Source organism: Quercus lobata, chromosome 10, assembly GCF_001633185.2.
Source record: "Quercus lobata isolate SW786 chromosome 10, ValleyOak3.0 Primary Assembly, whole genome shotgun sequence".
NCBI classification, from domain to species: Eukaryota; Viridiplantae; Streptophyta; class Magnoliopsida; order Fagales; family Fagaceae; genus Quercus; species Quercus lobata.
This window is the reverse complement of record NC_044913.1, coordinates 64,928,551-65,000,367: the sequence shown is the minus strand read 5'-3', so window position 1 is coordinate 65,000,367 and position 71,817 is coordinate 64,928,551. Positions and strand designations below refer to the sequence as shown.

At 35.9% G+C, this 71,817-nt stretch overlaps 5 protein-coding genes across 5 annotated transcripts; 1 reads left to right on the top strand and 4 right to left on the bottom strand.

Moving 5' to 3' along the window:
• Nucleotides 1-9,738: 9,738 nt before the first annotated feature.
• On the top strand, nucleotides 9,739-17,863 carry LOC115965414 (MLO-like protein 1). The gene is made up of 14 exons (XM_031084630.1): nucleotides 9,739-10,317; nucleotides 10,452-10,509; nucleotides 10,624-10,859; nucleotides 13,031-13,147; nucleotides 13,268-13,328; nucleotides 13,592-13,686; nucleotides 14,453-14,527; nucleotides 14,649-14,737; nucleotides 15,015-15,064; nucleotides 15,443-15,483; nucleotides 16,748-16,957; nucleotides 17,062-17,129; nucleotides 17,221-17,281; nucleotides 17,381-17,863. Exons 1-14 carry the CDS (start codon nucleotides 10,198-10,200, stop codon nucleotides 17,651-17,653), a joined length of 1,554 nt encoding a protein of 517 aa, XP_030940490.1. The 5' UTR covers nucleotides 9,739-10,197; the 3' UTR covers nucleotides 17,654-17,863.
• Nucleotides 17,864-26,473: 8,610 nt separating this feature from the next.
• LOC115965243 lies at nucleotides 26,474-26,821 on the bottom strand. Its single transcript, XM_031084416.1, has one exon. The coding sequence runs from the start codon at nucleotides 26,819-26,821 to the stop codon at nucleotides 26,474-26,476; it is 348 nt and encodes a 115-aa protein (XP_030940276.1).
• Nucleotides 26,822-27,764: 943 nt separating this feature from the next.
• On the bottom strand, nucleotides 27,765-29,708 carry LOC115965242. The gene is made up of 3 exons (XM_031084415.1): nucleotides 29,348-29,708; nucleotides 28,148-29,264; nucleotides 27,765-28,044 (listed from the first exon to the last, which is right to left on the bottom strand). The coding sequence occupies exons 1-3, from the start codon at nucleotides 29,706-29,708 to the stop codon at nucleotides 27,765-27,767; spliced, it is 1,758 nt and encodes a 585-aa protein (XP_030940275.1).
• Nucleotides 29,709-32,846: 3,138 nt separating this feature from the next.
• LOC115964110 (guanosine nucleotide diphosphate dissociation inhibitor 2-like) lies at nucleotides 32,847-43,606 on the bottom strand. Its single transcript, XM_031083435.1, has 13 exons — nucleotides 43,087-43,606; nucleotides 40,619-40,681; nucleotides 40,406-40,489; nucleotides 40,185-40,292; nucleotides 39,911-40,083; nucleotides 38,856-38,967; nucleotides 38,630-38,710; nucleotides 38,429-38,491; nucleotides 38,217-38,318; nucleotides 37,935-38,059; nucleotides 33,935-34,145; nucleotides 33,780-33,854; nucleotides 32,847-33,220 (listed from the first exon to the last, which is right to left on the bottom strand). The coding sequence occupies exons 1-13, from the start codon at nucleotides 43,171-43,173 to the stop codon at nucleotides 33,170-33,172; spliced, it is 1,335 nt and encodes a 444-aa protein (XP_030939295.1). The 5' UTR covers nucleotides 43,174-43,606; the 3' UTR covers nucleotides 32,847-33,169.
• Nucleotides 43,607-58,139: 14,533 nt separating this feature from the next.
• Nucleotides 58,140-66,436, bottom strand: LOC115964109 (guanosine nucleotide diphosphate dissociation inhibitor 2). Its single transcript, XM_031083434.1, has 13 exons — nucleotides 66,111-66,436; nucleotides 63,515-63,577; nucleotides 63,314-63,397; nucleotides 63,096-63,203; nucleotides 62,823-62,995; nucleotides 61,931-62,042; nucleotides 61,706-61,786; nucleotides 61,553-61,615; nucleotides 61,341-61,442; nucleotides 61,045-61,169; nucleotides 59,168-59,378; nucleotides 59,013-59,087; nucleotides 58,140-58,485 (listed from the first exon to the last, which is right to left on the bottom strand). Exons 1-13 carry the CDS (start codon nucleotides 66,195-66,197, stop codon nucleotides 58,435-58,437), a joined length of 1,335 nt encoding a protein of 444 aa, XP_030939294.1. The 5' UTR covers nucleotides 66,198-66,436; the 3' UTR covers nucleotides 58,140-58,434.
• Between the last annotated feature and the right edge of the window lie 5,381 nt (nucleotides 66,437-71,817).

Genomic DNA, 71,817 nt, shown 5'->3' with positions numbered 1-71,817 from the left:
GGGACGTCCGAGGAAAAGAAAATAGAAGCCTCAGATGATGTTGCTAGTGCTTATGAGGAGGCCAAAACACTGAAACCAATTGAAGCTGCAGTAGGTACAGAGAGCCAAAAGGATGTTACATCTGAAGAAAATAAAACAGAAGCAAAGGAGAGTACTGAAGTTAAAGCCAATGTGTGATGAGGGTCATCTAAGACTTATATTAGGCAGGAAGTGATGCATTGCTTGTTTATTCTACAGGGTAAGGATGCCCATGATATGGTTGCCTCAAACCAAGTAAAGATTGTTCACTGCTTCTTGGCAACTTATTTAGAGGCATTGTTTAGAGGAGTTGTTTCTTTCGATTTGTTACATGTCATCCTTCTTTTCTTTTGAGTTTGTTTCATATATAATTTTTTTACTTGCATTTGAACATATGGGAATATGGGATTGTTAGGTTATATGAACGAGTATAGATTGTTTTAATGTTTTATATGCTGTATTTTTCACATCTCTGCTGCTCCTTTTTCCATTAATGCCCCTACATCTCTGAACTTGAAAGAGCACGGGACTCACTAAATTGTAATACTTGAACTGAGAATAAGACGTCTAGGTCAGCTAGTAGTTAGACATAAGGTTCAGAACCAACTGGGTTGGGTTTAAGTTTGACAAAGCAGTAGAAATCAGAACATGCCAATTATAATTATGGCTAATATAGTTATATTCTTGGCACCAAGCAATAATAATTATTGCTTGAAAGTTGAATTACAGGTTAGCCAAGTATGACCTGACCATTGTAGAAAAGTAGGTGTTTGTATTACTTTCAAAGAAAAATGGAAAACAAAGTAGCCAGTGAAAAATTCTAGAAGGCATTGTCCAGACGTCTCACTGTACTCTGGTTTGGTCCATATGTGAAAAGCATGTCATTCAAAACTCTTGGCAGTTAGCCAGTCTTTTTTGCTAGTAGCAGTTCAGGTGAAGTTAGAAATAGTTGTGTTTTGATATATGCTATATTTTTATTAAAATTGTTCAAATGCATACTATATAGTTGGTTTATTGATTTTATTTCTTGTATAGTAATGATGATGATGATGTGTAAAATGACTATATAATTTTGATGTAAGTAGTTTTTTTTTTGAGATTCTGATGTAAGTAGTTGAGTACTACGTTCAATAGAATCGTTTGCTAGCAACCAGAACTAAACACCTTGATAATATATCAAGTGGAATTATTTTAAAAAGAAAGGTCATTAGTAGTTATTTAATGTGAAAATTTTCGCTCTCCATTATATTCAAAGAGTCTATTCATTCAAGTGCTTACATCTAGATAAAGTTTACAATACGACAACACAACGTCCCCATTAACTACTGGCTATAATCTCTACATCACCGTTCTTTCACACAGGAATAGGATGTTTCAACTTTCAAGATCTAGACCGATATATAGGCAAATTCAAGTGCTTCGTTTTCAAGAAATCCAATTAATCAGAAACAAAATCAAAAGTCATTTCAACCCAACAACATAGAAATAAGTAAAATAAATGGTCTACAACTATAAGTGTAGAACTGGAGAAGATATTTAATATCAAATAATACCATATCAGTGATATCAAAATTCAATAAATATAAGACATGGGCTACATCTTTTGTTAATACAATTTTATATTTTTATAGTTAGACTTCTTGTTTTGGGAGAAAGACTTCTTTTCAGTCCCATGTTGGAAAATGAAAATGGATGCTATATTTTTTTTCCTTTATAAATAGCACTCTCCATTAAGAAATTTTAAGCATGAATATATGGGCTATTTTATTGTGTAGGCCTAATGTTCATTAGTTTATTCATAGAAGTAACTCTTTTTTTCTTTTCTCTTTTTGAGAAATTTTTAGAAGTCACTTAATTGTCTCTATAGAACTTGAACAAGAGAATTTATTTTTTGGTAAATTCTGGCATCATGCCAAACAAATTATGTGCAAATATGCGAATTTGGGCCTAAAAAGGAATCACTGGGACCAATTTAGGATTGGACTTTGGAGTGCTTAGGAGCTGGGATATAATTTACTCTAACAACCCGGCATTTTGCTAAAAAAATTGCGGGCAAATCTACAAGCTTAGGCCTAAAAAGGGATAAAATGGCCTAATTCAAGTCTAAACTTCCCTTCTTTCTTTTCTTTTCTTTTTTTTTTCTTTTTTTTTTTCAGAATATTGAGTATTTTAACACACACGGAAAGAGGGAAATCTGAACTTCCCTGATTGTAAGGGCTTTTGTTTTCTTTTTTTGGGGAGGGTTATTTTGATTATCTCGTTTTTTCTTTTCTTCTATTAATACTAAAGAAAGAAAGAAAGAGAAACAAGACAACAAGGGAAGCTCATCAATTCCCTAAACCTTTGCTGCAAGAACAGGAAAAATGAAAAAGTGTCAAAAGCCCTTACTCTCATCTCATGTACAAGTTCTAAGAATGCCAAAGCAATTGAAGCACAGTGTCCCATTTTTCTTGGTAAGATAAACAATTTATGCTTTCACCACACACTAATCACATGGTCTAATCCAATTTTTTTTTTTTTTTTTATGAATGAAAAAGAGGGGGCAAGGGCAATCATATGTGACTTACCCCCCAGGGCGTGACCTAATAGGGGCACCCCCCATTAGGAAATGTTGGATTGAGCTATAGCTACTGTGAACAAGGTGCCACAGACCTCACCCTAGCCCCCAAGAGAGCAAGCGGATGAGGCGCAACGCAGATCTAATCCAATTTATTAACATCATGCGTTGAAAAATTATATATTCTTCTTCTATACCACACAAAAAAGTTAATTACCATTAAATAAAGTTGACTTGACTCTTTAGTCTTTAGTCTTTAGTCTTTAGCCTTTACAAAAGAAGGAGAAAATGGGCAAATGTCCCTTTCAAAAAAAAAATCCAGCATTTTGCCCCCTTTCCCAAACTAATTAGGGAAATGCCCTTCTTTTGAAACTCGATTTTCTCAAAATCGAGTTATAAAAAAAATAATTTCTAGAGCCCTATAGTAACGTTTTAAGGAGCTTATAGTGACGTTTTAAGGACCTATAGTGGCGTTTTGTAACTCGATCTCCTTGAAGCCAAGTTACATGCAATTTTTTTTCTTTTTTTTACCTATAACTTGACTTCATGGAAATCGAGTTATAAAACGCCACTATAAATCCTTAAAATGTCACTATAGGTTCCTTAAAACGCCACTATAGGGTTCCAGAAATTTTTTTTTTAATAACTCGATTTTGAGAAAATCGAGTTTCAAAAGAGATGCATTTTCCTAATTAGTTTGGAAAAGAGGGAAAAATGCTGAATTGTTTTTTTTTTAAAGGGCAAAAGCCAATTTTTTCCACAAAAGAATAATAAATAAAAAAGTTAAGTTGACTAATTCTAAAGATAAGGTCATTGAAACAGAGGTGAGGTCCATGGCATAGGTATACCCAACCAACATTTCTTGAGACTAATCATCATGGATGATCATGAGTGATGATACTGGGCCCTTTTGAGTAAAGAGCTGATAATGAATTGAAAAACCATGCCTAACCGACTACCACCACAACCACCTTCTACTCTTCTTTTATCATATAAATATAAATATATATATATATATATGATGATACTGGGCCCATTGGCAGAATAGTTGATCTTCACACAATTTATCACTTCATGACTTGGTCTTTTTCTATCCGTTTAAGCTGACGACCAACTACAACAAAATATTTTTTGGGGAGGTATATATGCACTATCAACTACACAAGAATTTTCTCAAACAGTTTGAAAACTAAACAAAGGCTAACAAATTCAAGGATATAGTTGAACGTAATTGTTATGCATATATGATAAATAATATTATTAATGGCAGGCCCGCTCAATTAATGTATTTTGGGCCTAAGGTAGCGATATTTACTTAAATATTAATTAAATAATATTTATATGATTTTTAATATTTTTGTTTCATTTAAAATACAGTTTTATTGCCTTTTTTTTATACAAAATTACTAAGTTTTTGTATTCTAGTTCCACTAATAATTCCTTTTTTCAATTGATAATATAGCAATTCCACCTAATCTTTCTTGTGACATAGTTGATATTAACTAGGATTTCATTGATTTTAATTTCAAAAAATTTCTTTATGCAAACACATTTTTAACAAGTATTGTGAGTAATTTTTTATAAACAATAATTCATCGATCTGATCAATCCTTTATATAATTTTGTATGTTAATTGGAGTTTTTTCATCTTTTTGAGGAACTCTTTTTTTTTTTTTTTTGGTAACTTTTAGTTTTGCAAATAAATCTAAATCATCAATATCAAAATAAATATCATATTTGAAAAAGATTAAGACTATATTTTTTCAAACTATCATTGTCTAGATTTTAATTTTTCAATAATAATTAAAGTTGAAAGGAAAGAGCAGTCAAACACCATAAATTGATTGATAAACAACTACAAAGAAAAAAAAAAAAAGAGAGAGAGAAAAAAATCAAGATGGAGAGTAGCAAGGAGAACAGTGAACTAGGGAGAAAAAAAAAGGTTTTGATGTCTTCATAAATGAGGAGACGCGGAACTGTGGTTTTTTTCTTTTTTTTTCTTTTGGTTGTCGTTGTTTTAAGAGATAGTCATGGTCACTCTCTTAGCAATGTTAGATTTCATGTAGTAAACATTGGATTTCAGTAATGAATTTGATTGGAAAACTATTAATTCTTATTTTTATTTTAATAGAGAGAAAAAAAAAAAAGGAAATTAAAGTTTGTTTACCCTCCATTAATATTTTTTTTGAGAGATGGAAAATTTTTACACTTTTATATTGCCACAAATAATGTAAAACACGTTAATAGAGTGCACAACATTGAAAGAGAAGATAATTTTAATTGACTAAAATTTTTGGATCTTAATTAAAATTATTGCACTGTGAAACAAATAAACAGTGCATTGTATTGGCCAATAAAAAGGCCTTAATTCTTTTCTTTTCTTTTTTTTGCTAGGTGAGAGGCAGTATTATTGTTTTATATTTTTATATTAAGCTGTAAGTAAGATGGATATAGTATACTTTATTGGTTAATAATAGAGGGCCCTTTTTTCATATGGGGCCTTATTCCATTGCCTAATTTCCTAATGGTTGAGCCACCACAATTAAATGGTTTGATATTTTATCTTTGGACCAAAAATATTTGATTTTAGTGAAAAATATAAGTAACAAATTTTATGGGGACAAAATTAAATATTAAAATCAATGGCTTCAGCCCTAGATAGAGGTGAGCTTTATAGCCCAATTGGATGGTGCTTTAGTAAGTTGACCTTTTTTTTTTTCTTTTTTAATGCTAAAGTGCAAGTTCATTTATGAAAAAAAAATTAGAAAGATACTAAAAATAATTGTATTTGATACTCTTATTAGTGGATTCCAGTTAGTTGAATTGGTAAAGTCTCTTATCATTGAATTAGAAATCTAAAGTTCAAAACATACTGACACCAAAAATCAATTTTAAATTTGGTAACATTAGCCACAAATCAATATCAATATACATATAAAAGCAGAAACCTCATGCGGGAGTGCATGAGATCTTACCAAGTGACTCTCTAATTTTATATTTAGCCTTTTTTTTTTTACTTCTTTCATTAAATTTTTCTATATCAATATGAGTTGTGATGGTCCCAAGCATTTTCACTTTTCAGTTTTCTATTAAAAAGTGAGAATACACAATTTGATTGATTCGCCAATATTTCATACTTTTTTTTTCTTTTTTGATGATGTTTCATACTTTTCTCACAGCCCATAATTTTGAGTAAAGTTTGTGTTCTAGAAATTTTCTTAACACAATCCTTTAGACAGTCCCATTATTTTTTCAAAGAAGACCTTTCTTTCAAAGAAATTCTATTAATGCAATCCTTCTATGTACAACTCTCTCTTCTTCCCTTTCCCTTCCTTTACTTTTTCCCCACTTCCTTCCTTTTCAGTCATCTCCCTTACAACCAAATAGGATATTAGTTTCCAAATTCAACTAATAAAAAAAAAGTGTTTAGAGGATATTAATAAAAGGAGTCTAAATTTGGTAAGAATGGAGTGTAAAATCCATATTTTACACCATTCAATAAGAGACTGTCACATCAATTTTTTACTTAAAACTCAGAACATCATACCACAATTAATAACATCTTAATAAACTCTCATTTTAGTTGAATTTTCAGATGAGTATTATAATTGATTAAGTGTTGTTGTGCTTATTCTTTAATATATGATAAGATGATGTGGCATGTTGGAATTTGAGGGTATAAAACTTGGGTTTTAAACTACATCCCTATAGAATTTAATCTTTAATAAAAATATGTAAAAAAACATGTTTAATTACCATTTTAGTCTTTAACACTTGTACTATGTGTCAAAATGGTTTTTGGCATCTTAAACGTGTCAATTTTATTTCTAAACTTTTAATATTGTGTCAAAATAATCCTAATTATTAAGTGGTACATGAAAAAAAATTGATGTATCTAACATTAATATCAAAATAATATTTTTATGCCATCTAAGCTATACTTTGAATTATCACGTGTCCTTAATTATAAAATAAAATAAAATATTTGAAAATATATTATTTGCATCTCCATAAGTAAATGAGATGTCATTTTATTAGCAAAAATTGAAATTTTCTTTTCCTTTCTTTTCCTCTGCTTTCTCGACAACCAAGCGGGGTTTAATTCTTGACTTTTTAGTTAAATTGCTCATGAACATCATCTGAAAAACATACTATTTACCTAATTTTAAAATGAAAATTAAAAATAAAAATCCAAATGTCAATTTTTTACATTATCATTTTTTTAAGAAGTTAAAGTTATTACCAATTATTTTATAAAAATCTTGTAAACTAACATGGTAATGAATATAATTAGTGTCATGTGAACAAGGTAATAAATCAATTTCCTAATTATTTTCTATTTTGTGTTTAAAAATTAATACATCCATTTAATAAAATTAGTGTGTAACCCCGTACATATGCACAAGTACATCTAAAAACAATCACAATTATATATGTGTGTGTGTGTGTGTGTGTGTGCGTGTGTGTGTGTGTATCTAACTGGATCTAGACTCTTTGGTTTTTGCACCCAATAATTCACTCACTACAAAAATTAAAAATTTAGATGGGACACATGGCATAAAATTGAACTCTAATTAAAATTCAATTTAGAATCTAATTGAATTTAGACTATTTGATTTTTGCACCTAATAATTCACTTGACACACAAATTTAAAAATTAGATGAGACAGTGGCGCAAAATTAGACTCCAATTTAGAATTTATTTGAATTTTCTCTCAATTTTGGCTATATATATAGCAACCTACCATCACTCTATTTAAAATTACATGTTGTGCATGAAATCACAGTCCCATATATGGCCCTTTTTTAGGAGCTACTATCTCATCAAAACAAAACAAAAAAAAAAAAAAAAAAAAGTTAGAATATTGCATGTATCTGGAATGCATGTTTTTGTTAATTAAAAAAAAAAAAAAAAAAAAAAAAAAAAAAAAACTTAAATTGGACACGTGACACAAAATTAGACAACAATTGGAATCCAATTTAAAATCTAATTGAATTTTCTCTCCATTTTGGCTTTAATTATATATATAGACCGGTTATTGGCCCATGCATTGCATGATTTTTTTTGGTATGATCTTTTTTGGTAAATATTGTGACTAGAGAACATTTTTTTTGGGGGAAAAAAAAACTTCTTTCATTTTTATGTAGTGATTTTAAAAAATACAATGAAGGGTTTTATGATAAATTTTGTTAATTTTATGAAATACATTTATATAAAATAAAACTCATAAAATGCATAAGACATACGTAAAGGTATAATTCATAACTACGCATGAAAGTTATTGAATTTTTTTAATTTCTATTAGATCACATTTCTTAAATAAATTGAACAACCATTTCATCACCCCGTTATGCATGTAATGATTGGAATGTTGTTAGTTAGTACATGATTGCTTGAGAAACAATATTGAGTAAATTATTTTAATTCTATTTAAGAAATTTTTTGTGAAATTTCCATTTTCATGTCCATTTCTTTTAATCTAATAGACTTAATTTTTCATGTTAGTTTAATTGAATAGTATTGTGTTTATACTTCTTTTTTTCACTACAATTGATAATTATCAAAATGAGTAAACAACTTATTGAGAATTGCAAAAGATACAAATATGAACATTAAAATGAGCATGAACATGAAGGGAGATTTCTATTCATTTTCTTGAAGAAAAAAATGTACTTACAGAAAATTCCAAACTTTATTAGGTAAAGAAGAATCAAGTTATAGATAGCCAAATCAATAAACCAAAAATTTTAGGAGCCTAAGAGGAGCCATTACTTTATTGAAACAACCCAAAATACTCAAGGACTAAAAAAAAAACCATCCACTCCACACTTATCACAACTGCTTTAGCTTAAGGAAAACAATTTTTTTTTTTTTTTTTATAGAAATAATTACAATATATTGTTAACCTGCAACTTGAACATTTTCTCTCTTAGACCCCAGACACTTTGTGTATGAAGGGATGCCAATTCAGCTACATGGCTCTCGACATATATATATATATATATATATATATATCTCATTTAATAAATATAGAACTTCCTTAAAAAAAATTAATTAATTTGTTTATCATAATTAAGGGAAATCCTAATGGGTACTTCACTTGAGCATATGTGAAAAAGGCATATACATACTACAAATAGTAAAGGAGAAAGAAAAAGTTGCTAAACCCTTTTAATATGGTTAATTGCTTTGCCTCAATCAGTCGCCCAAACAACATACTGCTTATTCATACCACAACCACAAATGACAATGCAGCATTGCCCATATGTAATTTCTAATCTGAAAGTACATATTTCTTTAATAGCTCTACCTTCGTGTTTTTTTTTTTTTTTTGGCTAATATGTCTTTACTAAAATCATATAAAAATCTCCAAATTAGAGTTTAAAATTATAATTAAATTTTTAAAACAAATCTAGGCACAATTGCACAAAAATTCCATGTACTATGTCACACTCAGGAATATTAGACCTTTTTTCCTTTGTATAAATAGGAGGGTCCCAATGGGATGAGGGGGCTAACAATTTTCTCTCCAAAACGTTTATGGTAGGAACATAAAAGTTTTCCATTATAGACTTGTCACACTTAAAGAACATGACTTGTAAACTAATAAAACTAGAGTTTTTAGTACCTATAGCAATTTCACAACATCAAGAACAAACCCTAGTGTATACAGTGTCAAATTTCATAGTCTCCTGTTACATCAAATGAGTCTTTAATTTTTCTTACAAAGCATTGAATAGTAAAGCTTTTGGGCCATAGTCTCAACTATAACTCTCAATCATGTTGGACTTGCATGACACCTTCCCACAACATATTATTATGAGATGCAAAAAAATTTTTGGAGTGTACACAATGTTTAGTGTGGATGGGAAGAAATTTCAGCATATTCCAATTGGTTAGGTCAGTAAGAGGCCTATTCCAATTTAATGATCCTTGAATTTTGTATACAAGTATTAATCAATGAAATTTTCACCTAAAATAAGTCAAACTTTTGGCAGGAGAGAAAATTGATGTCTACACAAATCAAGCTAAGGCTGATCAAAATGGACCATATTCTTAATTTCTTATCTTGATTTGTTTCATATACAAAACTTACAGTCAATGCTTGGCGTATAAAAGTTGAACAGCTTTTCTAAAGTCCATCCTCTAAAAGCTTGAGAAAAAAATCATTTAAACCAATACAATATAGAAATTATAAAGGAATCAAAGAAAAATTGTCAAAAATAATGAAAACTTAATCCGTGCTTAAATTCACGTATGATAAAGTCCTATCACTTTGTTTGGAGTTGATGTTTGCACTGATTAGCAGTCGGTCTCGGTCAGCATATTTTAATCTTTAGCCTTTAAAGGGCCAAACCCCATAAATTTTCACATTTAATTTTCTTTTTGGCCCATAAGGTTTTTCTAAAATGGCAGTAGCAGCCTGATAATCCCACCAGCATGCTTTACAGCTCCTCCATCCCACTCTTCTTATGATTCTATTCTCTTAATTCCATTTTTTTGTTTCAAAGACAAGAATTATTTGTAGGAGAGAAAAGAGTAAGAGTACTGCAATGTATATATCATCAATATCATCATTTTTGGTTAATTAGATTTTAGGTGGAGATAGAGACATAGAAAGATGGCAGCTAAAGAAGGTCCAACTTTGGAGTACACCCCAACGTGGGTTGTTGCTGTTGTGTGCAGTGTTATCGTCGCCATCTCTCTCGCCGTTGAACGTCTCCTTCACTACACTGGCAAGGCATGTCTAGTATTTGTGCATTTCAATCTCTTTTCTGCATCCATCATTTCAATTTCCTTATTAGTCTTAGACTACTTTGGTAAACTGATCATCATCAATTATTCATATAATGAATGACTCTCTCTCTTTTTCAGTATCTCAAGAAAAAGAACCAGAAGCCTCTCTTTCAAGCCTTACAGAAGATCAAAGAAGGTCACCAGTACTCTCAACTCTCTCTCTCTATTACATTTATATAAACATACATATAGAGTTGGATATATTCTGGGTGTGCCTGACCATATCGTTTTATATTGTAAATGAATGCAGAGTTGATGTTGTTGGGCTTCATATCACTGCTACTCACAGTGTTCCAATCACGGATTGAAAAACTTTGCATATCCGAGAACTTAGCCAAAGAGTGGTTGCCTTGTAAATTAACAGATGCATCTTCTTCTTCTTCTTCTACTACTACCCATTTCCAAACCTTGTTCACTTCTTTTATTCCCCGTCGCCTCCTCGCCGAGGCAACAACTACTCCCGAAGAATATTGTGCTAAGATGGGGGTACTTAAAAACTTTTTCTCTTTCTAAATTTTGGAACTTAACCGCAATCAGTGCTTGTATCCATATTACTATTTTGGCTATTGGTGATTGATTAATGGGGTTTTCTAGTTTTGTTGTTTATTTTAATCAAAGTAGATACGAATATATCACAAAGGAATCTATTTTTAGTGGAGTCAGTTGATTTTATCAACGCACCAAAACAATTTTTGTATTTTGGTTTGTAGTTTGTAGTGTATTGAGTACTGTTTATTGGGGGTTGGGGGGGAAGGGCCGTATGAATTTTTTTTTTTTTTTTTAAAGCAAACTACAGATCAATTGTTTAATCATGACTTGACTTGGAATAATATTTAATTTTTGAAGTCTTATAAAAACAAATATATTATTGATTGGTGGAATCTTCCAGTCAGTCTTCTCAAAGCACATGCATTGGTTGCAAATGCATATGCTCTTCTTATCTACATACTTGTTAAATCAACGTGCAGGGTGGATTGTTTGAAATGTAACATATTTGGAATCCTACATTTCACTTTTCACATTCTACTTTCTTGATTCCTCATAATTTGTTTTTTCTATCATCTTAGTTCAATCCGATTTTGAAACACAAAGGATCATTTTGATTGGGTTGACACTTTACTCCCTCTCTCATTTCTGCAAGACAAAATTTACATAATCTAATTAGTCTGGATGGTATTTTACAGAAAAAAAGTTATAATCACATTTGCCATCAATGATCTTCATATTAGGCGCAGAATTAGAACATGTCATAATCCCCAGTATTGTTAATCAAGTTAACCTGGTATAAATAAGAAGATTTGAGAACCAAGGTTCTTAATGCTCATGTTTTAAATACTGCCAAGCATATATGTTTGCTGTTTCAGGGCTTTCCCTGTCTTCCGGGTCACTTAAGATTTCATAGTAAAAAGACTTAGAACTTGGAGATTCAGCTAGTATGAAATCAGCCTCCTGGGGCAGGATGGTTAATGTGTTCATGTGAGTTCTAGCTTTAAAACATTCAAGTTAAGTCTGTAAAAATCAAACTCCAGAAGATACAACAATGCAATTGTTTATAGGTAAAGCACACATATAATCAACATGATCATTAAAACAGAGTAAATTGCGCTAGTTAGCTTGTCCTGAATTACCTTCTTTTTCCTGTATAATAGAAAGATACAACAGCACATAAGTAAATTGAACTTAGCTTCTATACATAAGAGTCTTTCTTACCTGATGAAGCACCAACTTTCTTCTGATATGCATTGCCAATGTAACAGCAAGGGTAACTCCCTAAATAAATCATTAAACTTTCACAAAATATTGAGGTTCTAGTCATGAATAAGGTTCTAGTCATGAATAAGGTTTCAAGCAGATATGTTTGACTGATTATTTTGGATATGACTTCACAAACTCTTACTAGCCAGGGTGCATTTTCAGAGTAAATTCTAAATAACCTTAGATGAAGCATCCCATATATTCTTATTGAAGAGTTCTTTAGTGTTCCAAAGAGCCAAAAAGATTTTTCTAAAAAATTGGTCTTTTAATCTTTGGAGTGCTTATTTTTTCAACTAATTCCTTCAATTGCTAGTTATATCTTCAGTACCCTTATATGATACACCAGATAGCCTTAGAGCAATATGACCTGAGGTGATTGTTAATAGCAGAGTTCTCTCCAAAGCAGTGAAAAAGAATTGCAGAGTATACATGCCCCTTTGAGGCTGTAGGACATTAGTTACTGTTCCTTATTGTTGGCAGTTTCTTTTCTTTTCTGTTCTTTTCTTCTCCTCCTTTTTCCTTATTGTTGAGGCTATAGACTCTTGTTCAATCTTCTGCAATAGCTAAATCTTACTGGTAGGAGGCCTGTATTACAAAATTGTCAGCTAATGTTAAATTGTTAATACAAACAAAATATTTTTACTCTCCACTGTTTGAAATTGAATAGATCAACATCTTCTAGTGTGGACAGAATTATGTAATTTTTTTTCCCAGTTGAGACCTTTGTGCGTTATAACTTATAAGCATGCATAACTGAACTCAGCATCATATAAAGTTATTAAGGTCTTCAAAGAATGCTCTAGGAATGCAATCAAAATCTAATTTGTTAACTAAGGTTGCACAGGCGTTTATGAATTGAAATATCTTATTAGTTTTTTGCTTTCTTTACATCATTTTTGCAGGGAAAGGTCCCACTGTTATCTTCTGCTGCACTGCATCATCTTCACATATTTATCTTTGTGTTAGCAGTTGTGCATGTGACTTTCTGTGCTCTAACCATTCTTTTCGGAGGAGCAAAGGTTAGTTGTCCCTATTCTTACAATTATCTTTCTATTTTTTTTCTTTTTTTAATTATAACCAAGAATTTTTATTCTTTAACCTTAGAGTCAATTTTTCTATAATATGTTTTAATGGTGTAGATACGTCAATGGAAACATTGGGAGGATTCTATCTTTAAAAAGGAAAAAGATCCAGAAGAAGGTAATGCTCAATTTCTCATTAAAAGTTTTAAGTCTACATATTTTCCTGTGTTATGTTTCCTTCTGCTGAATCCCGGATCATAAAATAAATTTTTTCCTTACCTCAATTCTTTTGGACTGAATGTTATAGAATTGAGTCACTCAGAATTTTCCACTATGGCCTGAAATTACATCATTCACCCTGAAGTGTGTGCATTTGTTTTAGTATCCAACAACTACTTGCCGTTGTTTACATCTTTTCTCATGAAAATACTGTATTTGCAGTTCTGAAAACAAACTTTACACAAGTCCAAGATCACGATTTTATCAGGAATTGCTTTCTGGGTATTGGCAAAGATCCAGCTTTGTTAGGATGGGTGGTAAGTTATAGAACCCTCTATAATCAAGTCAATCTACCTGTTTGACAACTAATACCAACTATGATTACAACCGCTAATATATTGATTCATCAACGTTATTAAAAGGATAATGTAATGATCATATTTATCAATAGTTTTTCATGATGGAGAGCATTCATTTCACCATGGTTTCTTGGTCTCACTTCTTCAGAATATAAATTTCATTGATGAAATTTGTGAAAAATTACAAAGTGACCATACTGACCATTTCCATTTTAAATTCGTTTGATTAAAAGTTGGCTTACTAAGATTCATAACTTAATAGTTTCCAACTGTATCCCAGGTTGTTTTATAAATATCAGGAAAAAGAAAAACCACTATCTTTTACCTCTTCTTATATGCCAGACTACACGTAATTTTTTTTTTTAAACCCATGTACTACTCAAATGTTAACAAGCCTGAAATGCATAGGGAAAGGTCAGTTTCAAAAAAAAAAAAAAAAAAAAAAAAAAAAAAAAGGAGAGAGAGAGAGAGAGAGAGAGAGAGAGAGAGAGAGAGATGAACAAAAACATGACTTCACTCTGAAAATTTAAATGTTGTAGATCACCTTTCCTGTGCATTTTATGTATAATAATCAAGACAGAAATATTTCAGTTATGACATTAGAATATGACTTCTACAGCCATAATATATATAAAAGACAGAAATCATTCAAAATACACGAATTTGTTCTTCTCTACTACTACAAACAAATGATTTTTTTTTTTAATGACATCATCATTTTCAGCAATCATTTTTCAAGCAATTTTTTGGGTCTGTGACCAAAACAGATTATCTGACAATGCGACTGGGCTTCATTATGGTAAGTTATATAAAGTTCTACATGTATTCAATTTATTATTCTTTATTTTTTTTTCAAAACCCCATTGCTTTTTACTTCACAAGATAATCTTTCTGATTTTTAATATCTTTCTTTTCTATAGACTCATTGCAGAGGAAACCCACAGTTTAATTTCCACAATTACATGATTCGTGCCCTTGAAGCTGATTTCAGGAAAGTCGTTGGAATAAGGTTAGTCACAATTATTAAAGACATTCCAAGTGCACTCATTATCTTATTTTCTATATTTTGAGCTTTACTATTTCTAATGTGGAGTACATCTTATAAGGTTAAACCAATAAAAGAAAGTACAGACTTAGAAGGTTTCCTCTTTTGTTTGAAAAATGTTAGTACTTCTATTTTCCATGTATCATACTACAATATACTAGCTCTCCGTGCACTAAGTACTTTCTAATCTGATTCCTCTAAGTTGATAGATCCTACTAAATTCTAAGTTCATCAATTGCAGTTGGTATCTTTGGTTATTTGTGGTCATTTTCTTGTTGCTGAATGTGGCTGGTAAGCTCTCTCACTCTCACAATGTGAGACTCACATTAACAAAGTGTAACAGGTTTTTCGCACATAATTGAATGTGTGGCCCTAAGGCCATCCTTAGCAACCCAGTTTTTCTATTCTGACTCGCATTCATAATATGGTCCTAACCCAGGTTCTGAAAACAGTGTAGAAATTTTCGTTGTAGAGGTTTCAAGTTCTTATCCATTTGACTCACATTTCTAAATCTAATTACTGGTGAGTTGAACATCATGTTCCATGAATTATTCATCAAAATTTCTGAGTTCCGACGACCATAATGCCATAGTCCTTGTCTCTGTTCTAGGCTCAGCTACATGAAGATCATTATCTCCAATCCATCATGTATTCTGACTTTTCTTGCAGGTTTGCATATGTACTTCTGGATTGCATTCATACCCTTCGTTGTAAGTTCTATGTCATAGTTTTCCTGTTACATTGCTTATATATTTATGCAATTTTATTAGTCACAGTTTTGTGAAGATTATACCTTGTAAGAACATTTTGATTGCCAACCTTTGTTTTTTGTTTGCGCAGGAAGAGCAAAGTTTGTTTGTGCACTAGTTCACCCTAGAATTTAAATCTTGATGCCCACTAGCTCACATGAAAGATTGTGCTAATGTGTTTTTTTTATAATGTTGGATTAAAAGGAACTAGCCAGTCTTACATTAACTGCATTTTCTGAGTTAAATTCCTTTTGATATACAAGGTGGCTTTTGTATGTAAATATATATATTTGGTTTTTAACCTAATAAAGCAGTGCCATTGACAGTTGGTATCTATTTCTTCCTTTGAACACTTCTAACCTATCACAAGGAGCTTGTAACATTTTAAAGCTGAATGTTACAATTTTACACCTAGTGTAGATCAAGGAAAAATTGTGGTTGTCAAATATAAAATGGAAGCCTAGATCATCAATTCATAGAAACCATCATATGTCCCCTCAAAAGTTGGCATGCTTATATAGGACCAAATCATAGACATCTCTTGTAGCAGCAATTAAGCATTGCTACAATTCACCCAAGCTTAGGACAAATGGAACATGTGCCAAAAGATGTCAAGAAGGATGTTATTCCTGGTTTCATTAAATAGTACTTGTATACTAGTATTTACAAATATAAATCTGTTAGAGATATTGGTTAGGGATTTTGTTATGTCTATATGAATTAAATTTCACAATTATGTTCTCAAGATTAAATTCTGTACCCTTCAATTTTAATCCATTTCATCAAGTCCTAACACATGTTTGTGTTTGTGCGTGTCAAAAATATAAGGAAGATTGCATGCACTATTTAAATGGCTGACATTGTTCAATTTTGAGTGTGTGCAATTTCTACACTAGAAGGAAGACTGGATATAGACTTTGTATACCACTTTATGATATGTCCCTCATCAGTCAACCATGCCACCTAGCAGCTACATGTTATCTATACTGTTATAGTTGAATAGCTTTTCAGCTTCTAAAGATAAATGTGTTAGCTCATTTCTAGTGTCTTTTCCATACTTTAGTTTAACTTACCATGTTCTTTTGTTGAAAATAACAATCAAATAAATGATTCATAATAATTGTGTGTCTGCTCAAATCATCAAACTACATGTTCATCTTGTAATGTCCTAGATAACATGTAGGGTAAGGGCCATAACATTGATATTGTTTTTTATATTTTACAGCTTCTACTTGCTGTGGGCACTAAGTTAGAGCATGTAATTATCCAGTTGGCCCATGAGATTGCCGAGAAACATGTAGCAATTGCAGGTGCTTTGGTAGTTCAACCTTCAGATGATCACTTCTGGTTCCATAGGCCCCGGATTGTTCTCTTGCTGATTCATATCATCCTGTTTCAGAATTCATTTGAACTGGCAGTTTTCTTTTGGATATGGGTAAAACAATTAAAATTCAATATTCATTGCACACTAATGAGACAAAGATAAATTGGAAATGAAAACTATGGATTGAATTTCTATGGTGCTTCAATATGTTACAGGTTCAATATGGATTTGACTCGTGCATAATGGGAGAAATCAGTTATATCATCCCAAGACTTGTTATAGGGTAAAACAATGATAATAATTATTCTATTCTTGAAATCACGTGTTTCTATTGATGAACCAATCTGATGTTAAATGTCAACTTTTATTCATAGGGTATTCGTTCAGTTCCTCTGCAGTTATAGTACCCTACCACTTTATGCAATTGTCACACAGGTGAGTTGGATCATCACTGAGAATTCACCTTCTTTAGGACCAATTGATTTATGTTGGGATTTTAGGCTGATGAAGATTGCTGAATTCCTTATAATGTAGATGGGGAGTTCATTTAAAAAGGCTATATTTGAAGAACACATACAAGAAGGACTTGTTGGTTGGGCTCAAAAGGCAAAAAAGAACAGGGGTTTGAGAAAGGCTGCTAATGGCTCAACTACTACTACTACTCAGGGTTCTACTACTCATGCATCCGGCCAAATGAGTTCAAAAGAAACTACTCCTTTGGCAATTCAGATGAGTGAAGTATCTGCAATGGAAGAAGGCAATGCAGGGGAGATTGCAGCTGCAACTCTCTACGGTGGACATAGATAAGGGCATCATAGTCTCACTCAAAACTCATGTAGTTAGCCGGGTGTTTTTTACTTCTTTTATTTAAGGTGAATTTAGAAATAGTGGTGGTTCAGTTGATATATGCTACATATTTATTAAAATTGTTCAAATGCATACTATATAGTTGGTTTATTGATTTTATTTCTTGTATAGTAATGATGATGATGTGTAAAATGATGATATAATTTTGATGTAAGCAGTTAAGCACTAAGTTCAATAGAATTGTTTGCTAGCAATCAGAACTTAATAACTTGATAATATATCATGTGGAATTATTTTCTAAAGAAAAGTCATTAGTAGTTATTTCATGTGAAAATTTCTCTCTACGTTATATTCAAATAGTCTATTCATAATGGATTATTCAAAAAATGGCACTCAGCCAACAAAACAGACTAATAACAAACACAACCAGATATCAAGTGCTTAAAATATAACAACACAACGCCCATTAAGTATTGGCTATAATATAATCTCTACATCACCGTTCTTTTACACAAGAATAGGATGTTTCAACTTTCAAGATCTAGACTGATAGCCAAATTCAAGTGCTTCGTTTTCAAGAAATCCAATTATTCAAAAACAAAATTGAAAGTCATTTCAACCCATCAACATAGAAAAAATCACTAATTTTATAAATGTCTACAACTACAAATACAAGTGTAGAACTGTGGGCAGGGAGGAAGCAAGAGCTAAAGGTTTGGAGTTTTTTTTTATTTTTTAATTGCAACTTCAAGAATAAGATTTTCTTTTTTTGGGGGGGGGGGTGTCAATTTAAGATGGGAAATGCTAACGAATGTCCTTAGGTCATTCGTTAATAATTCATTTAAAAAAGTTTTTATGAAAAAAAAAATTAATGTTTTGATAGCTTTTTTCATTTCCCATAAAAATGTTGTCAAAATTTTCCTAAAATGGATTCTTAACCAATTTTTTGAATGATTTTTTAGCATTTCTCATTTAGCATGACTTGTTAGCATGACTCATTTAAGATTTTATGAATGATCTATTTGTGTCAACAGTTGAGACTGGTATGTTTTTAATATGACCGCGTTTTCTGGCCTCATGTTCTGTCACAATTAGCTAGGAATTTTAAAGCCCAATTGACACTTTTGAATGCTATTAAGTATTTGACACTTTGGTTTGACAAATTCTAACCACTTTACAATCTCTTCTTGGATATCATTAACTGATTTTCGTAACTCATTAGGACAATAAACATCACTGATAATATTACAAACTAACATTCCTCCATTGTGGTCATCAACAAATATCAAGATATTTGTACAGAGCAGAGAGAGAATTTAGGCTAATTTTGGTATTTAGAATTAAAAAAAAAAGTTCAGTACGAGAACTTGATTTGGGTTTAAATTTTTTTTTAAAAAAAAACTTGTTTTATATTCAATTCCTCTGTTCCTTGTATATAAGCAGAGCTGTACTTTTCCTATTCATTGGATGAGAAATTTCTTTCTCTCATCTTCATCTTAGTTTAGCTTCTGACATGAGATGGTAAACAACATATACATTGGTGGGTTGTTGTTAGCCAATAACATGGCTCCGTGTATCAGTAACCAAGTTTGATTAACTTGATTATTAAAAGAATCTTACATTTGATAAATTACGTTAGCCCATCAAAATTCTTAGTATAATAGGAAACGGATAATTAAGGAATAGAGATTGAAGTAGGAAAAAACACTTGGTTCATCCTTTTAAAACTAAAGGATCCAAAATATGAGAAAAACATCTCAAATGTACTGGTAGATTTTTTCTTTTTGAAAATTCAATCCAAATAATTCATATCAAGTACCATCATAAAAAATTATCATAATAATTTCTTTAAAAATACTCCCAAAGTAAGCCACACAGACCTAATTGTCACACAGACGAAGTAATCACCAATGTCATGGCACAACGGCAAAACCACGTCAAAAGCTCACAAGTTAATGTATATAAAATACATAATTTTCATAAAATATTTCAATTACCAAATATCAACAATATATATCTCTCTCTCTCTTAAAAGAGGCATATAATTAAAACTATTTAAGGCATCTGTATCTATATATTACTAAAAGCTAAAGCATAGCATTTAATGTTGCTACGCTCATATTAAGCCATGTCAGCCGTCATGTCATTCCCATCCTATTTTCTGAATTTTAAATTCGATTTTAAAATAGTTTTTACCAATTAATAAAATACTAATAAAACTAAAATTATATCCAGCCCTATCTCTACTTTAAAGTCCACTTCTTATACATTTAAATCCACTATGAAGCCCAAGCCCACACCCAAAGCCTTTTCAAGTAACTCCCTTTGGCAAACCTGATTGCTTTTCACGGTTACTACTTATGCTATTCCCTTGCCTTCTGTTACAACTTATACAACTTATGCTTTTCACGGTTACAACTTATTCATCGTTTCAGGTTTAGTTTCTTCCCCTTCCCCACCTTTTGATTCTCATAGTTTTAGCTTCTGTTTTGGATTCTAACGGCAGCCTCTCTGTCTTCCTTCCTCTCCTCACATCTATATAAATACTGATGTAAGTTGGGTGGTTCAGTTGAGGTATCCCTACATCCCAATTTCTTGCTTTATTATTTTGCTTGATGGTTTCCTTTTTCCTTCCTACGTTTGTTTCTGCCTATTTCATCTGTGGTGAGGATGGTTTCATTTTTGTTAGGGTGTTGAATTTGTTACTGCTAGGTTACTACTGGACATGGTTCTTATAGATGAATAGGTTAGATTTGAATTGAGAATCTATTTTGTCATATATTCTTTACTCGACTCACACCTTAAAACTAAAATTGTGACTAACAAATTACTTATTTAACTAGCAGGATGATACTATACACGCTACAATTCAAAAAAACAATGTTAAGAAGTTTCAAGCACAACTACGAGAAGGACAATTATATTCACTGTCCAATTTTCGAGTAGATACTTACAAGGAAAAAGATAGCTATTGGCCTATAAGTAGAGAGAAGAAAATAAACTTTCTACGTACAATAGTTATTGAGGAGCTAAAATAGGATGAGGTTACTATCTCTCAGCATAAATTTGAATTTGTTGATTACCAAACAATTGTGGATCACTTTGACAATAACAAACAATTGATGGGTAGCCTAAAAAGTCTCAAATTTATTTTAAAATAATTATGTTTCAAATTACTTAATCAACTTTATTTGCTGCAGACATCATTGGAAAGATAGTTGGTGTTGGACCATTAGAAAATGTTCATGTTCAAGGATCTACTGTCCCAATGAGAAATATAGATATCATGAATCCAGAGTAAGCTTTAGAATGTACATATGGATTCATTGCATAATACTACTTCAAGCTCTTTATCACTTACATATTTGTTTGCCACAGAGAAATCAAAATAAGAATTATTCTCTGGGGACCAACATCAAATGAAATTGAGTACAATTTTTACCCCAACAATCAAGGACCCTTTGTCGTAATAGTGACATTTACTATTGTGAAAACATTTAGAGGTAATAACTTCTTTTAAACATATCTTTTCTTTTACATAATTAACATATTTTTATTAAATACAGGGGAACACTATTTGTCATCTACAAGCGCAACAAAAGTGAACATCAATTTAGAAATACCTAAAACTGAAACATTGATTGATAGGTATTTAGATTTTCCAAACCATACTTTTATTCTAATTTATTATTTTAAAAATAATCTTGATACTTTTATATAATACAATAACAATCTTCATATCAAATGATTATTCACTATGTTTTGATTTAAATCTTCTACCATCAAAGAAATGTGGAAAAGACTTAAATTGAAGGAATTCCTCTACAATTCAAGCAAGAAATATCAATTGAAAAAAGAATCACACAAAATAGAAGAACAATCAAGCAAATAACATCCTTGGAATGGATGTCAGATGATCAGGTACTCAACATTTTTTCCCAATAATGTTATACCAATAATGTATATAGTTCTCAATAAGCTTAACACTAAATACGTTTCTTTTCTTTTCTTTTATATTGTAGGAAAATGTCTTCACATGCCTTGCAACAATTGAAAATATTGAAAAAAACTTTGGATGGTACTATATCAGATGCGCAAAGTGCAACAAAAAAGTTAATATGAAAATGATTTTTGGTGCAGCAATTGCAAAAGAAACTCTAATTTTCCAATTCCAAGGTAAAATATAAATTACCAATTTAGAATCGTTCAATATATGTAAAAATAAAAAAATAAAAAATAAAATTATCAAACAAAAATGAAGCAAATTATATATTTATACATGCAGGTATAGAATTCAACTCAACGTTGATGATGGAACAGAGCGTCCCGTATTTATTTTGTTTGAGAAGGAAGCTGAAAAATTACTTCACACAACAGCAAGAGAACTATCAAACAAATATGCAATTGTAAGACCATACAATTAGCATGTATAATCTTTCATTTGATTTGAAAAGAATATACAAAATTATATTTAATATTTTATCAGATGAATGCAAATTCCACCATACCAAATGAAATAGAAAAGCTCATTGGAAAAACATTTGTGTTCCAACTAAAGCTTAACAACTATAATTGGAAGGAAGGATGGGAATTATATACAATTGAAAAGGTGTTTGACAACATTTCAAATGACAAAATGGCAATGAAACTTGATCATATTACAACAGTAAGCTGTCAACAATTACAAACTTAAGATTATTTGCAAATCCAAATATTATGTTTTAATCCACATACTGTGTTTTAGGAACCACTGCAAAATGATGAAATCAAGGAAAGTCCATATCAGACTTCTGACAACAACACATTTGAAGTTTTTGATACAAAACCATCCACAAGCGCAAATAATGATCCAGGTGACCCACCAAAAAAAAAAAAAAAAAACAAATGGTGACATCATAACAGTAAGCTTTCTACTTCTACATTTATTTGCAAATTCATTCCAAAAAAAAATCTACTATGTACTTTAATAAACATTCTTTGGTGTAGGAAGCATTGGAGAATTATGAAGTCAAGAAAAACGCAAACCAAACTTCTAAGAAAAACAAATTTGAAGTTCTGGATACAAAACCATTAACAAGCACAAATAATGATGAAAGTAGATCAAAACAAGAACACAATAATGGTGCCATCCCATCAATGAGTTCTGCCTCTAATGTTGAAGATGCGGAACCAAGTGACGATAACATGTTCCTTCAAGATCTAATCAATCGTCAAAAAGCTACAAAACACAAGTCATCAAAGAAGAAGAAGCTTCAAAGACGCAAATGATATTGGACTTCTATATTTTCTTCCCTTTATGAACTTATTTCAAGTTTCTATTATATCTTCATATTGTCTCAAAAAAGTCAAATAAAAGACTTTGCTTCATTAATAATAAAAGTTTTTTGGAAAATCAAATTGGTGTCCAATTAAGCACTAGCACTAATAAAATCAATACCAGCCACCAACTATAGCTACTCCTATTACATGAAATTCACTCATTTAAGTTTAATTACAAAGTGACCCACTTTTGCACATGGGAACTTTACACTAACAAAGAAGATACAATCAACTTTATCAATACCAAAGTTATTCCACACCCATGGTTCAAGGCAATTTGCCTTAATGGTAAGCCCATTGGTGCCATTTCAGGGACCGAAAATTTAGACAATGATAAGTGTAGAGGTAAACTTGGCTATGTTTTGGGCTCCATGTACTGACGCAGAGGAATTGCAACTAAAGCAGTTAACCAAGTGGCTAATACTATATTTGCTGAACAACCACACTCAGAAAGGCTTGAAGCTATAGTTGATGCAGAAAATGTGAGCTCCCAAAGCTCAGTAACTATAAGTTTAGTAGTTTGATGGTTATGCTGGTGTGATATTTTGAGTGTTGTGTGGAACTTCGTGGAGCTTAGAAACCTATATTTATGTAAGATTTTGGGTGCAAAAGTTTTATGCTCTGTTTATATTAATTCGTTTGTTTGTGTTTGTGTTTATATTAGACGAGCATCCTTGGCATGCCATTGATGTGTTTGTGAGATTGCCTAAATGTTGTTTCAAAAATAAAAGGAGTTGTTTATGTTGCTCAATAGTGCTATAACTTAACAGCCAAAAAAACTATTTTATTTTACCTTGGTTTATTTGGAAATATCTCAAGTCTCATATTTTTAATGTGTTGTGGCTTAGTGGAAGAATGTAAGACTCTGAAGTAATGAAGTATAAAGTGTTGGTGGCACGTCTCAAATCACCTTCCAACGTATTTCAACATGTAAGACTCCATTTCTTGAATTGATCATATTGTACTTCTCATTGATGCGTCCATTGTATACTACATCATTTAGATTGATATCCACGTATACTAAAATTTTTATTAATTTTATTATAATATTGACAATGATAAGGTCATGCGTTATGCCCGTAATTAATAAAAGTAACAGGACAAAAGTTTTCTTAATTTCCTAGCAAACTATGCTACTGGTTACTAAGCTTGGCAAATAGTATTATTTTATTTAGTTGAAAATTATAAATTGTAAAAATTTGGGCTAAAAGTGTTATAATATGTCTTTTCAAATGAAAGCTAACTTTTAACTCTTTTATTAGTTACGGAGTAAATAGGCTCCTATTTTAAATGATGCTAAAGCCCCACTTGAGGTAATTTACTTCGCTGCGCTCTCTAAGGGTTTAATATTGTGTGTTCCTACAATGAAAAGGTTCCTCAGGCAATTATATTTGCATTAATGGATCAAAGTGCATCAGGGTTGGGGGAGCCCCTAATTCAACTTCTACCTTTACACCTTCGTCTTCTGTACACACACAATATAAATATATATATGCCAAAAAAAAAAAAAACCAAATGAACACTGAACAGTCAAACATAATTTACAATTTAAATATTTATATTCAAAACTATAAGATTTAAGATTAATAGAGAAAGGTATATGAAATTAAAAATAATTGCAAATAAATTCAACAATCACTCATCCACAAAACAAAACAACAAAAAATTACACACAAAAAAATATCATAAAAATACTCTTTCCACAATCACAAAAATGAGCATGCAACATGAATTACCAACAGAATTATTGCTCAAAATATTTTCCAATGTTGGAAGACAATCGCCAAAATTTTTAGGCAACATCAAAATCAGGTACACAAATTTAAATTCAAATCTCAGGTTTGTTACTTTTACATGAACTCCCCACTTTTTCTCTACTAATCACAATCTACCACGTCCAAAATTGTGGCACAAAATATTGAAATCCTATATTTTCTCTTTTTATTAACTTTTTACTATGAAGTAGTGCGCAATTCTAGAGTCATTGTTATATTTCTAAAAGAAAAAAAATAATAATAGCTTCATCAATCCAATATTGCAATTGTGATGATAATCATGTTCATGTGTAATTCTTAGTATATGATTATTGTCATGTTTTGTCACCAGTTGATTTTTTTTAACACATTAGTTTCTTAATATGTGTTTTCGTTTTTCAAAAACAACTGCAAGCGATTCAATCGGCTAACCAAAAGGAAAAAGTTCTTCACCACATCAATCTAATTGAACTGCTCCAAAATCCTTTTTTCCTTCGAAACGATGAAGAAAAACTCATTCATCAATGCTTTAGGGTTGGAAACAAACAAGCACTATTTTGGGTTGGAGCTCAAATATTTTGTACAAGATCAAACTAAAGCGGGAAAAGAAATCCTTCTTCAAGCAAACATAGAAGGAGACAAAAATGCAAACAAGATCAAATATTTAGGGTTGGAGCTCACAAATATTTTGTACAAGATCAAACTAAAGCGGGAAAAAAAATCCTTCTTCAAGAAAACATAGAAGAAGACAAAAATGAAAAGTATGGATTGGCAATTGCGTTGTTATGCGAATCAAATGATGAAGGAATACAACTACTATTATCAATTCTAAACCAACCAGATGGAAAACAATTGCTGCAAAACTATTGACAAATCCTTCGACATACAGTTTTTGGAACAAACACATTTCACATCCCAAAAAACCAAGCATGCAAGAAAAATGGAGTGGGTCATTGGGATCATGAATGCCCTTACCCATATGGAAATGAAGAATTACATGTAACATGCAAAATGTGCTCAATTGACTTGGAAATGTACAAATTAGCCAACCGAGTTTGGTAGAAATTATGTTTCCAAAAAAAATAATACAATAAAATTTCTTCATCCTATTTATAATACTAATCTCTATCTTCAAAGGAATAGATCTTTTTTAATTATTAATATTTATTTAAAAAGACTTGCAAGGACTTAATTACAATCCTCTAAAGTTTTCACCTAGCATGACTCTAACTTGAAATTTATAAAATCCTTTCTATCTAATTTTAAGTTAATTAAATTTTACTAACTTGGGAAGATGGTTGATCAGCTCCGAAGTGACTACAAGGCCAAGTATGGCAACAAAGTAAGGGCTATGGTTAAGAGCTTGCCGAATTGAAATGAATAAATTATAGTTCTATCCTTTCCACATCTAATTCCAAGACCAATACCACCTATCATCATGAATCCTACAATATATTGGTCATACATATATAATGTAGCATAAGTAATAATACATTCAAAAATATTCAAAATAATAACACGATCATAAAATAAAAAATAAAAATCAATCACGCGCAACGCGTGGGTCCGCGACTAGTTTAATTAAAACTAGGAACCAAATACAAATTGATCAAAACACACCCAGCTGCATCTAAATTAAGCAAAAACAAAACATCTACTATGGAATCTAAAAAAATTAAAAAAATTACAGAGAGCAGCCCTTCTAGCAAGGGGCATCAGCACATTTATTTACTTCCCCGTAACAATGCTAGATTTGAAGCATAGGAATCTCCCTTAGGCCAGCCTTACAATCACTAACCAAGGCACCAATACCATTTGGGTGGCCATCATTCTTTTCCAGGAGGTCCACAACTAACTGGACATCCAAATCAGTGATCACAGCAGGGATTTTTAGAGATATGCATAGTTTGATTCCGTCCCCTAAAGCCCACTGCTCCGCTGCAACACTAGTGGTAAGCCCAATAGCTCTATCATAGCCTTTGATCCATTCTCCCTTGTCATTCCGAATCAAACCTCCAACTCCTGCCAAACTAGGATTGCCAAGAGATGACTCATCTAAGTTAAGCTTATACCAATTCAAAGGGGGTTGGTCCATCTCACCTGGATTTTGGTACGTGAACGAGCCTGCTTCCCACTGATACCAATGAATGCAAACTCGATGGCCTTCAAAAGAACATTGGCTTTCAAATTCCTTCGATAGTTTTCATTTCGAAATATTATATTATTCCTATGGAGCCACAATGACCAGATACCGAATGGGAATATAATTTCCCAGTTGATGCCCGAGGAGGGCGACACTTTGGAGCTGAGACAATTTAACCTTAGCCACTCACTAAGGTTAGACCCTAAGTTGCACGGACATGGACACGGACAAGGACACAACATGGACACGGACACGGGAATACGACAATTTTTGAAAAATAAGGACACGACACGGCGGCGACACGGCGGTTAAATAATTAATTAAATTTTATATTTAGGCACATTTTTTAATATTTTTAGACATAAAATACATTCATGTCTAGAATTCAAATTATGTAGAACTACAAATAAGTAAACTAACACCCAAAGTAGTACAATAATACACATAAAATGTTTAGAGTACAAACCATAAAAGGATAACAAGTTCAACATCAAACTAAAAACATAAAAGGATAACAAGTTCAACATCAAACTAAAAACATAAAAAGATCACAAGTTTTAAACTTTCAAGATTATCACAGAACAACAACATCATTGTCATCAACATAGTCATTATTCTCAACAATACTTGTCTCCATCTCCGGCTCATCTAGTGTGAGATAAGCAATCTCAAGCAACCCAGGTCCTCCAAATGGTTCATCCCAATTATCTCCACCAATGTCCCACTTCTTAGATTCTCCAGTAGTGTACTCGGGCCACCTTCTTGAAAGAAGTCGAAGATTAGAATGAACAAACACTAAATCTTCAGCACGTTTAGGAGTAATTCTATTCCTCCTCATAGAATGGATGAAGCCATATGTACTCCAATTCCTCTCAGCACATGATGATGAACAAAGCTATTCAAGAAGCTTTAGAGCTAAAGTTTGAAGCAGTGGTAAAGTAGACCCATAAGTTGACCACCAAAGCATTGGATTGTAGTTCCACCTATCCTCCATGTTATCCTCATCATAAGCCTGTAATGCGTTAAACAAACCAAACTCCACATTAACTTTTTGCCTATCATCAGGATCAGGAAAGATCCTTTGGAGGCACTTGTTTCTCTCCACTGAAATTTCAGCATCCTTATGTGGCGCAACACGGCCTCTGACTTCCTCAATCCATTTAATAGTATAATACCTAGTTAAAAGCAAATAAATAAGTACAACTAATGAGTTTAGTTTATTTGTTTGGAAATGCCTAAAGAATATAAACAAAAAGATTAAAGAGATAGAAAAATTACTTCGGATTCAAGGAATGGGCTAGGCAATGAAGTGGTGTGCAATTTTTAGTCCACCGTTCAATAAGTATATTGTGTACCACATCATAGAATGGAGACTCCTCATAGTCTTCCTTGCCTTCATGCTGGTATATTTCTTTCTTCACATTTTCTATCATGGAATCCCACATTTCATACACCTCATGGAGAATAGGTGCATCCGTGTCAGCCACTCGAAGCATCTCATAAATAGGTTCTGTGAATCTCAGAATGTATGCAACCTTGTCCCACCACAAATCATTCAAAACATAATCCCTCACAGTTTGAGCTTTTCCTACATCATCTTCTCTATATGACATCCATTCCTCACAAACGACCATATTTCGAAGATTTTGTTTTACTTGAAACAGTCTTTTAAGCATGATAATTATTGAAGCAAATCGTGTTTCAGCAACAGCAAGTAACTTCAAAGGGGAATATGAATTAAAAATTGCTAATCTCATAGAATGATTTGTGATGAAAATACGAATGAAAGTTGCCTCATCTGAAACTTGTGCAATCCAGTTACATTCATTATATGCAACCTCATTCTGCAAAGAGTACTTAGGTGCACATATATTCTTCAAAGCCAAATTGAGAGTATGCACAACACAAGGTGACCAAAATATATGAGGATATTCAGTTTCAACAATAGATCCTGCAGCCTTCATAACAAACGCATTATCAGTAATAATTTGGACAACATGTTGAGACCCAACCTCACCAATGACCTTTAGAAACAAGTCAGCAATGAAGTGCTTGTCTTTGTACTCTTTGGTACCATCAATGGATTTGATAAAAATTGGCCCTTTTTGTGATGTAGCCATAAAATTGATAAGTGGTCTTTTTTGTACATCTGTCCACCCATTACTTACAATGCTTAAACCCTTTTCTTTCCAAGTATCTTTAATTGCCCTCAACAACTTCTCAATATGTGTCCTCTCTTTTTGCAACAAAGTTGTTCTTAATTTATTGTAACTCAAAGGAACATAGCCCGCTAAATTATTATTAGCTACAAACTTGATCATCTCAATCCAGTACGGGTTCTTAGCAAAGTGAAAGGGTAAACCAGCAGAATAAAATGTCCTAACAATAAGAGAATCTAATTGCTCTCGACATTGATTGTTAAAAGCCCTCTCCAAAGGAGAATTCCCAACCCCCTTTTTTTTTGGAAAAATGGATGACTTGTAGCTGTACTACTCTCCCTACTATCCAAATTAGGACTAGTAGGAGAATCAGTTGGTAAAGACACTAGCTTAGGCTTCTTCAATCTACGCGAAGATTCCACAAACGCATTTTCTAATTTCTGCATTTCATTCTGATACTCATCTCCAACCTTGGCACATGCTTGTATTCCAAACTTAGGCAGTTTTAACAAGTGTGCCTTCACCCTTGAATAAGACCCCTTCAAAGTTTTTTCACAATAGTTACATTTGAAAGAAACATTCCCACCACCAACACTTGCTTTTTCTAACCTAGTAACATATTTCCATAGAGGAGCAGCAGTCTCAGCTGATGATTTCTCACTTTCATTTTCAGTATTCATTTTAATAAAATCACCTACAGTATTTAACTTCAATAAATAAATAAAACTATAGCAGGACACACAAAAACAAATTTATAAATTATAAGTTATAACTAATATAAAAAAATAAAAATAAAAATAAAAAAGACAGAGGGCACGGCGCACCCACAAGCCAATGAGACCACAACAGCAATTAAAAAAAAAATCAAACAAAACGCGTTGTATATAAGTGCTTAACAGTTAACATTACACCCACCCACACCAAAATTAACATCAGAAAAAAAAAAAAAAATAGAGAGAGAACAGAGAAGAGAATCGGACCTATTGTCCGCGCCGAGAGAGATGGAGATCGGAAGGGACAGAGGGAACACCGTTGACGTCAGAGCTCACCGATCGGCCCAATATAACTCCGGCGAGGGACAAAGGGCAGCGGCAGCAACAGAGGAACGGTGGGTTTCAGTGATAGAGAAGAACTTAAGAGTTTTGAGATATGTGGTTCCAACTTTCTAACTCCGGCGAGGAACAGAGGGCAGCGGCAGCGACAGAGGGAGGATGGGTTTCCGGTTTCAGCAACAGAGAAGAACTTGAGAGTTTTGTGGTTTGAACTTTCAATTTTTAGACTCTAAAAATGTTTTATGGTTTTAGGGTTATCACAGATCAACGGTAATGGGAAGTCCACTTGCCAAATCTGTGCTTTTTTTTTTTTTAACTGCTGGCGTGTCAGACGCGTCAGAACCGCGTCAGCGCCATGCCGAAGCCGTGTTGGAGAAGCGGAAAAAAAAAAAAAAGGACATCGCCGGACACCAGAATCTGGCGTGTCGTCCCCGTTCCGGTGTCCGACACGTGTCGGACACGGACACGACGCCAAAAATGGCGTGTCTGTGCAACCTAGGTTAGACCCATAGAAAAGAGAGCCTGCCATAAGGGGAGGAAAAGACTTCCAAAAAACCTGGGCTTCGTGGCAATCTTTAAGGGCATGAATAATGGTCTCTGGACCTTCACTGCAAACTGGGCACATAAAAAAGTGTTAGGCATGCAAAGCGTGTTTGTTACTATCCACTTACTATCCCTGAATTTGTCCTCTCTCTCTCTCTCTCTCTCTCTCTCTCTCTCTCTCTCTCTCTCTCTCTCTCTCTCTCTCTCCATTAGCAACCTATCGTTTTCCAAATTTTGATAATGATTCTATGACATTAAATATGCATTATTAGTTTTTTTTTTTTTTTAATTTAGTGTTTCTAACTTGATTTGTTTTGTATTTCATTCTTCCTTTGATGCATTGGGTGTGAGAATGAGTGTTTCCCTAGCATTACTCCACTTAATGTGGACAATTTTATTTATTTAATTTAGGCAAAATATTATATTTTAAATTTTTTTAAATAAAAAAGGAGTGGAAATATAAATAATTTAATGATATATATGGGGGATGTGGCTAAATTTAAATGTTAAATAAAATTATATGTGAAAAAAAAATAAAAAAAAAAATACATAACAATAAACACTAACTTATCCAAATAATTCTATGTAATATAATAATAGTACATTCTTATATACTTTTTTTAATTATTTATAATGCAATATGATAATATTTAAAAACCAAAGTCATAAAATAAAAAATAAATAAATAAAAAACAAACTTAAAACACAAAACTAAATCCCATCAACCAAAATAGAGTTCTAAAGAATACAAAACTTTATCAAGCTAAAATAGAGATGCAAGAAAAATAAAAATAAAAAACCACCAAAAAATTGAGGGAGAAAGAGTGGGAAATAACCACTTTTTTTGTGAGAGAAAATTATGTAAAGAATGGAAGAGTGAATGACAAATTTATACTAAGAGGATGATAATAAAAAGAAACAAAATAAAGGAAGATAAAAGGAAAGAGGAAGAGTGATATCAAGGTAGAATGTTTGGGGAGATGAAAAGGTAAAGAGAAGGAGAAAGGTTGGAGAAAGTTTAAATGTTAAAAAAAATAATCTAGTCCCCCAAACATAATCATTAACCCCTTAATAAAAAATAAAATAAATAAATGCCCAAATAACACCAATAAAAATTAGACTAAAATGCAAATGACATCCTCTAAATTTGACTAAAATTCATTTCAATCACCTAATTTTACTTTTGTCCAATTGAATTTAAATCAAGCATTCCATCCAATTTCATTAAATTTTTTCCATTTTAAAAAAAAAAAAAAATCTCCTTTAATTAATAAAAATATTTCATAGATTTTTTATGCGAGACTTTTTTTATTAAAAAAATTAAATTTTTCATTAGTTGATTGAATATTTAATGGCAATTTTTTTAACGAAATTGGCAAAAAAAAACCTAAATTGAATAAATATGAAACTTAGAAAACTCAATTAAATGAAAGTAAAGTTAGAGAACTGAAATGAATTTCAATGAAACTTAAAGTATGAAATTTGCTTTTTAGCCTATAAATTAACTCAAATAATAGGAAGATTAGGCCAAACAACAACAAATGAACAAAATACTCAACAAAAAACCCATTCAAAAACAAAAAATAACAATCTCTAATTTTTTTAATTAAAAATGCTATCAAAAGAGATAACAATGCGGCTTTACTCTCTGGCGGCCTTTCTCTCTCACTTTCAAACTCTCTGGTTGCCTTTCTCCCTCACTTTCTCCATTTTCAAAGTCATTTCAATCCAAAACATAAAAACAACATAACAATCCCTAGTTTTATAAATGTCAACGAGTAGAACCATGGGATTTGGATTTATTTCTTTTAAAATGTTATTATGAACAAAGGTTGATTACAAACTTAATTGTAGCCTAAAGTTACAACTCCACTCAATATGCTTTTGACATATTAGTTAGAAATTGTTTTGAGGCATTGTAGAAGGAATAAGAAATAGGATGTTTTTGACATATTAGTTACAAATGTTTTGAGTCATTGTAGTAGCAATAAGAAATAGGTATCGAAGGGCAGGGCAGCCATAATGACTGACGAGACTCGTAAGAGAATACCGCAGGTTCTTCTGAATGGATTAGCGAGTTTTGACCATATAAATTAGTACAACAAAAGTAGTGAGGACTGAGGACCATCAACGCTTGATTAAAGTAGAACCTAATTTTTCAGTTGGCAATTGACAATTCCTATTAAGAACGTAATGCTATCGGTAACCCACACAGGGCAGATAGAAGAGCCTTCATCCATTTTGGGACGTTATACAAATGCTATTGTAATTAAATTAATAAGTTTCATTTGGAAGCTGCCACCAGAAGTGAGTAGTCAAATGCACATCATAAATCTACACATCAAGTTCCACCAAAGTACATATGAAACAACACATTTTTATCATATAAAACATAGTCTATGACGGAAAGAGAAAACAAGCACAAGTCCAATGCCACTTCTGTGACTGGCGAACTTTTAACACTCTTTTTTGATTAAGTGACTGGCAACTTCAACGCTCTCCAAGGAGGTTGGAACAAAGCAGATCTGTGAAGTGTTCCTCAATCCTCACTCCTCTGCAGCACTGGCAGCACTTAAATCCACGCTGAGATCAAGAACCTGCTCAAAAACATCAGGTCAAACATTGCAAGGGTAGCACATGCAGTTCCAGCGATTTAGATAAACAAGCACTTTTTATCTGTAATCATTTTTTGAAATTATAACTTTTAATGGCCACAGGAATGATTTTTACAACCTACCATTTTCTAGAATCCTTTATCTGTGTGTGTGTGTGTGTGTGTGTGTGTGTAGAGGTAAGATATGTATCATATAATCATATTGGACAGTAGTGCAAACTACGTAATTGCCTGATCTTCCAATCACCAAGGTAGCCTTTCATGATTATTCCTTGAAGCAAGTAAATCTAAGCTAGATCATGTATCATTTCTGGTAGTTCAATATTAAACTTTATATTAAAACTTTAATTAAAATTTGTCATTGTATTGGTCCTTTGTTGATGTAAAGGGGCTCCCATTATGGTAAACACGTGTGTAGCATCATGAATTATCAAAATAAAAGATAATTACTAAGCATGTTATTGAAATAATTTGGACATGGCAGGATGACTTATAAACGGAGAGGATCCAGTTGCCTAGCAAGATAAAAAAAAATTCACTACCTTCCCAGTTATCATGGTATACATGTTGAGTACGTCCAAGACAGTTGACTCAAAGTGTGTTGTTGCATCATAACTCTGCAAACATGATGATCAGACTTGTTCAGCTTGCATCAGTTAGTAAAAGCTACAGTGTAAAATTATGGATATCAACTTACAGTTGATATAAAGCAATTGTCCAAGGTCGGTTCATTGACTGGTTCGTATCTGTCATAAATATCAAAGAATATCTCATCAACAGGCCCTAGAAGGTCAATTCCTGCCTTAAGTTCAGTCCCAGGATGATCAGTCTCCGCCTCCGTTGAAACAAATGCAATAAATTTTCCCTTTGGAGCAACGTTGTGAGAATAAGAGCAACAGAAAAGATACCTGCTCAACAATAGAAGGATAACAAAATCAAGCTCCCAAGAAAACATAAGAGAAGAAAAGGAGCACCACAATAAATAACTAATGACAAGTCATTGCTCTAATGGCATCTGGAAGTCTCCAACATTGACTTGTTTCAATACCTTTCTTCTTTTCCTTTTTGGTGGTTTAATAAATAGTAAAGTGGTAATAGTGCGGTAGTAGGATGAAGTGGGCGCAGTACAAATGCTCCTAAAGGGACTCCTTACCAGTAATATAGAGAAAAACTAATAAACATCAAAGCACCTAAAACTAATACTTTTTGCATGTGTGATCACACAACAAAGCATAACAATTAAGAGGAACTAGTAAGTTTTCCATGCGATGCACGAATAATTTGGTGAAATTTTATGTAAGACAGGTTTGAATAATGTTGTACATATATTATAAAGAAAAAGTAAACTAAATTAGAGTAAAAAAACATATACAGGATACTTTTTGCATGTATAATCACACAACAAAGCCATAACAATTAAGAGGAACTAGTAAGTTGCCCGTGCGATGCACGGATAATTTTGTAATATTTTATATAAAACGGTTTTAGATAATGTTATATATATATATATATATATATATATATATATTATAAAGAAAAAGTAAACTAAATTAGAGTAAAGAAACGTATACATTTTGGGATATTAAAAATTATTTTAGTAGCTTCACTGCACATTTATAGCCTTCTCAAGGTAAGTTTTTTTTTTCTTAAATCATGAAACCAAAAATAAATGCAAAAGTGTAATGAGACTATGAAAATCAACTAATTTTTGTTGCGTTCACATATATACCATGAAATGAAAGTATGCCCAACTCTCTTACCGTCTTCTACTCATCAATACTGTGACAATAAGACACGATATGGGCAAGTGTGTTCATATGTCTTATAGATGATTTAAAATTAAACCATGGTAGAATGTGGCTTTACATTACACAACAAATATTCTCCCTACTTATATACCCAAAACAAAAACTATCCAATCAAATTACCAAAACCTAAATCATATTTAAGCCCCTAATTTTAAAAAGAAAAAAGAAAAGAAAAAATACTCATAGGGGATTCGGTGTCTTGATGATGGTAGGAGGCCAGGAGGTGGTGATCCCTCAGATTCCTCGTCCTCTCTCTTTCAAATGTTTTTTCAGTCTCAGGTTTTTTATTTTAGTAATATATAGTGAAATAATGCATTTTATTTAACAATCCACAACATTTTTGTGCCTCTCTATCTCTCTTCAAGGCCTTATGTGATTAGTTATTACTATTAGTCCTTTTTCTTTTCTTTTTTTGTTTTTTTTTAAATACTAAAACGGTAGGTATGCTAAAAGACATGAAAAATAGAAAAATGTGTTGTGTAAGCTTAGGCATTTAATAAGATAATAATAAGATAACAGTAAAATAAGTTAATGTGAACTTTTGGGCAACATTAAAAAAAAAAAAAAAAACCCTTAATGAAAAAGGAAAAAAAAAAAATGCTAAATGCAAAATTAGAGCGCCACTTAGCAAAACCTCATACTTTCCCGCATGAGGTCTTTGCTTTTATATATATATTGATGGTCAGACACTTCATCGTTATGAAATTATACAATATTAATTTCACAAAGCACTAACATAGACAAGTAAGGATGGCAATTTATGCCCAACCCGCAGATACCCAGCCCGGCCTAACCCTAATGGGTCGGGTTTTACCCGACCCGATAAAAAATAGGGTCAGGTTTGAGTTAAAAAAAAAAAAAAAAAAACCCAAAGCACCCGGACCCGACCCGACCCAGTTAGAATAAATATAAAATTACAAAAAAACCTATATATATATATATATATATATATCACAACCCTAACCTAAAACTCATTTCTCTCTCAACTTAGCCGCCTCCCTCACCTCATCTCACTGACTCTCACTCTCACTCAAACACTCACATCTCATCCTCACTCTCACTCTCATTCACTCACCGACCCACCCTCACCCTCGTGGAGGAGCACGGATCTCATGGTGGTTGCCATTTTTGTCACAAAGGAGCACAGGATTGTTAGATCGGAGAGAGATGCGATGATCGGAGGAGCTCTTGGTCATGTTGAGGTCAGGCAAAGCCCAGAGGTGATTTTGATGGCTAAAACCACCGCCGATGGAGCTTTAGTGGTCTAAGTTCTTCATTTTTTTTTTTTTTTTTTTTTGGTTCATTTCCTCTCTTAGTAGTTCTGTTTTTGGGTATTTGTTTGAGGATTCAATATGTAAAAATCCGAGTGAATGTTGTGTTAATGTAAAAATCTGTCCATAAATGATAAATGGAGTTTTGTTTCTTCTATTTTTTGTGTTTAGTTATTATTTATTTTCTGTCTAAGAATCTCATTTCAGCAAGACTGATAACAATGTTGATTGATTTGTGTTTGTGTTTGGTTTTTTTTTTTAAATAAGATTGGGTTGGATTGGGCCACAGATTAGGCCAAGAAGTGGCTGGACGGGGCCCGCGGAGACCCGATGGGCCGGGTTTGGGGCTAAAAAAAAGACCGGTTTATTAAACGGGCTGGGACCGGGTAACAGGGGAGGACCCCGCGGGTCAGGTCCGGGTATCAAAAACCCGGCCCGAACCTGACCCGTTGCCATTCCTATAGACAAGCTAGTCACAGAATTTTTCCTGCTGATGGCTAAAACATCCTTGGATAGACAAAGTGGGACAGAACCAGGGATTTAACTGACCACTTAGTGAATAACACCAACAGTGCTCTAACGAGAAAAACCAATTGGGAAAGTGGAAAGTGTTTCACCATAGTCATCAAAAATGATAACAATGCAGAAAAATCAAGTCCTAGAAGATTTGAAAAATCATCAAGCGTACTTCCTTTTTGTTTATTGGTAAGTTACACACACCGGATGAGTCTTCAACCTACAACCTCGCCCTCAACCTAGCACTTATTAAGGAAAGGAGGTGCCAGCAGCCAACTGCAAGAGCTCCTTGGCAAATCATCAAACACACTTTCTATCCTTGTTCACTATTCCCATTTAAGTAATGAATAGAAGATGGAGAGGGATTTCCTGTGGATGCTCACTGTATAGGATGGCTTGGGTCCAGCAAGCTCCAATGAGTTATCATGGTTGAAAGAGATGTATGTGTGTTTGTGTATGTGCGTGTTCATCGTGCATGTATATATGTAATTATGTATGCAAATATATTAATAAGGTAGGTTTGATCCCATCCTAAACAAATGGGTTGAGTTTAATATGAGTGTTGACTACATGGAAAAAAAACAAGTAAATGGTAATTATATACCCGGCTCATTGATGACCCAATCCAAACCTGCAATTTCCCACCACTAGCAATGAATCAAAATATCATCTGGTAGATTGGAATGTGGTAAGCACTAAGTTCCTGTACTAAAAGCGGTGGGTTGCGTGTTTGAAAGAAAACTACTCCTAATCAAAATTATTTTCACTCTCCTAGCTTTTGATTCCCCAAATCCCAGTAAAAATGTGGACTTCGTCTCTGTTTGGCATCAACTTCTACGCTCAACTTTTAGCTTTTATGTACAACAATTTGGAAACTCACTTTTTCCCACTTTTTATCACTTTATTCAAGTTAAAAGTATATTTTAGCTCACTTTCAGCAAAAAGCTAGATAAGCTATTCCCAAATGGACACTTTATCTCACCCAGATTAGCGATGGATACCCAGTTTTATTTATCAAATTTGTGCTACATATGCATTCCTATATAGGAAAAACCCAGCAGATATGAAAGGATTAAAACAGAAACGCAGTATCAGAACTCACATGTCTGACTTGCGACCCAACTGTTTCTGTGGCAGGATAACTTGCACTGAATGAGAATCATTGGTGTTTGGGATTGGGTGGCTCATTATGGCAATTGCCCTTGCAACCCTACCAACCTTCCTAACCTGTTGAAATGCAAAGAGATTTCTGTTAAGGCATGGAAAATTCATTGTCTTCTGTATTCATAAGTAATTAGGTTCCTCAGAGAAGTTCAAAAAAGGAAAGAAAATGCGCGCACACGCGGGGGGGGGGGGGGGGGGGGGGGAGTATTAAGATTATTACCTTGTTGGGCAAGTATGAAGGATCACAGACAACTTTTTTGCACCTAGCAGTTTCCCCTTCTGATGTGACACCAAGAACTTGACCTTCCTCATTGAACTCCACCTGGCATTCAAAGTCCAATCAAATTCAGCATCTAACCCACAATCTTATATACACCAGAATATGGCAAGTGCAACTACAAAGTGTCAATCCAAGATATGAAGCACATATACCTTACACTCAGGTTTGTTCAACATATATGTCCCACCATAAACAGCACTAAGTCGTGCAAATGCCTGAGGAACAAATCAAATTGACATCAATTGACTAACCCAAACCAAAACCACAAATTTATTATTACAAAAAAGTGTTAACAAGTATAAGGGATTTTTTTTTTTTTTTTTTGGGAGGGGGGTTGAGTGTTAGAATGAGACCTGGGGGAGCTCTCCCAATCCATACAAAGGATAAATGTATGGTGATCCTCCTTGAAAACGTGCAAGAGACTCCACATAAAGCTATGACATGGTTAAAAGAAACCAAAAAATAATGAGCGTAATACAAAGCTGTTGAGACTTTCTATGACTAGAATCCAAGTTTAAAAATAAATTTAAAAATAAAATAAATAGAAAGGAGTAACCATAAACCCCAGGCAATTTTCACCTTCATTCTCTTTATGGTATCAAGTGCAGGTTCATCAAGGTAGCGATCATCTCTATGAAGTGCTAATGCATGACCGATAACGTCCACAGTGTTGTCATCCAGACCATATTTTCTGTGAAAATTTCAACAGTATAATAAATAAATGAGCTATTGGTGCTCACTAGGTTCAGTAGATGAGTACCATCAACAATGCCATCATTTGAGATCACCTTTCCTTTCTTTGAAGAGATTAAATCAATAAAAGAAAGCATGTAAACTGTGGGAAACAAGAAATTAAATTTAGGCTAAAGCACACTTTCAATCCCTAATGTTGTCATCCAGACCATATTTTCTGTGAAAATGTCAACAGTATAATAAGCAAATGAGCTATCGGTACTCACTAGGTTTACTAGATGAGTACAATTAACAATGCCATCATTTGAGATCACCTTTCCTTTCTTTGAAGAAATTAAATAAATAAAAGAAAGCATGTCAACTGCAGGAAACAAGAAATTAAATTTAGGCCAAAGCACACTTTCAATCCCTAACATATCACACATAATTCAATTCTATTACTAAATTTTAAAAAGATACAAGTTCATCCAAACTGATGACCATGCCATCGCAATAATTAATGGTGTGGCTCATTTCAATGTTTGCCTCGACATCCATATTTGTAATGACAATATTAGTTTTATTGATGGAATGACTAGATGCTCAAAATTAAAAATTATAAGTACAAAATTGAAACTTCTTTAGGGACCATCTTGAACTCAACTGTATATTTCAAGGACCCAAAGCATAGTTTAGCCTTATAACTTCACATTACACATTTAATTGGTTAAATTAAATAATTCTACAAGTTTCAGCTTCAAACTTATGTGTTTAAAAATATAGTTGAGCTATAATTCTTTTGGGCATAAAATTTACATTTTACAAACAACTACAAACCCCAACACCAACGACTTAATGTTTACGAAAACATATGGAAACTGCCTAAACTGTACATTCAAATATCAAAAGACATTATGCAAGACACAGAAACCTGTACAGCAAAGGCAAGAGCAAGAGCTTACGCTATCAGTTCTCTAGTTGTCACTCTAGTCAAGTCCATCCCGTCATGTGTTTTGGGATCAGTCTCATTATAATCATGAACATAAATAAAGAACTTATGAGCACGGCGCTTTTCAAATATACCCATCAATGGGGATTTGAGTGTCTCCATATCAGTTGCTGGAACCTTGTGAACCTATAACCACGGATTTACTCACCAAATCAAGTTAAGATCAAAAAATATATATAAAAGCTAAGTAAAATGCATCTTCCAACATCTTAAGAAAATTATTATACCTTTCCTTTATTGTAGACGAAGCTGCCATCAACAGCTTTGAAGTACAAATACTTGGTAACATCTGTATGAATGAGGACACGAACAAGAGTGCCATTTGCCATCATAAACTAGCCAATCAAAAATCATTCAATACATTAGAAAACCTGTATGGCCACAGGTGGTGAACAAAATAGTTATAAGCAAAGATGACAAAAGAAAGTGAACACACTGTTACACACACCTTTGGTATCATGTCAACATTATAATCCCTACTTGAGCCCAAATGTGCCGGAGGCTTGTCGTTTCCTCTGAACCTCTTCCAGAGCTGTAAATTAAAAAATAATAATATGATAAAGCAGTCAATAAATAATACTAAAAAATAAAGAAGCAATTAAAAATTGCAGACTTCAAATGTAACTTCAACAAATTTCAAATGGCACAGCAAAAATGAGACCTGAATAAGATTAAGCGATGTTGACTCTCCTCCATAATAATCATTCCTATCCATGTGCAGAACCTGATTCAGAAGATATGAATATCAATTACTTCGGTGCATATGACAAAACAATATTTGTCCACTGCTTCAAACCAACAGTATAAAATATAATTTCTACAACCAAAACTCGAAGGGAAAACATGAACTACTGCATAAAATAAAAGGTAGTCCAGAGAGGTTGATAGAAGCTATGAAAAATAACATATATATATATATATATAAGGTAGAAAAAAAAAACCATAATTTAAACTAAAGTCTTAAATATTATCTGTGCATTTTATAGAACATGTTTTGCATGACCAGAAAACATTAAAAGGGGGGAAAAAACATTGCACACTTTTTTTTTTTTTTGACAAGGACTAAAATTTATTGAAAAATGATGTGAGAAAATACAGAAGAAAGAAGCACACAGGCCGTCTGCTAGAAGCAACATCGAAACAATTAAGTAACAAAGCAACTACAAAAATCAAGCATATCAGATAAAGAAAAGAAAGAAAAGACACCCGAAGCATTGCCCAATCATGCAAAGTCAGAAAAAATAAAAGTAAAAGCTAAAAGCTTCAACTCATGAATCGATCTTTCAATTCCTTCAAAAGTACGTGCATTCCTTTCCCTCCAAATGAGCCACATAAGACAATGAGGGATCATTCTCCAAAGTAACTTAATTTTGAGTTATTTGAACTTGCCCGACCAACTTGCTATAAGCTCCAAAACACTACGCAGCATAACCCAATGAACCCCAAACAATGTACACACCATATTCCACAACTCTTGAGATACTAGGTAGTGTAGGAGTAAGTGGTCAATGGTCTCCCCATTCCACTTGTTGTCTTGCACATGCAACACCAATCCATCACCACCACTTTTCACCTCCTTAAATTATCAACTATTGAGATTTTCCCCAAAGCCGCTGTCCAAATAAAGAAACTAACCTATGGAGACACTTTTGGTTTCCAAAAAGGTTTCCATGGAAAAAGAACAGAGTTTGTGGGTCATTAGGCCCTATAATAAGAACGAACATTGGAAACACCCCCCAGGAGAGAGTTTCCAACACATTTTATCTGCCCCACTACTTTTCCAAGATCCTGAATATATGAGGTCCATAAAGGAGGTAACCGATTCTAACTCCCAATCTTGAACCGGTCAAGTGAACCTGATATTCCAATGGTAATTTGCCTCTAAGGATGATAACAACTCAGCCACTGAAGCGTCCTTGTTACTAGCAATATTGTATAATTCTGGGAAGCTACTTTCCAGAGGAAACTCCTCACACCAAGGATCATGCCAAAATTTAATACAAGAACCATCCCCCCCCTTAAAGATAATAAAAAATAAAAGTCTTCCCACCCCTTTCTGATATATTTCCATAGACCAACCCTATAAAGCCCTTAGAGCACCAACCCCCCCCCCACAACATGCAACCATATTTAGCTTCTATTATCCTTCTCCACAAGGCATTCCTTTCCATAACATATCTCCACAACCATTTCCCCAACAAAGACTTATTAAATAAAACCATATTATGCCACCCGAACCCTCATATTGAACCGGTACACAAACAGTCTTCCAGTTAACCAAATGATACTCTTTTGCAAGGGTCCAACAATATACAACTTTATAAGTTTGCAAAGCAGTCCAATAAAATTGATAGCCAAGAAGAAGGGATAAGCGATATTCAGGCTGAAGATTGCCACCCTTCTCCTCTACTCATCTATGGCGAAAAGGAACTGTGGAACTGACAAACACACCTCACAAACAACCTCTAGACTTCCTAGGTAGTTCAACTTTTTTTTCTTCTTCTTTTCAAATAAGTATTAAGTAACACTTTGATAGCCCACTTTGATGCAAGTTATTGAGTTGATAACCTCAGCACAATTGTATTCCAGCTGTCACATGAGGTTTGTTAATAGGAAAAGCTATTACTACAAAGAATAATAACAATAAGGGAGCAGTCACTGTCCCCAAGTTTTATTTATTATGTCTGCTTAATTTTGTTTGTTTTATCGAAATGGGTATCTTGCTTTTAATAGTAAATCAGGTTAACAAATTGTTTTGTCGTGCTGTATTGGTGCTTAAGCTGGTTACAAGCATGAGTTTCAATCCCCTGTTACCAAATATGGATGATTTGGGTTCAAATCCCACGACCAACAAAAACTAATCGGTGTCTTTGCCTAACAAAAAAGAGCAACCATTTTTAGGTTTATATCTAAGCCAAAACAACACTTTTATTTCAATCGTGTTGGAAAGTAGGAAAAGATCAGACTCAGAAATAAAACTAAAAGTCTAAATCATAGAAAGTAGATCCAATTTCGATGATCAAAATCAGAAATCTGAGTAACCCAATTGCGATCTTAATTTAGGAAACCAAGCAACAATCGGAGATTGACACAACAATAAGAAATGAAGAATTGTGCGAGAGAGAAAACCTTGAGGCCATCAACGGAGAGAAGACCGCTTAGGATGCATTCCTTGAGACCAGTACCCAACACTACCACATCATACTCTTCATCCATGGCGACGAGATTTTAACAGGTCAATGATGCATACCTTTTCTCTCTCTCTCTTACTCACTCTTTCTCACCGCCTCTCTCTTCTCTCTCAGCTCTTGCTCTCCGCCTCTCTCAGTCTCTCTCTCGACTGGTTCTGGTTCTGGTTCTGGTTCTAGTTCTACTCTTAAATCCTTCTGTTGGTGGCTCATGCTCAGTGATCGATCTGTGCTCTCCAGGTAGGTATAGTTTTATTCTCTTTCTTATATGACTTTTCCTCTGCAGATGCCGTGGTTTTGGGGGTGGAGTCTTAGTCTTTATCTAATAAGACTTTTGGGTGGACTCCAGTCTCCGGCCGTGGCCATGCGCTTGGAGTAAATCTTGCGTATTTTACCACCGCATAGGGTGGTCATTCTACGAGCACAAGTGACTGTGAAGTGTGGGTTCAAGACACCAAATAATTTTTGGTAAAGTCGAGTTCAACCATTAGAAACTCTAATGTACTAACTGGAACTGACAGTGGGATTTTTTTTCAAAATAACCTCTATTTTCAAACAATTTTGTTAGTTAGCATTATTTTTAAACTTTTTAACAAATTTACATCTCGAGTCTAAAACACTTAAGTTCATTGTAACAAATCAAGTATCATAAAGTCGATTTCTATTAAAATTTACATGAAACTTGACTATTTAACACTCAATTTCCACAAAACATACCCAAGAAACCCCAGTCTCCTTCTTCCTCTTCTCCCTCTAAAAAAAATCCACGACATCTAAAAAAAAAAAAAATTTAATGACAACCACAGTCGACAAAACACCTCAATTAGTTCACTCTCCTCTCCCTCTGAAAAGAAATCCATGACATCTAAAAAAAAAATCCACGACAACCACAGTCGGTGAAACACTGAAAACAAGGGATCAAAACACTGAACCAGCGTTCCAGCGATGAACCCACGAACTAGCGTTCCAGGCGGCGAACCCAAGCAACAAAACCCACGAACTCAAGCGACGAACCCACGAACCCAGACAGCGAAACCCACAAACCCAGCTCGGATTGAACCCACGAACGTGGTTCCTTAAGCAAAGGTCGGTTTTCCCCTATTTTTCTCTTTTTTATGCAGACCAGGAATTCGAGTATCTAATACTCGAGTTCCACTGGAAATTGATTCCAAAAGCCTCGAGTTTGACTAGAAATCGACTACTTTGTACTCGATTTGCTACAATAAATTCGACAGGATGCTAACTAACCAAATTGTTTGAAAATGGATGCTATTTTGAAAAAAAAATCCCTGACGGTGGTTTTTTTTTTTTTTTTTTTTTTTTGTTATAGGTAAAATAGGATCGGTTTTGGTTTTTTTTTAGTGGAGTCTTGTCAAACAAGTCAATAAGACTTATGTGGTTATGGGTGGAGTCGTACTTCTGGTTGGGTCTAGGATTTTTCTTTTTCTTTTTTAATCTTGCGTTTTTATATTTATGCCGGCTGAGAACTTGAGATTGCTATATACTTATTACTAGTCACTAATTTTTGCTACGCACGAGAACTTATTTATTTGTGAGGTAAATTAAAATAATTTTATAAAATCTTAAATTAATTAAGAAACTACACAACTGTATGATTTGTTCTTGTATAACTTTAATATGTGTTACAATTTGATAAATAACTCAAAAAAAAAAAAAAACCAAAACCATCTTTAACCAATTTCCATTGATCTGCAAAACGATGTGACACTATAAAATCTTTAACCAAACCAAAAAGACCTAGATAAAAAGAAAACCCAAAATTTAATTGGATTGGTAATATTGGGCATCAAATTGTTAGACATCTCATGGTTTGAAGTTGACTATTTCGTCTATCGCATGGCGAAATTACAATGGGATACTTCTTTGATATCTTACACCAGGGAGGAGATAGGTCCGAACTGCTGGCTAATATTTTTTTAACACCAACTTCACTATCCCATTAATACTAATAGCATCAAGAATTGTTTTAAATTATCAATGTTTGAGTTTGAATTTGAGTTTAAGTTGGACTTGTTAGAGAGATAGAGTTTTATTCCTTGTTAAATTTAAACTAAACAAAAATAATTTTATTTAAATATAATGATAATTTTATTTAAATGTTGTGCTGAAGTGGAAAATTGTGAGAGTTTCAGATGTTTTAGTTTTATATGTAGATATATATAAGTTTGGACTAAATAAAAATAATTTTATTTAAATATTATGCTGACATGAAAAATTGTGAGAGTTTTAAAAGTTTCGATTTTATATATAGATATATAGATTATTTGGTGAAGCTAGAGCTACAATAGTACCTTTTTATATACATCAGATTCTATTGTATTAAACTTGAAATTTATTTTTTATTTCAGTCATTATAAATATATTACAGATAGTATTTATTTTATTTGTAAATATTGTTTTATTAGAAATGTATATTAGAAAATATGCATCTGGATATGAAAAATTAAAAAATGAAGAAAAAAAGAAAAATTAATTAAGTCTCAAAAAAGATCAACGAATAAATTTGTTATTAGTAATAAACAAAATACAACACAAAATTTAGATGAAAATATCACAAATGAGCAAGAAATTAAATACAAGAATTTATTTGCAATTTAATTAGTTATATTATCGATTGAAAAAAGAAATATTAGAAGAACTTGAATGCAAAATTTTAATTAATCAATTTGCATCTCAAAAGGCAAGAAAAATATATTTTAAATAAAATATATTATTATATAAAAATATTAGATAAATATTAATTTAATTAATACATAAATATAAAAAATGTCACATTTTAGTTGTCGTCTTAGACCCCAAATGTCTGGATTGGGCCTATCAATGAATGAAAGATTTTTTTTTATATATACTACACACTGAGCTAAGTCAGTCCTATTATTCGAGGGAGAGATGAAAAAAAAAATGCTTTGTTTATTGATCCCGACTCAAACGAAGAAGATTATGTGGTTGTTGCAATCTATTCTCTATATAAAATTATGATGTCAGAAATAGTACCACCAGTGAGTCACACGTTCCTCGCACGATCGCCAACGGCACCTGCACAACCAAAGGGAATAACCTGGCAGAGAGTATCGGTGTGGTACCGGCCAAACACCCTCCGAAGGTCAAGTTAGTACTATTCTAGAGTGCTAGAGAGGATAAATTATGCGTACCTTCTTTTGTGAGGGTGCTTAGGTTTTTATAGTAGTAGATGGTTGATCTCTCTTCCTTGGAGTAGAAGTCTTTTCCTTATAGGAGTCTTCTTGAGCGTATTTTACGGGATTCTTTCCATATAGGAGTCTTTAGGTTCCTTGAAACATGGGGGGCGAGTTATTTTATTTATATATGTAAACACGCAGATCAATCAATCTGTAGACTGACGCCGTCAGCTTAGGTTAACCCCGTCTGCCCAAGCCTATCCCGTCTGCCCAATTCTACCTCCATCACTCTTCAGGATGCCCAGTTTTATGTGTTCTTCCTATATTCCTCCGTTGGCCTTGGAGAAATGCCGTCGGTATAGCTTCATCCCGTCACGCTTGTCCAGCTTGGACCGTCACTCTCGCCTGACTAATTTTATCCTCATCACTTGCCCCCTACTCCATACCTCCGTCAGACTTTATACTGACGGGTTATGGAGTTCGTTTTATAGGGATATCGTTCGCGTGGATCTTATGCATTTAATGCCTTGGACAGGTGGCTTGCTCCTACTGGTTCTGCATTCGACGAGACGTCGCCTCGTCTTCCTTGCCATTTCTTTTATATATAAGCAGCACCTCCCCTCATTTTTCACTATTTCATTCTTGCTGATCTTGTGGAGAGAAAGACCGTCGCCCTTCTTCGTCAGCTTTACTTCCGTCGGCTTATCTGTTGCTGTCTTTTAGAGTCGTCCAGAAGGCCTCCAGGTAAGTTTTCATTTTCTCTTCCCTTCCTTCTTCTTTTCCCTTTTTTATTTTGGCTCATTGGTATGGTCGTCAGCCTAGGTACTTAGCTTAAACCCGTCACTTGTAGGTAGTCAGATGTCAAGTAACGCGTCTTGTGAGGAGTCGTCAGTCCGCGAAGGAGCGGGCTACGACGAAACCTTTGGTTCTGGAGATGAGTCAGACTTCTCCTTTCCGTCAGAGAGAGGGTCGTCAGCCCAATCTCCTGACGACGATAGGAGTTTTGCCGAGGGAGATGAGTATGAGGGAAGAGGGGATGGAAACGACGGGGGTGGAGTGGATGTTGACGGAGAGGATAGTGACGGGGATGAGAGATCCAGTGAAGGAACCTCAGAGGGTCCTGGAGATAGCCGTCCCTTCATCCTTCCTGAGGATTGGGCCATCAACAAATTTTCGCCTGGGATGAGTGGTAAAGTTTTTAGGGAATTACGGGTTCGTTACCAAATCCCAGACCACATCCCCCTCCGTCTCCCTACAGAGGATGAGAGGTGTTACTCCGGGAGGACAGCTGACGTTGGTATGTATGATGCCATGTTTGCTGCGGGTCTGAGGTTACCGTTGACGGCTCTACACCGTCAACTCGCTGACTTCCTTGGAATATCTGTCACCCAGATCGCCCCAAACGCCTGGAGGACTTTTATAGGAGCTGAAATCCTTTGGGGTAGTCTAAGTGGAGGACACCGTCAGCTCACATTAGAAGAATTCTTTTATTGTTATAGGCCTCACCACATCGCCTCGTCTAAGGGGACGTATCATTTTAATGCCCGGGAGAAAGGGCTAAGGCTAGTGTCCGATATGCCAGACTCCAATAGGAACTGGAAGAGTCGATATTTTTTTGTTGAGGGGACGGATTGGGTTTGTCGTCAGGAGGAGTGGGCGACGATGCCCCGTGGTTATTTTGACAATACCTGGGCCTTCGTCAGGGATTCAGGTTAATCCCGTCACCTATGAGGCTTGTGTGTGTTTTTTGAGGCGACGCTAACAATACTTTATTTCTTTCATCTTATACCCGTCTGCGCATAACTGACGAGCAGGAGGGGTTTATCCAACGGATTCTGGAAATTCCTTTGGAAGAACGTAAGTGCAGGGATTTGATCACCCTTGACACCCTTCACTTATACTGTGGGGGTCCAGATCCGTCAGCGGAAGCTCGAAGGTTGGAAGAGTTTGCACGCCGACGTAAGTAAGCTTTTATTTATCCCGTCAGTTTTATTCCTCCGTCATCTGCCCCAACGGTGTTCTTTGTATTGTAGAAATGGACTTTGCGAAGCAAAGGATAAGGGCTGCCGCAGCTCGTCAGAAGGAGGAGAGAAAAAATAAGGAGGCAGCAGGGGAGGCCTCGTCAACTCCAAAGGTCGTCGCCAAGGTGACGAAGAGGAAGCCTGACGGTGATGACAGCCGTCCCTCAAAGAAAGCTGCCGTCACTCCTAGGGACGAACCATTGAAGGAGAAGTCCCTTCCCAAGCCCAGTCATGGTGTGGGCAAGGGGGTGATGACCTCCGCCGGTCCCGTCAGCGAGGGCCCCTGCCGTCTCCTGACTCACAAGGATTATGCCGTCGGGGAGGTTGGGTCCCTGATAAAACCGACGGACATTGAACCTTGTGACCAGGTGGGGACGGAGGAATTAGGGGCGTCAGCCCTTTTTGACCTCACCAGGGTATGTTCACTAAAATTTTGTTTGGAGATGCTTTGCTTTGCTTTGGTATACTTTTCAACTGACGGATATGTTTTCTTAGGCCTTGGTGCGTGTCAAGGCTCTTCAAGATCGTTGTGCGGCGAAGGAGGGGGTCGTCACTCGAGTTCGTAATCATAATACCAACCTGATGAACCAGCAAGGTCAGTACAAGGAGGCCGTCCGTATCCTCAACAAGGAGCTGCAGGAAGTTAAGGAGAAGCTGACGGAAGTCAGTAGTCAGAATGATAAACTCCAGAAAGAGGTGACGGCTCTAGGTGAAAAGCTACAGACGGCGGGGGCTGACGCGATTAAAGATTTCAAAGTGTCGCAGCCCTTCTTTGACTCGTGTGGTGAATATTATGGCACCGGGTTTGAAGATTGCCTTCAGCAAGTTGCGTCGGCCTACCCGGAGTTGGATTTATCCGGGATCACCATGGATGACGGAGACAACAGCTTCCGTCAGCCTACTCCGGGGCGCGACGATAGTGTGGTCTTAGCCCAGCCTGCTGCCAATCCTGCTGCTTCTGATTCTCCTGCCGTGACTGTGGATGTTGAAGACCATCGAACTAACGGCAAGGATGCTGACGTTCCTGCCCCTTAGCTTTTATTTTGTATTTTGGTCATGTATAAAATAGTTGTTTTGGAGAACAATTGTAATTTTAAACAATTTTTAAGTGCTCCCTTTGTTTCCTTCGGGCTTTTGTTTGTGTTCTGCTGTGTTTAATTCCCGTTGCTCTTATATTCCTTTGTCAAAGGTGGCCTTAGACGAAACTTTGGTAATTATTCCCGTCTACTTCAATCGCGTCAGCTATTTTGGACTGTTAGAAGCCCCTGTTAGCATGATGTCGTGCCTAGGCTCCAAGCTTCGTCGGCTTGGTGACCGTTGGTTTACAGCTTTTGCTTTTGGTTTCTGTTTTCAGGTCGTCAATCTCTTAAATCCGTCACTTTGATGACTCGTTATTGTATGCCTTGGTTTGAGGGCTACGTCCATATGACGATTGCTTCATCTAATAGTCGTCAGCTTTTTTAGCCTTTAGCTTTTTCCTACCGTTATTTTTATGATGTTCTTGACATCTTTTTGCCCGTCAGCTTTTTAAGCCTTGGTGTATTTTAACACCTTCATTAGTCCTTAGTTTTTTTTAGGACTTCGTCCACATGATGATTGTTTCATTTTTTGGACCGTCGACTTTTTATATTTTCCGGACCGTCGGCCTTAGCCTTAAATGTCTTTTGACATCTTTTTTGGCCCGTCAGCTTTTTAAGCCTTGGCGTATTTAACACCATTAGTCCTTGGTTTTTTAGGACTCTGTCCGTACGATGATCATTTCATCTATTGGACCGTCGGCTTTTTATATTTTCCGGACCGTCGGCCTTAGCCTTAAATGTCTTTTGACATCTTTTTTGGCCCGTCAGCTTTTTAAGCCTTGGTGTATTTAACACCATTAGTCCTTGGTTTTTTAGGACTCTGTCCGTACGATGATCGTTTCATCTATTGGACCGTCGGCTTTTTATATTTTCCGGACCGTCGACCTTAGCCTTAAATGTCTTTTGACATCTTTTTTGGCCCGTCAGCTTTTTAAGCCTTGGTGTATTTAACACCATTAGTCCTTGGTTTTTTAGGACTCTGTCCGTACGATGATCGTTTCATCTATTGGACCGTCGGCCTTAGCCTTAATGTCTTTGACATCTTTTTGGTCCGTATGTTATGGACTTAGCGGTTTTGGCCGCGAGCTTAATAGATCGTAGAAAAAATACACTTCAGTAATTTCTGAAAAACTCCTCTTATTACCACGCATTCGAATAAAAGTAATTAAAACCAAATCCTGCCCCTTGGGCTAAAAAGAAGAATTGTTGCAAAAAGATTAAAGTAAATGATAGTTCTGAGGAGTGAGACTAAATCTTGCTGGAATGTAAAATAAAATAAGAGAAAATTGAACTTCGTGCTGTCGCTCCTACTGGTAGTATTTTCGTAGGTGCTCGGTGTTCCACGGGTGCGGTAGTTTCTTTTCTTCCAACGTCTCTAGATGGTACGTGCCTTTCCTCTGCCACGACGTGACTCTGTAGGGTCCTTCCCAATTGGGGCCGAGTTTCCCTTGTGTTGGGTCCCTAGCGGCGCCCATGACCTTTCTAAGAACAAGGTCTCCAACCTGGAAGTCCCTGTGTCGAACCCGGGAGTTGTAATGTTTAGCCATACGGTCCTGGTACCGAGCGAGCCTTTGTTCTGCTATTGCCCTGATCTCGTCTATTAGGTCCAGCTGTAGTCGCATAGCCTCGTCATTTTTGTTTTCGTCGTGGTTGTGCACCCTGTAGCTTATGAGCCCCACTTCTGCTGGAATGACCGCTTCGCCTCCATACGTCAGTCGGAATGGTGTTTTTCCTGTGGGTGTCCTTGCTGTCGTCCTGTAAGCCCATAATATGCTTGGCAATTCATCGGGCCATATACCCTTTGCCCCCTCGAGCCGAGTCTTGATAATTTTGAGCAAGGATCGGTTTGTTACTTCGACTTGGCCATTAGCTTGAGGGTGGGCGGGGGAGGAATAGTGGTTCTTTATTCCTAGTTGTGAGCAGAAATCTCGAAAGGGGTCGTTGTCGAATTGCCGTCCGTTGTCTGAGACGAAGACTCTAGGAATGCCAAACCTGCATATGATACATCTCCAAACAAAGCTTCGTACGTTTTTCTCCGTGATTGTGGCCAATGCTTCAGCTTCCACCCATTTTGTGAAATAGTCGATGCCTACCACCAGGAACTTTAGCTGTCGTGCTGCTGTAGGGAAGGGTCCCATAATATCTAAGCCCCACTGTGCGAACGGCCATGGGGCCGTCATTGGGGTCAGCTCTTCGGTTGGTTGCCTAATAATGTTGCTGAACCTTTGGCACTTGTCGCAGGCCCTGACATAGGCTTCGGCGTCCTTCTGCATAGTGGGCCAATAGTACCCTGCTCGCACAAGCTTGTGAACCAACGATCTGGTCCCTGAGTGGTTTCCGCAGATTCCTTCATGCACCTCTCTCATGATGTAGTCTGCCTTTTCCATACCCAGGCATCTTAGATATGGTCGGGAGAAACCTCTTTTGTAAAGGACATCTTTTATCAGGACGAACCTCGCTGCCTGGACCTTAAGTCTCCTTGCGGCTTCCTTTCCGTCTGGTAAGACCCCGTCTCTCAAGTATGAAACTAACGGCGTCGTCCAGCTTCTGTCGGAGCATATTTCCTGCACGTTGCTGAGGTCTATTAGCGGAGAAAGCTGTATGAAGGAGAGTACATTACCAGGGATGACCATTTGTTCTGCTGAGGCGGCTTTCGCTAGGCGATCGGCCCGCTCGTTTTCTTCTCTAGGGATTTGGACAACTTTAGCTTCTAGGTCATCCACTCTCGCCTTTACTTCACCCAGGTACTTCTTCATCTTTTCGCCCTTGCACTCATAGTCTCCATTGATTTGATTAGCGACGACCTGTGAATCGCAGTAGATGACTACCCTTGCGGCTCCTGCCGCTTTGGCGAGGTCGAGCCCCGCTATCAGAGCCTCATACTCTGATTCATTGTTGGTGGCAGGGAAGTCGAGACGGATCATACATTCAATGGTGTCTCCTTCGGGCGATAATAGCACAATGCCGGCCCCTGCGGCTTGTCTGTTGGATGACCCGTCCGTGTATATACTCCATTGAGGGGGCTCTGCTGCCCCCTTGTCTTCATCATGAGTGAACTCAGCTATAAAGTCGGCGACGGCCTGTCCCTTGATGGCGGTCCGTGGGTGGTACTGAATATCAAATTCGCTTAGTTCTATAGCCCATAATGCCAACCGTCCTGCGGCCTCGGGACTGCTCATTGCTCGCCTTAAAGGCTTGTCAGTCAGAACGTTTACCGTATGGGCTTGGAAGTACGGTTTGAGCTTGCGGGCTACCGTAACCAATGCAAAGGCAAGTTTCTCCATGGGCGGGTACCTTTCTTCTGCCCCATGAAGCGCTCGGCTTGCGTAGTACATGGGCTTTTGCACTTTCTCTTCTTCTCTGATCAAGGCAGCGCTAACTGCCGCGGAGGAGACGGCTAGATAGAGAAAAAGCTCTTCTCCTGGCTGCGACGGGCTTAGTAACGGTGGGGAGGAAAGGTAAACCTTCAGTTCTTCGAACGCTTGCTGGCATTCGTCAGTCCACTCGAAGGATTTCTTCAATGTCCGGAAGAAGGGTAAACACTTGTCCGTGACCCTTGACACGAACCTGTTTAGTGCCGCTATCTTTCCGTTGAGGCTTTGTACCTCCTTCACATTTCTTGGTGGTGCCATATCCAGGATGGCCTGGATCTTGTCTGGATTTGCTTCAATGCCCCTCTGAGACACCATGAATCCTAAGAATTTTCCTGCCGTTACTCCAAAGGCACACTTTCCTGGATTGAGCTTCATATTATAGAAGCGAAGTGTGTCGAATGTTTCTTTGAGATCTCCTAGATGATCTTCCTCCCTTCGGCTCTTCACCAACATGTCGTCCACATAGACTTGGACATTCCTCCCAATCTGCTGCGCGAACATTTTGTTCATGAGTCTCTGGTACGTTGCGCCTGCGTTCTTTAGGCCGAAGGGCATCACCTTGTAACAGAAGAGGCCTTGGCTGGTTACGAACGACGTTTTCTCTTGGTCGGCTTCATGCATTCGGATTTGGTTGTACCCCGAGAAGGCGTCCATGAAGCTCAGCAGCTGGTGTTGAGCCGTGGAGTCTACTAGGATATCGACCCTCGGGAGGGGGTAGCTATCCTTGGGGCAGGCTTTATTGAGATCGGTGAAGTCTACGCACATCCGCCATTTCCCGCTCGCCTTCTTGACCATCACCACATTTGCTAACCAGTCGGGATAGTATACTTCTCTAATAAAACTTGCTTCCCGTAACTTTCTGACTTCTTCTGCTATGGCTCGGTCTCACTCGGGGGCAAACACTCTCTTCTTCTGTCTGATAGGTGGAAAGGCGGGCAACACGTTCAACCTATGCACCATGACTGAAGGATCTATTCCTGGCATATCTTCATGACCCCACGTGAATACGTCCCGATTGCGTCTGAGGAAGGTTATGAGCTCCTGACGGATCGTGGTGTTAGCGATCGTTCCAATTTTGGTCGTTCGACTAGGATTGGAACTGTCAAGGGGTATCTCTTCCAACTTCTCGACCGGCTCTGTTACCGTCCGGTACTCTTCTATGCTTAAAGCCTGGACCTGATCCTCCATTTCCATCATGGCTATGTAGCATTCGCGTGCGGCCATCTGACTCCTGCGCAGTTCGCCTACTCCGTAATCAGTTGGGAACTTTATCATCAGGTGGTAGGTGGAAGTTACCGCCTTCCATGAGTTGAGCGTGGGTCGCCCGAGGATAGCGTTGTAGGTTGATGAGCAATTGACCACCAAGAACGTCACGTCCCTGGCTATCTGTTGAGGGTAATCGCCTATGATGACGGATAATGTGACTGCGCCCAATGGGAATACTCGGCTCCCGCCGAAGCCAACAAGCGGGGCGTTCGTTGGGATCAATCGTTCTCTGTCGATCCTCATCTGCTGGAACGCCGTGTAGTACAAAATATCTGCTGAACTGCCATTGTCGACCAGCACCCGGTGCATGTTGTAGTCTCCCACACGCAGGCTGACGACGAGCGCATCGTCATGTGGATGGTGAAGGCGTCGAGCGTCTTCTTCTGAGAATCTGATTACGGGACCTTCTCTCCGCGCTATCTTCGGCACGACTCCTGTCAGCTGAACATTCTGTACCATCCGAAGATAGGTCTTGCAGGCTTTTTTGGACGACCCGGCGGCGGCCGTTCCTCCTATGATCATCCTTATGTCTCCAATCGGAGGCCTTGGTCGCTCATTGTCCCGGCGGGGGTGTTGGTCTTGTGCGGGGGAATCCGCTTTCTCCTTGCTGACGAACTTCTGCAGCTTTCCTTGTCGGATAAGGGCTTCGATTTGTTGCTTCAAGTCGTAGCAATTGGCCGTGTCGTGACCATGGTCACGGTGGAAGCGGCAATATTTCTCTCTGGATCTTTTGTTGGGATCACTCTTCAGTTTTCCCGGAAACGTCGGGGCCCCTTCGTCCTTAATCTGCATTAGGACTTGGTCTATCGGAGCGGTTAGCGGGGTGAAACTTGTGAACCTTCCGCTGATGGGTTTTGGACGTCTCTCTTCTCTTCGGTCTCCCATCCTGCCTTTCTTCCGCCCCTGGTCCTGTCGGGGTTCTTCTTGTCTCTCTCTTTTCTTGGGTCTATCTTCTCGGGCTAATAGCGCGTCTTCAGCGTTCATGTACTTGGTGGCCCTGTAAAGTACCTCCGACATGGTCTTTAGGTCGTTTTTGTATAGGGAGAACAAAAATTTGCCTCCCTTGAGCCCATTTGTGAATGCTGCTACCAGTATCTTGTCGTCGGCTTCGTCAATCGAGAGGGCTTCCTTGTTGAAGCGTGATATGTAGGCTCTTAACGTCTCCTCCTCTCGCTGCTTGATATTCATTAAACAGGCGGTGGACTTCTTATAGCGATGTCCGCCAATAAAATGCGTGGTGAATTGAGCGCTTAGCTCCTTGAAGGTGCTGATTGAGTTGGGTGCTAGCCGGCTAAACCAAATCCGCGTTGCGCCCTTTAGGGTTGTAGGAAAGGCCCTGCACATGATTGCGTCTGCCACTCCCTGAAGGTGCATCAGGGTCTTGAAGGTCTCTAGGTGATCTACAGGGTCCTTGACTCCGTCGTAAATATCCATATTTGGCATGCGGAACTTACTCGGCAGGGGGAAGGAGTTGATGGTTGTCGTAAATGGCGAGTCAGTCCAGTTGACAAGGTCGTCAAGATCACTGGATACTCGCCCCTTGAGAGCGTTCATCATCACTTCCATCTGTTCCTTTATCACCTGCATCTCCGCGCTGACGGGTGGTGGAGCTGTATCTGTCAGGGAAGGGATGTTAGTGTCCCGTCGCATTGGTCTGCTCGGGGCGTTGCTCTCCTGTGGTCCTTCGTGAGTCCTCCTTTCAGCGCTGGTTCCTTCTTGATCCGCTCCTTCGTTATTGACCGCCACATTTTTCTGGCGCAGCTGCTCTTCTAGGTCGTGGTTTTGCTTGGTGAGGCGCTCCACGGCTGCGGCGAGTGTCCTGACCTGTCGCTCAAGAGCAGTCATAGGGGTTTCTTCTTCTTGAACGTCGTTGATGGTCGCCATTGAACGAGTGAGTACCATGTAACTCTTGTGTGTAGGAAGCGAGAATGTGCTACAACGTTCCCACAGACGGCGCCAACTGATGATGTCAGAAATAGTACCACCAGTGAGTCACACGTTCCTCGCACGATCGCCAACGGCACCTGCACAACCAAAGGGAATAACCTGGCAGAGAGTACCGGTGTGGTACCGGCCAAACACCCTCCGAAGGTCAAGTTAGTACTATTCTTACTACTCTAGAGTGCTAGAGAGGATAAATTATGCGTACCTTCTTTTGTGAGGGTGCTTGGGTTTTTATAGTAGTAGATGGTTGACCTCTCTTCCTTGGAGTAGAAGTCTTTTCCTTATAGGAGTCTTCTTGAGCGTATTTTACGGGATTCTTTCCATATAGGAGTCTTTAGGTTCCTTGAAACGTGGGGGGCGAGTTATTTTATTTATATATGTAAACACGCAGATCAATCAATCTGTAGACTGACGCCGTCAGCTTAGGTTAACCCCGTCTGCCCAAGCCTATCCCGTCTGCCCAATTCTACCTCCATCACTCTTCAGGATGCCCAGTTTTATGTGTTCTTCCTATATTCCTCCATTGGCCTTGGAGAAATGCCGTCGGTATAGCTTCATCCCGTCACGCTTGTCCAGCTTGGACCGTCACTCTCGCCTGACTAATTTTATCCTCATCATAAAAGATTGGCCTTTATTAAAGCAGGTGATAAATCTTGGCGTCACGGAAAGAGTCATAATGTAGAGATGAGGGGAGGAATTTCACTACCCAACTCGATTTCCGATATTACGTTTTATGAAGGGCTAATCTATGTTGTCACTCATCGGGGCTTAATTCTTTGCTTCAATGCTAAAGATGGTTATTGCAGAAGAAGAAGCAAGGTAAAGATAGTTGCACCAAAGATGGATCCTCCAACATATTCTAAACGGGCATACGCATATCTTGTGGAATCATCAAATGGGGGAGAACTCTTCTATGTAATTCAGCAAAAAAAAAAAAAGAACTCTTCTATGTCCAAAGGAATTTAGATCATACATTGCAACATACTACCCATTTCAAGGTCTACAAGTTACGATTGGATGAGCAAAGTGGTGAGGTGATGGACCGTATCGAGGTAAAAAGTTTGGGTGATGACACATTCTTTGTAGCTGTAGGTACCAATTATTCCATGTCTGTCTCTGTCTCAGCTGCTGAAAAATTCTCAGGCTGCCAACCAAATTCCATCTCACACATGACCATTTTGACACTGGTGTATTCAGTGAGTCTTTGTAAAATATTTTTCTCACTTAAAAAAAAAAAATCTATAAAATTAATAAAAATATTTCCTAGATTTTTTATGTGAGAATTTTAAAAAATAAAATCTTTTTTCATTAGTTAATTGTATACTTAACTGCAATTTTTTAAACAAAATTAGACACACACACACACACACACACAAAAAACCCTGAATTGAATAAATTTAACAAAATTGGACAAAAAAGGTAAATTGAATAAATATGAAACTTAAAAGACTCAATTGAACAAAAGTAAAGTTAAAGGATTGAAATGAATTTCAATCAAACTCAAAGTTTAAAATTTACATTTTAGCCTAAAATTTAACTCAAATAACAGGAAAATTATGTTGAACAACAACAAATGAACAAAATACTCAACAATAAATCACATTCAAAAACAAAAAATAAAAACCCCTAAATCTCTATCCATTCAAATTTGTAACTCATTCAACCCATATTATAAAAATAATCTCCGATTTGATTTTTATTAAAAACGATATCAGAAGAAATAACAATGCGGCTTTACCCTCTGGCTACCTTTCTCTCTCGCTTTCAAACTCTCTGGCTGCCTTTCTCCCCTACCTTCTCTATTTTGAAAGAATATTTAAAGTCATTTCAATCCAAAACATGGAAACAACATAACAATCACTACTCTCTAGTTTTATGGATGTCAACGATTAGAACCATGTGATTTGGATTTATTTTTTTAAAATGTCATTACGTAATGGACAAAGATTAGCTATAAACTTGATTGAAGCCACTCAATATGTTTTTGACCACATAAATTAGTACTCCAAAAGTAGTGAGGACTGAGGACCATCATCGCTTGATTATGGAAGAACCTAATTTTTCCTTTGGCAATTGACAATTCCTATTAAGACGCAATGCTATTGGTAACCCACACAAGGCAGATAGAAGAGCCTCCATCCATTTTGGGACGTTATACAAATGCTATTGTAATTAAATTAATAAGTTTCATTTGGAAGCTGCCACCACAAGTGAGTAGTCAAATGCACATCATAAATCTACACATCAAGTTCCACCAAAGTACATATGAAACAACACATTTTTATCATATAAGACAGTCTATGACGGAAAGAGAAAACAATCACAAGTCCAATGCCACTTCTGTGACTGGCGAACTTTTAACACTCTTTTTTGATTAAGTGACAGGCAACTTCAACGCTCTCGAAGGAGGTTGGAACAAAGCAGAACTGTCAAGTGTTCCTCAATCCTCACTCCTCTGCAGCACTGGCAGCACTTAAATCCACGCTGAGGTCAAGAACCTGCTCAAAAAACATCAGGTCAAACATTGCCAGGGTAGTACATGCAGTTCCAGCGATTTAGAGAAACAAGCACTTTTTATCTGTAATCATTTTTTGAAATAATAATTTTTAATTTCCACCGGAATGATTTTTACAACCAATTTTCTAGAATCCTTTATATTATAGGTAAGAGATGTATCATATTGGACAGTATGGTGCAGACTACGTATTTTGGCCTGATTGGAACCAAGGTAGCCTTCCATGATTATTCCTTAGAGCAAGTAAATCTAACCTTGATCATGTATCATTTCTAGTAGTTCAATATGAAGCTTTACATTGACATTGTAATTAAAAGTTGTCATTGTCTTGGTCCTTTGTTGACGTAAAGGTGCTCCCTTTTTATGGTAAACATGTGTGTAGTAGCATCATGAATTATTAAAATAAAAGATAATTATTGAGCATTTCCTTGAAATAATTTGGACATGGCAGGATGACTTATAAAAGGAGAAGAACCAGTTGCTTGGCAAGATTAAAAAAAAATTCATTACCTTCCCAGTTATCATGGTATACATGTTGAGTACGTCCAAGACAGTTGACTCGAAGTGTGTTGTTGCATCATAACTCTGCAAACATGATGATCAGACTTGTTCAGCTTGCATCAGTTAGTAAAAGCGACAATGTAAAATTGTGGAGATCAACTTACTGTTGATATAAAGCAATTGTCCAAGGTCGGTTCATTGACTGGTTCGTATCTGTCATAAATATCAAAGAATATCTCATCGACAGGCCCTAGAAGGTCAATTCCTGCCTTAAGTTCAGTCTCAGGATGATCAGTCTCCGCCTCTGTTGAAACAAATGCAATAAATTTTCCCTTTGGAGCAACGTTGTGAGAATAAGAGCAACAGAAAAGATACCTGCTCAACCATAGAAGGATGACAAAATCAAGCTCCCAAGAAAACATAAGAGAAGAAAAGGAGCACCAGAATAAATAACTAATGACAAGCTATTGCTCTGATGGCATCTGGGAGTCTCCAACATGGTCTTGTTGCAATACCTTTCTTCTTTTCCTTTTTGGTGGTTTAAGGAAAAGTAAAGTGGTAATAGTGCGGTAGTAGGATGAAGTGTGCACAGTACAAATGCTCCTAAAGGCACTCCTTACCAGTAAAATATGGAGAAAAACTAATAAACATCAAATCACCTAGAACAGAGAGACAGAAACATTTTTGCATGTATAATCACACAACAAAACCATAACAATTAGGAGGAATTAGGCACCACATTAATATGAAATTATACAATATTAATTTCACAAAGCACTAACATAGACAAGCTAGTCACAGAATTTTTCCTGCTGAAATTATAGTTGTTAAAACATCCTTAGATAGACAAAGTGGGACAGAACCAGGGATTTTACTGACCACTTAGTGAATAACACCAACAGTGCTCTTATGAGAAAAACCAATTGGGAAAGTGGAGAGGTGTTTCACCATAGTCATCAAAAATGATAACAATGCAGAAAGATCAAGTCCTAGTAGATTTGAAAAATCATCAAGCGTACTTCCTTTTTGTTTATTGGTAAGTTACACACACCCATTGAGTCTTCAACCTACAACCTCACCCTCCACCTAGCAATTATAAGGGAAGGAGGTGCCAGCAGCCAACTGCTAGAGCTCATTGGCAAATCATCAAACACACTTTCTATCCTTGTTCACTATTTCCATTTAAGTAATGAATAGATTGTAAAAGATGGAGAGTGAAAGGATGGCTTGGGTCCAGCAAGCTCCAATGAGTTATCATAGTTGAAAGAGATGCAAGGGCTTAGCCGGTCATACAAAGGGTAAATTGCCAGAGATAAGTCAAGGATGTTATCAGAAAATATGTCAATGCTGTTCACAAATGCCGAGGCCAGTAGAGATGTGCGTGTGTGTTTGTGTGTGTGAGTGTTTATCATGCATGTATATATGTAATTATGTACGCAAATATATTAATAGATTAAAAGGTAGGTTTGGTCCCATCCTAAACAAAGGGGTTGAGTTCGATATGATTGTTGACTACATGGAAAAAAGTGAGTAAATGGTAATTATATACCAGGCTCATTGATGACCCAATCCAAACCTGCAATTTCCCACTAGCAATGAATCATAATACTGTCTGATTGATTGGAATGTGGTAAGTACTAAGTTCCCCTACTAAAAGTGGTGGGTTGCATGTTTGAAAGAAAACTACTCCTAATCAAAATTATTTTCACTCTCCTAGCTTTTGTTTCCCCCAAATCCCAGTAAAAAGGTGGACTTCATCTCTGCTTTGCATCGGCTTCTAAGCTCAACTTTTAGCTTTTATGTACAACTTTTTAAAACCTCATTTTTTCCCACTTTTTCTCTCTTTTCAAGGTACAAGTATATTTTAGCACACTTTCAGCAAAAAGCTAGATAAGCTATTCCCAATCGAAAACTTCATCACCCAGATCAGTGATGGATACCCAGTTCTATTTATCAGATTTGTGCTACATATGCATTCCTATATAGCAAAAACCTAGCAGATATGAAAGGATTAAAACAGAAACGCAGTATTGGAACTCACATGTCGGACTTGCGACCCAACTGTTTCTGTGGCAGGATAACCTGCACTGAATGAGACTCATTGGTGTTTGGGATTGGGTGGCTCATTATGGCAATTGCCCTTGCAACCCTACCAACCTTCCTAACCTGTTGAAATGCAAAGAGATTTCTGTTAAGGCATGGAAAATTCAATGTCTTCTGTATTAAAAGACAAATTTTAGGTTCCATTATAGAAATCTTTTCCAGAATTCACCATTTACCTCAGAGAAGTTCAAAAAAGGAAAGAAAATGAAGGGGTGGGAGTACTAAGATTATTACCTTGTTGGGCAAGTATGAAGGATCACAGACAACTTTTTTGCACCTAGCAGTTTCCCCTTCTGATGTGACACCAAGAACTTGACCTACCTCATTGAACTCCACCTGGCATTCAAAGTCCAATCAAATTCAGCATCTAACCCACAATCTCATATACACCAGAATATGGCAAGTGCAGCTACAAAGTGTCAATACAAGATATGAAGCACATGTACCTTACACTCAGGTTTGTTCAACATATATGTCCCACCATAAACAGCACTAAGTCGTGCAAATGCCTGAGGGACAAATCAAATTGACATCAATTGACTAACCAAAACCAAAATTTTTTTTTTTTTTGGGAGGGGGGCTGGGTGTTAGAATGAGACCTGGGGGAGCTCTCCCAATCCATACAAAGGATAAATGTATGGTGATCCTCCTTGAAAACGTGCAAGAGACTCCGCATAAAGCTATGACATGGTTTACAGAAACCAAAAAATAATGAGTGCAATACAAAGCTGTTGAGACTCTCAAAGACAATAATCCAGATTTAAAAATAAATATAAAAACAAAACAAATAGAAAGGAGCTAAATAAACCCCAGGCAGTTTTCACCTTCATTCTCTTTACGGTATCTAGTGCAGGTTCATCAAGGTAGCGATCATCTCTATGAAGTGCTAATGCATGACCGATAAAGTCCACAGTGTTGTCATCCAGACCATATTTTCTGTGAAAATTTCAACAGTATAATAAGTAAATGGGCTATTGGTGCTCACTAGGTTCAGTAGATGAGTACCATCAACAACGCCATCATTTGAGATCACCTTTCCTTTCTTTGAAGAGATTAAATAAATAAAAGAAAGCATGTAAACAGCGGGAAACAAGAAATTAAATTTAGGCTAAAGCACACTTTCGATCCCTAACATATAGCACATAATTCAATTCTATCACTAAATTTCAAAAGATCCAAGTTCACCAAAACTGATGACCATGCCATCACAATAATTAATGGTGTGGCTCATTTCAACGTTTGCCTCATCATCCAAATTTGTAATGACAATATTATAAGTTTTATTGATGAAATGACTACATTGCTCAAAATTAAAAGTTTTAAGTACATTGAAACTTCTTTAGGGACTATCTTGGACTCGACTGTATATTTCAAGGACACAAAGCATGGTTTGGCCTTAAATTTATTAGTTCCACTTAACAACTTCACATTACACATTTATTTGCTTAAATTAAATAATTCTACAAGTTTCAGGTTCAAACTTATGTGTTTAAAAACATAGATGAGCTCTAATTCTTTTGGGCATAAAATTTTACATTTTATAAAGAACTACAAAATGCCAAGCCACAGGAACTAAAACTCAATTATATTCCCCAACTCCAAGGACTTGATTTTTACAACAACATACGGAAACTGCCTAAGCTGTACATTCAAATATAAGAAGACAACATGCAAGACACAGAAACCTGTACAGCGAAGGCAAGAGCAAGAGCTTACGCTATCAGTTCTCTAGTTGTCACTCTAGTCAAGTCCATCCCGTCATGTGTTTTGGGATCGGTCTCATTATAATCTTGAACATAAATGAAGAACTTACGAGCACGGCGCTTTTCAAATATACCCATCAGTGGGGATTTGAGTGCCTCCATGTCAGTTGCTGGAACCTTGTGAACCTATAGCCATAGATTTACTCACCAAATCAAGTTAAGATCAAATAAATATTTAAAAGCTAAGTAAAATGCATTTTCCAACATCTTAAGAAAATTATTATACCTTTCCTTTATTGTAGACAAAGCTGCCATCAACAGCTTTGAAGTACAAATACTTAGTAACATCTGTATGAATGAGGACACGAACAAGAGTGCCATTTGCCATCATAAACTAGCCAATCAAAAATTATTCAATACATTAGAAAACTTGTATGGCCACAGGTGGTGAACAAACTAGTTATAAGAGATAAAGAAAGATGACAAAAGAAACTGAACACAAACCTTTGGTATCATGTCAACATTATAATCCCTACTTGAGCCCAAATGTGCCGGAGGCTTATCATTTCCCCTGAACCTCTTCCAGAGCTGTAAATTAAATAATAATAATAATAATAAGCAGTCAATAAATACTCTTCAAAAAAATAAAGAAGCAATAATAAATTGCAGACTTAAAATGTGACTTCAAAATTTTTCAAATGAGACCTGAATAAGATTAAGTGATGTTGACTCTCCTCCATAATAATCATTCCTATCCATGTGCAGAACCTGATTCAAAAGATATGAATATCAATTACTTTGGTGCATATGACAAAATGATATTTGTCCACTGCTTTAAACCAACAGTATAAAATATAATTTCTACAAAAATATGATCACACAGGCTGTGTGCTAGAAGCAACATTGAAAAAATTAAGTAACAAAGCAAGTACAAAAATCAAGCATATCAGGTAAAGAAATGAAAGAAAAAACACCCGAAGCATTTGCCCAAGCACACAAAGTAAAAAAAAAAAAAAAAAGGTAAAAAAAGTAAAAGCTAAAAGCTTCAACTCATGAATTGATCTTTCAATTCCTTCAAAAGTACGTGCATTCCGTTCCCTCCAAATGAGCCACATAAGACAATGAAGGATTATTCTCCAAAGTACCTTAATTCGGAGTCTATTGAACTTGCCTGACCAATTTGCTATAAGCTCCACTACACTACGCGGCATAACCCAATGAACCCCAAACAGTGTACACACCATATTCCACAACTCTTGAGCTACTTGGCAGTGTAGGAGTAAGTGTTCAACAGTCTCCCCATTCCTCTTGCTGTCTTGCTCATGCAACACCGATCCATCACCACCACTTTTCGCCTTCTTAGATTATCAACTATTAAGATTATCCCCAAAGCCGCTGTCCAAATAAAGAAACTAACCTTTGGAGGCACTTTTGGTTTCCAAAAAGCTTTCCATGGAAAACAAACAGGGTTTGTGGGTCATAAGGCTCTAAAATAAGAACGAACATTGAAAACACCCCTAGGAGAGAGTTTCCAACACATTTTATCCGCCCCACTACTTCTCCAAGATCCTGAACATATGAGGTCCATAAAGGAGGCAACCAATTCTAACTCCTAATCTTGAACCGGTCATGTGAACCTGATATTCCAATGGTAGTTTGCCTCCGAGGATGATAACAATTCAGCCACTGAAGTGTCCTTGTTACTAGCAATATTGTATAATTCTGGGAAGCTACTTTCCAAAGGAAACCCTTGACACCAAGGATCTTGCCAAATTTAATACAAGAACCATCCCCCACCTTAAAGATAATAAAAGAATAAAAGTCTTCCCATCCCTTTCTGATATATTTCCATAGACCAACCCCATAAGGCCCCTAGAGCACCAACTCCCCCACATGCTACCATATTTAGCTTTTATTACCCTTCTCCACAAGGCATTCATTTCCATAGCTCCACAACCATTTCCCCAACAGAGACTTATTAAATAAAAACAAATTATGCACACCCAAACCCCCATAATGAACTGGTACACAAACAGTCTTCCACTTAACCAAATGATACTTACTCTTGTGCAAAGGTACAACAATATACAACTTTATAAGTTCTCAAAGCAGTCCAATAAAATTGATAGTCATTAAGAAGGGATAAGCGATAATGTGGACTATTTGGACTGAACGGAATCGGTGTTCCTTTGAGGATACTGGGAAATCTTTGGCTCAGTTGTTAGATTTATGCCATCGGACCCTCTTTGATTGGTCTCGGTGTTGGGGTCTCTCGGATTGTTCTGCACTTATGGATTTTCTTTTGTCTCTTAGAATAGCTTAGTGACTGTTTGTTACTTTTTGCTTCTTTTTATTCTTTGTTCACTATTTTTCCTGCTATTCCAGTTTCAATAAGATTTTTTTCTTACCTATCAAAAAAAGAAGAAGGGATAAGCAATATTCAGGCTGAAGATTACCTCCCTTCTCCTCTACTCATCTATGGTGAAAAGGAACTGCGGAATTGACAAACTTACCTCACAAACAACAAATAGACTTCCTAGGTAGTCCACCTTTTTTTCACCTTCTTTTCAAGTAAGTAACATCCTAGGTAGCCCACTTTGATGCAAGTTACTGAGTTGACAACCTCAGCACAATTGTATTTTAGCTGCGACACGAGGTTTGTTAATAAACCCATTGCTTGCTAATAGGAAAACTATTACTACTAGAAAAGAAAAATAATAATAAGGGAGCACTCACGGTCCCCAGGTTAAATTTTTAATGTCTGCTTAATTTTGTTTGTTTTTATTGAAATGGGTATCTTGCATTTAACATCAAACCCCAATATTATAATTTGAGTAAATAAAGTTAATAAATTTTTTTGTCAGGCTGTATATTTCAATCTGATTTTAAAAAGCTGGTGTTTAAGCTGGTTACAATTATGGGTTGCAGATAGCTCAGCTGGTAAAATCCCTTGTTGCCAAATGAGGGATGATCTGGGTTCGAATCCCACAAACACCAAAATCTAATTGGTGCCTTTGCCTAATAAAAAAGAGCAACCATCATCTAATCCAAAACAACACTTTCGTTTCAATCGCGTTGGAAAGTAGGAAAGGATCAGACTCAGAAATGACAAAAATCCTTATCATCGACGATTATTGAAAGTGCGATAACAAAAGCCTGAATCATAGAAAGTAGATCCGATATCGATGATCAAAATCAGAAATCCGATTAACCCCCAATTGCGATCTTAATTGAAGAAACCAAGCAATAATATAATAATAAGAAATTAAAGAATTGAGAGAGAGAGAGAGAAAAAGAGAACCTTGAGGCCGTCAACGGAGAGAAGACCGCTAAGAATGCATTCCTTGAGACCAGTACCCAACACTACCACATCATACTCTTCATCCATCGCTACGAGATTCCGATCTCAGATCCAAACACAAACACACGGAGAGAGAAAGAAATGGTTAGGGTTTTGAGTTTAACAGGTCAATGAATGAAGAAGATTTTTTTTATAAATATATATATACTACACACACTGAGCAAAGTTATTCGAGAGAGACATGGAAAAAAAGATGCTTTGTTTGTTGATTGAGGAAAAGCTTTTTATATGTATTATTATTATGGGTTATGGGTCATGGGTATATGGGATGTTTTACTTTTGATACCGTGCCACTGCTAGTTAATTTTAATTCATCATCATGATCTTGATTATTATGCTTATCTTTTTGGTTTTTTAGGGAGTAGGAACACACATTTTTACTATTAATGGCTTCTTAAACATCTTTACCTACCCAAAAGCAAAAAAAAAAAAAAACATCTTTACCTACCCGATTTTTCCTTCCCTTTTCCTCTTTTTTTACTGCTTTATTGTGCTAATGCCTTTCCATTGACTGGACTCTGCCCCAATGGCCCATAAATGTATGAGCAATTAAACCCACACATTTTTGTTTGGAATCCAACATGTACTTCAATCTATGCCCACAAGCCCAACGACCCCTTCCAAATAAAACAAATCTAATAATAACTCAAATTATGCTCTCCTTTTTTTTTCAATCTAAAACATTTATGCCTGGTTTCTCAACAAAAAAAAAAAAAAAACATTTATGCCTTTGATGAAAATAACTCAAATGACGTTTGAAAAAAAAAAAGTCTCAATGAGTCAATGGAAATACTCCAAAAAAAAAAAAAAAAAAAAGTTAGTTTGAAGTTCTATATGGTATATGGAAAAAGAATACAAGAATTCATTTGAAAAGCCTTAGTTTTTACTTGTTTAGTAATGAACCATGGAGGGTGTGTTGTTTTAGGTCTAAAGTGATTAGGGAATGTGAAATCATTAGAAATATGGGCATGTTAAGTTTCTTTTAAAAATAATATATACAGTGAAGCTCAAATATATTGACAAAGCCTGTATATGCTCTTTTCTTTAGCAAGACAAGATACAAGAGTTGTGGTTTGGAAGGCATAAAAGGGATTTTGGCAACCTTTCTTGGGCCTCATGATTAGTATTACAAATACGTTTGAAATGCTTACAAGCCTATAGGCTATAAGAGATCTACAGTGCATAGACTGAGTTATCCAAATGGTCTCACTAACCTACTAAATAAAAATATAGTTGTCATCAATCTATACTCAAAATATTATAAATGGGTTTGGAGAAATTCTCAGACCCATAAGTCCATGAATAACCCATTATATAGCAGCCAAAAATCAAGTATAAATTTTCTTATATTTTATGGGCATAAGGTTGTTCCTGTTAAACCAAAAATCCTCATAAAATGCCACATTGATCTTAATTGTTGATTATATTCTTGATATGTCATATTTAAAAGATCTAGAGGCTGTCATTTCACATAGAGAAACAAGCCAACCCATAACAGACCAACCAAATTATCTTATTCAATGTAAACCCATATTAATTTAATATCCTTAAAAGCCCATTACCACATTTAGTTGCTTCCATAACCTACTACCCAACACCTAGAAATCCAATCTCACAAACTAACCCATTTTCACACGTTATCTCTCTTAACTTTGGGGGCATAAAAGAGTACGAGAGCAAAGGAAAAAGGGGAGAAGAAAGCACATTCTGTAAAGAACACTAACACACAAAACAATTTGGTGTGTATTGGCTTGCTTGTGTTTTCTCCCTCTTGTGCATTACAAATGTGATAGGGGACTAAGATTTGTTTGTAGTAGTTGTAACTTGTAAGTCATACTTGCTAGTATGAACATTCACCATAATTTATTGCATGTGCTTTGTATTAGTTTTGGAAAAGAGATACAAATCGATTGTCTTTATCTTTATAGACATGTGTAGATAAGATATGTTACTATCCCTTTCTATTTGACTACCCTTTTTTTATTACTAGATGTCCTTATATGACATTGCTAAATACTTTTATTGTCTTGAATTTTCTGCTAATATACTTTACTTAGGTTGTGATGAATATAGGGTTGTAAATGAATTAAGTCGTTCATAAACAACTCGGTTTGGTTTAATAAAAAGTTTGTTCATGTTTTTTTGTTTATAGATTGTTAACGCCCATTTTTGCAAATTCCTACCCAAAAGCTCATGAGGAAGAAAGCTCAATAAGAAGCAAGACTCAAAAGCTCATACAAAGGAAAGCCTAATGAAAAGCAAGGCCCAAAGGCCCACCAAGAAGACCAAAGAGCAAGAAAGGTCCAAAAGAAAGAAATGTAAGGGAAAGCGATCTGCAGTTGAGTACAAATCTGCAGCAGAATATAAATCTACCGTAGAATATAGTTCTTCAACAGAATGGCTTTGGTAGATCAAGGCCAATTGCACCTAAGACCTTTTTGATCCAATCAATATTATTTGGCCCACAAAGGCCCAAATCCTTTTGTATAAAAGAATATGTGTGAAAACTAATATAAAGAAACACGATGAAAAGAAACAAGGAACAGCAGGAAGTGTCAACAGCTAGAATTGTGTGAAGGAAATAAAATCCAAACCAAAGGAAATGACAAACATAGTAGGAAATGCATGAAGAAAAAAGACAGAGACACACAACAAAACTAAACAAGGCTTTTTTACTATAGCAAAAACAACGCAGGAACGAAAGAAGACAAAAACTAAAGATAGTGGAGCAAGCACACAAGGGCCAGAGTACCACCAACTTGTATCCAACCAATACAAGGGAGATGGCCCCACGGTCAAGGGCATTCAGAGGGTGTGGTTTGGTGGTGGGGGGAAAACGACTTTATATTTGGTTTCTAATCGTGACTTCTTTTGAAAATATACCATACTAGGATGGTATCTTACCCAAAAGAGGTAGTAGATGGCTGGGACCATCTAATGCATGCCACAGAGGTAGGTGGTGAGGTAGCTTAATCCTTATCCATTTGAACCTAGAGGTAAAAGTATACAGCAAGAACAAACAAAACAGAATTTTGTCATGAAATGAGTAATGGTGCAGCAAACGTATTCTGAGTAGAGGTAGTGGTCGAGCAACCAACGGGTTGGTGGGTAGTCCTGAAGGAATGCCCACACTAAGCCAAAAACAGTTGGTGAAGCCCTAGGGATAAAAATGAGAAATTCTATTGAATCAGTTCACTATAAAAGGAAGAAGTAGTCATAGATGAAAAGGGAGGCACTTAGAAGGGGAGGCAACCAGAGAAAGGGACCTAAGAAAAGGAAAGACCCAAGGGGAAACAACCCACGACAAGAGAGCAGTAAGAAACAACAACAACAACAACAACAACCAAAAAAAAAAAAAAAGAGAAAGAAAGAAAGAAAGAAAGTGGTAAAAATAATGGATAAAACATGGTAGGAATAGGGGCATGCATCAATAAACTATATTTTCACTCTCTCTTAGCAAACTCACTCTTTGGAATCCCAAAAGTAGTGACAAGTAGCCACTTAGACCCATTCTCCAAAATGCGCAACTTTGATAGTAAAAGCTTATGACAAGGTTGTTCAAGTTGGGGTTTGGGTTTCCTTCTTGGTTTACATTATTTTTGGGAAGATTCAATACTTGATCTCGATCTCAAATATATTTGATTTCACTCGTTAGAACTTATATCTGCTGTAGCACGTTTTTATCACGTTCACTGCATCAGTTGTCCTGCTATGATTTGTTTATGTGCATGAATTAGAAAAGTATTTATGTTGTAAAAGTTGAAGAGTAGTCATTCACATTGCAGAAAAGTGTAGAAAACTTTTGTTGAGGTCCAAAATATCACAATATTGTATCAAAGCCCAAAACAATACAAAAAGATTGAAATCTAAGAGCCATTTGGGCTTTCAAGAAAAGGGCAAGGCCCAAATTCATTAAAAGTCAATAGGAAGGGGCCCAAGCCCATGAATGGGCAAATTTTGGGCCTTATGAAAAAAATAAAAAAGAAGCTCAGCCCAGTCCTTAAGGGAGAAAATCGTTAGGGAACCAAAGAGAAAAACTGAACTAGGATACTTGGGGATTCCCAAAAGCCTGGGATCATCAGGATATGCAGCAAGGCCAGGTTGGGATTGAGATTGCTCAAGGGAGCATACCCAAGAACACAAAGAACGAGAGCAGATGTGTCCCATCAGCCATCTAATGATGCAGAAAAGGGGCAGAAGACTTGGGAATTAGCAACTCATGAAAAAGGGTCCGGTACCTCGGGGAACCTAGGGAAGTGGACCATGAAAGAAGGTAGTTGGGCATCTTTCAGTCTAATAGAAGGGAATCTGTCCATTTAGAAAAAATGACAAAAGGTAAAAAAGCCAAAAAAAGTGGGTCTAAAAAGTGGTGTTTAGAAGTTTTAGGAAAATAAAGATTAGAAGTCAGTCCTTTAGGACCTCCTAGAACAAGAAAGTTAGCTAGGAGCTTTTGGAGAAGGAACCTCAAAAGAAGAAAATAGTGAGAAAATAAGGAAAGGACCAGTCACCAATGTTACTAACATAACATTGGTTTTGGTACCTAAGGCAGCAAATAGAAGGAAACAGTGGTACACCAAAAATCCTAAGATGGCACTATAAAAGGAGGGGGAGCCAACAATGAAAATCATTCAGCAATAGTGAATGAGAGGGAAAAGATCCTTTAGAAAACTCATTTAGAATTCAAAAAGAAAGAAGAAAGGGAAAACACCGTCCGAGATCCTAAAACAGTTACTAAATAATACACTTAGATTCAAATGAATTCAAACTTCACAGGTCTTGAAAGCCTAAAAAGCTATCCAAGTTTGTGATTTTTGAACTTATTTGGACCTTGTAACATATGCTAGTGTAATGAGAGCATAATGTATTAAAAACTTAAGAAAATAATAAAGCATTTCTTATTATCCTAAGGATCCCTAATGTTTTAATCTATTTTTCCTTTACTTTTTACTGTTCCTTACTGTGCAATACGTATGTATCTTGTATGTGTTAGTATGTATGTATTGTAGGACCCACATTTTGTGCATAGCCTGGTTCAAAATTAGCTCAATTTAGCTGCGGTAAACCAAACCCAAACCCAATCCCTTTAACTTAAGCACTAGGCCTAGGATCCCTGCTTCTACTTGGGCCTGTGTGCTGTCTATAAAAAAAAAAACCCACAACTTTATTGCGTAGCTTTTAATGCATAGCAAAAAGCTTTACTGTGCAGTAGAAGATTTTACTACATAGCAGAAAACTTTACTGCACAACAGAAGGTTTTACTGCACAGCAGAAAGTTCTACTGCATAGCAAAAAAGTCAATCTTGTGGCAGAAACTGGAGAAAAGTTCCTTCTGCTGTAGAAATAGAAGATAAGCCCACTCTGCAGCGTCTTCCCTTGGACTTTGGACTCAATGTTTGCGCACAAACTGGCAGCGGCAGAATGGTACTTTAGAACCCATTTCAGAAAGCACCAGACCCAACTTCCTTCTTAGAAAAAGTCTAAACTAAGTCCAATAACATTAAGATGCATGTTTAAGGTACAATAAACATAAAAAGAACCCTCAACATAAATGAGCCAAGGCCAAGCCTAAAAATCTAGGCTTGTTTAATAAACAAGTTGAGCCCGAGCACAAAAAAAAAAAAAAAGGTTTATGAACAGACTTGTGAAA

Excerpts from the sequence above, each read along its gene's own strand:
- LOC115965414 (XM_031084630.1), top strand. The coding sequence starts at position 10,198 with ATGGCAGCTAAAGAAGGTCCAACTTTGGAGTACACCCCAACGTGGGTT. Across the intron at positions 10,318-10,451 it reads TCCTTCACTACACTGGCAAG|TATCTCAAGAAAAAGAACCA; the intron begins GCATGTCTAGTA and ends TCTCTTTTTCAG. Across the intron at positions 14,528-14,648 it reads TGCGACTGGGCTTCATTATG|ACTCATTGCAGAGGAAACCC; the intron begins GTAAGTTATATA and ends TCTTTTCTATAG.
- LOC115965243 (XM_031084416.1), bottom strand. The coding sequence starts at position 26,821 with ATGGACCAACCCCCTTTGAATTGGTATAAGCTTAACTTAGATGAGTCA.
- LOC115965242 (XM_031084415.1), bottom strand. The coding sequence starts at position 29,708 with ATGAATACTGAAAATGAAAGTGAGAAATCATCAGCTGAGACTGCTGCT. Across the intron at positions 29,265-29,347 it reads GGAGAGTAGTACAGCTACAA|ATTCTCTTATTGTTAGGACA; the intron begins GTCATCCATTTT and ends GAGAGCAATTAG. Across the intron at positions 28,045-28,147 it reads GCCCATTCCTTGAATCCGAA|GTATTATACTATTAAATGGA; the intron begins GTAATTTTTCTA and ends GCTTTTAACTAG.
- LOC115964110 (XM_031083435.1), bottom strand. The coding sequence starts at position 43,173 with ATGGATGAAGAGTATGATGTGGTAGTGTTGGGTACTGGTCTCAAGGAA. Across the intron at positions 40,682-43,086 it reads TCTCCGTTGATGGCCTCAAG|GTTCTGCACATGGATAGGAA; the intron begins GTTTTCTCTCTC and ends CTTCTGAATCAG. Across the intron at positions 40,293-40,405 it reads ATGTTGACATGATACCAAAG|TTTATGATGGCAAATGGCAC; the intron begins GTGTGTGTAACA and ends TTGATTGGCTAG.
- LOC115964109 (XM_031083434.1), bottom strand. The coding sequence starts at position 66,197 with ATGGATGAAGAGTATGATGTGGTAGTGTTGGGTACTGGTCTCAAGGAA. Across the intron at positions 59,379-61,044 it reads TTGGGTCGCAAGTCCGACAT|GTATCTTTTCTGTTGCTCTT; the intron begins GTGAGTTCCAAT and ends ATGGTTGAGCAG. Across the intron at positions 58,486-59,012 it reads ATACCATGATAACTGGGAAG|GTTCTTGACCTCAGCGTGGA; the intron begins GTAATGAATTTT and ends TTTTTTGAGCAG.